At 33.1% G+C, this 72,089-nt stretch overlaps 3 protein-coding genes across 12 annotated transcripts in view; all 3 read left to right on the forward strand.

Moving 5' to 3' along the window:
* Positions 1-3,407, forward strand: part of LOC139894693 (NADP-dependent malic enzyme, chloroplastic-like) — an 8,152-nt gene extending 4,745 nt beyond the window's left edge. Inside the window, exons 10-20 of the mRNA XM_071878105.1 lie at positions 1-70; positions 510-608; positions 711-758; positions 880-933; positions 1,040-1,138; positions 1,376-1,465; positions 1,562-1,639; positions 1,814-1,888; positions 1,988-2,078; positions 2,596-2,724; positions 3,119-3,407. The exon at positions 1-70 is cut by the window's left edge and continues 14 nt beyond it. Of these exons, the coding sequence (XP_071734206.1) occupies positions 1-70; positions 510-608; positions 711-758; positions 880-933; positions 1,040-1,138; positions 1,376-1,465; positions 1,562-1,639; positions 1,814-1,888; positions 1,988-2,078; positions 2,596-2,724; positions 3,119-3,207 (922 nt within the window). The 3' untranslated portion in view covers positions 3,208-3,407. The remainder of the gene's footprint in view (positions 71-509; positions 609-710; positions 759-879; positions 934-1,039; positions 1,139-1,375; positions 1,466-1,561; positions 1,640-1,813; positions 1,889-1,987; positions 2,079-2,595; positions 2,725-3,118) is intronic.
* Positions 3,408-8,226: 4,819 nt separating this feature from the next.
* On the forward strand, positions 8,227-15,147 carry LOC139894694 (nuclear poly(A) polymerase 4-like). Of its 10 annotated transcripts, XR_011775169.1 has the most exons (14): positions 8,227-8,642; positions 8,823-8,900; positions 9,941-10,048; positions 10,204-10,266; positions 10,354-10,515; positions 11,231-11,344; positions 11,438-11,500; positions 11,980-12,309; positions 12,718-12,882; positions 12,983-13,600; positions 13,851-13,921; positions 14,189-14,345; positions 14,624-14,702; positions 14,775-15,147. XR_011775169.1 is itself a non-coding variant. In XM_071878106.1 (12 exons), the coding sequence occupies exons 1-12, from the start codon at positions 8,532-8,534 to the stop codon at positions 14,646-14,648; spliced, it is 1,908 nt and encodes a 635-aa protein (XP_071734207.1). In that variant the 5' UTR covers positions 8,227-8,531; the 3' UTR covers positions 14,649-15,144. The 10 variants fall into 10 exon arrangements, 2 of the variants coding, with proteins under 2 accessions (XP_071734207.1, XP_071734209.1); XR_011775168.1 differs by having other exon boundaries at positions 14,624-15,146; XR_011775172.1 differs by lacking the exon at positions 14,189-14,345 and having other exon boundaries at positions 14,775-15,146.
* Positions 15,148-17,088: 1,941 nt separating this feature from the next.
* LOC139894184 (hexokinase-1-like) lies at positions 17,089-21,764 on the forward strand. The gene is made up of 9 exons (XM_071877391.1): positions 17,089-17,360; positions 18,030-18,177; positions 18,726-18,908; positions 19,035-19,109; positions 19,200-19,355; positions 19,942-20,040; positions 20,115-20,245; positions 20,784-20,865; positions 21,218-21,764. Exons 1-9 carry the CDS (start codon positions 17,089-17,091, stop codon positions 21,548-21,550), a joined length of 1,479 nt encoding a protein of 492 aa, XP_071733492.1. The 3' UTR covers positions 21,551-21,764.
* The last annotated feature ends 50,325 nt before the right edge of the window (positions 21,765-72,089 follow it).

Consider the following 72,089-nt stretch of genomic DNA (forward strand, 5'->3'; position numbering starts at 1 on the left):
AAACCACAACGCCTTTGATCTACTTGAAAAGTATAGAACCACCCACCTTGTTTTTAACGACGATATACAGGTATATAAATAAAGTATTGATATTTAATAAATTTAGTGGTGGAGTAACGGGGCTATCTGGTAGGTTGGGTAATGGGTAGTGGTATGGGCTGAATGAGCTGGATCCGTTGACCTTAAATTCTGAAATATTTTTTCTTATATTTTTTTTTCTATTTGTAAGCGTTTACAAAATATAAAAACATATATTAAAGAAAAATCTGGATCGTTTTATCAAAGAGAATAAGGAGGCCTTATGGATAAAGAGTTACACACTTTGGTCGACTTCCAATCCAATTGACCCATTTACTTTTTAGCTAATTGTTTTGCTTAACACTGAAGAGCTAAATATAACCCGAACCAACCCGTTCATAACATAAATAAATGGACTAAAGTTGGTACTTGTACTCATATATACATGCTTTTCATATGTTTAAGATACAATCATTTTCATTTTGTTTTAGGGTACGGCGTCAGTGGTGCTTGCAGGGCTTATTTCTGCACTAAATTTAGTTGGTGGATCCTTGGCAGATCATAAGTTTCTTTTCCTTGGAGCTGGAGAGGTCAGCCATGCTTCTTTTATAACAAATTTTCTTTTGCCACTTCATTCTACTTGTTTCCTATTTTTTCCACTGTCTCTTAATTTTGGCTAATTTACAATGCAGGCTGGTACAGGGATTGCTGAACTCATAGCTCTTGAAATTTCAAAACAGGTTAGAAAACTCTTATATTGTAACCTACGGCTCACAAAAGGGCACACTGATACCAAAGTAAGAAGGTAGAATATTAATGGAGAGGTTATATAATGGATCGTATATTACAATTATTATGCAGACCAATGTTCCATTGGAGGAGACCCGCAAAAAGGTTTGGCTTGTGGATTCAAAGGTAATAAATATGAAATGACTGCATCATTTATTTCTTATTATTAGTATTATTTCCTCGCATGACCAATAATAGCTTTTCTTTTGGTTACATAATTATAATTATGTAGGGGTTGATCGTTAGATCTCGCTTAGATTCACTTCAACATTTCAAGAAGCCATGGGCCCATGATCATGAACCCGTTGAGAATTTTTTGGATGCTGTCAAGGTCTAGCTCTCTCTCTCTCTCTCTCTCTCCCTCTCTCTCTCTCTCTCTCTCTCTCTCTCTCTCTCTCTCTCTCTCTCTCTGTGTGCGCGCGCGTGCGCGTGCGTGCGTTTGTGTGTGTGGCAAATTTAGAGGGTCGGTTCAAGGTGATTTGCCTACAATTTTCACGTTTTTATTAAAAAAAAAGGGGGGGGATGGTGGTCTGGTTTCATGTTAATTTCTCTTTTCTTGTGTAACCAGACAATCAGGCCAACGGTGTTGATTGGATCATCAGGGGCAGGGCAAACATTTACTAAAGAGGTTGTTGAAGCTATGTCGTCTTTCAATGAGGTAACTTACTCGTACATCAACATGAACATTTAATTAAATTGACTGCCTCAAGAACAATAAGAAAGAGAATGCTCGATGACCAAGTGGCTTTTGCAGAAACCTATTATTCTGGCTCTTTCCAACCCGACTTCACAATCAGAATGTACAGCTGAGCAAGCTTATACCTGGAGTGAGGTATAATTACTATCCTTCTAATGTTCTATCTACATTGTACATAGCCTGCACAAACTAAACACCTCTTTAACTGTGTGTGTGAAACATGATATGTTGTATGTCTGCCTCTTTATTGTCAGTTGAACTCAGGGTGATAAACATTACATTTTCTTGTATCTATTGTGTCTATTACAGGGTCGTGCCATATTTGCCAGTGGAAGTCCATTTGCACCTGTTGAATACAATGGAAAGGTCTATGTCTCCGGCCAGGTCTCGGTTTCTTGAACCTATAAATTGATACATAAGCTCTATAATTTTCTTAAAAAATTTTACAAAGATTTGATTATTTTTTTCTGTTCTTCATTTCAGTCCAACAATGCCTACATCTTCCCTGGTTTTGGTCTGGGTTTGATAATTTCTGGTGCAATCCGTGTTCATGATGACATGCTTTTAGCAGCCTGTAAGTTGACAGTTTCGGTGCTAACTGAACTGATGCACCAACTGATTAATGACATATTATGACATGTTAATTTTAACCTATCCACTAAATATGAATCTTATTATGTTGCTGAAGTGTCAAGCAGCTAAACTAGATAAAATTGGCAGTAAAGATTGGGTAGAATGCCGTCCAAAGCTTATTTAAGATTGTTACATTTTTCTTAATCTTTTTTTAGAAGAATAAATTGAATAATTATCATATATAATAGTTTTGACATTTCTTTCAATACATCGATTTTTCATAACATTGATGAAAAAAAATTTTGGTAGATAAACCCAGCTATCTCCAGTGTTTAAATATCAACAGTTTGACCCAAACCCATATTTGACCCATTATTCAATCCCCCAGACCCCCTCAATTTGCTATATCTGATGACATTTGTCTTGGTAAGATAACTTGTATGCGTGGTTTAGTAATTGTTACTTTATCATATTGGAATTTAATTTAATAATTACTTAATTTTTGTTATATGAAATAGCCGAGGCACTGGCTGAACAGGTTACTCAGGAGCATTTTGACAATGGGCTAATTTACCCACCGTTCACTAACATCCGCAAGATTTCTGCTCATATTGCAGCCAAGGTGGCGGCCAAAGTATATGAACTTGGTAAGATCTCTTTCCATCATTGTGTACTTGACAAAACCAAAAAACCCGAGTCAGCACCAGAACCAGGATCAGTCCAGATTCAGCTATGTCTGGTTCGGCTACTGGCTTGGGACATTCTATCAAACCGGATTTTGGTTCTATAGTATTTCAAAAACCAGTTCTCAGTTAGGTCTGGAACTGGAACCGACCTAGAATTAAACCAGAACCAGTACTGAAACGGTATAGGCTGGTCCGAATTCAGTATCAGTATCCATCTCTTATTTTATATTTTTTCTGGTTTGTTTTTGATGTGGTCCAGTTTGAATTTTAACATCGCCGTTATTTAGTTTAAACCTACAATGGCTTGTGCTAAATCACAAGGCTTACATTTTCATTACCTTTTTGGGTTCTGTAGGTTTGGCAACTCGTCTTCCCCATCCCGAAAATCTTGTTGCATATGCTGAGAGCTGCATGTACAGCCCCAAATATCGCAACTACCGTTAGATATAATGAATAAAATGAATATTCCGCTCTGAATCTGATTCTGGTAGAGCAATTGATTTAGAGGGTTATTTTGGTATGTTAGATGCATGTTGTATCATTAGGCATACATCTGTGCATGTTGTATCATTAGGCATACATCTGTGTTTTGACCATTATAAGTGTGAGATCTCAGTGATTGATTTTTAGTTTTGGTGATGCAATTTGTTTGTTATATTAAAATGCAACTCTTCTGTTATTTTATCATTTTCATGACAATACATGAGTGTGAATGGTAGTTACATGAGAGTGAATGGTAGTAATGCGATTATGCGAGTATGCGACTCTTTTTTTCTCTGCGTCAAACAGTTGCTACGAATTTTCCAAAAAACATGTTTAATTGAGTTAAATTTCAGTTCGTACTTCGTGGTAGTTAGTTGAGTAACACGTAGCTAAAACTAAATTGATGGTTACACATACGGTGCAAACAGCGCGTACATGGTGAAAGGCGCAGGTTCTACGTATAAAAATCACTTCTCCTAATGCACCAAAGTAGATTGAATGGGTTAACACTTCACTCATATGTTCATTTCGATTAACTTGTTTTTTGGTATATGCAGGGGAAATTTATCTAATCAACCTTCATACTATACTAATTACCTATGAAACTAAATAAACATCAAGAGAGTAGGGTCTAGGTTAACTGTTATAACAAACATCGTAAAATCTTTCAATCAAAGGTAAGGATTACTCAATTGTAACACATTTATATTTTGTGATCTATTCAAAATTTAATTTGTGTTTGGGGAAAAAATATACAACAAAGAGTATTGTTGTAGAATTTGCAGATGTACCTGTGGCTGTAATCAACATCAATTGTTCCGTTTTAGTTCAAACTACTTCAACATTAACTGAAGTGTAATATAAAATAGGAGTAGTACTTTTTGTTTTTCCACAATATTGAACACTCGACCAATTTTTGTTGAAAAGCCAAAACACTCGACCAATTTTAACAGAGCTTTTCTTTTATATGACAAACGTTTAAACAAAGGGTTAAAGCTATAAAAAGGTTACATGCTTTCATTTTTGTTCCAATGTAGGCTATATACTTTTAAAAAGTGTACTCATGTCAACAAAAATGACTTGCTACCGGCTAAATCGGTTAAAATGATAATGTGGATTTTTTTCTTTTAAAAATATGGCGTGGAAAAAAAACCCTGCAACTTATTCTTCCATAAATAGGCTATATACTTTCATTTTTGTTCCAGTGTAGGCTATATACTCCAAAAAATACCAATGTAGGCTATATACTTTCAAAAAGTGTACTTATGTCAACAAAACACAATTTTAGTGTTCTTCATGAAAACCGCTCTTGTTCTTCATTGAATTGTGAAATCGCTGTGGATTTTGAATCTTAATACTTCACAAAAGCTGTTAGTCGATGCTATTGGCATCATTTTCAAGTAATTTGAAGCTCCGATTAGATGATGATGTTGATACGATGAAGATGATGATGTTAGCAGGTTTTTAAGTTTTGTTGGTATACATCGATACACCTTTTAAGAGTATATAGTCTACATTGGTATTTTTATGAGTATATAGCCTACATTGGAACAAAAATGAAAATATATAGCCTATTTATGACTTTAACCCTTAAACAAAAAGTATTATTGTAGCATTAGCAGATGTTCATGTAACCTTAAACATTCTTGTATTTCACTTGGGTTGCATCGTTTGTTGCATAAGTGTTTGTTTTCAGTATTGTGTATGTATGTTTCATGTCGGTCATGTATGTCAGTCTTGCATGTATATTAGTATTAGATGGGTCCATGTATGTTGTTCAAGTATCATTTGTAGCCCCACTAGATGGGCCAATGTGTTTGGTTGTTTTTAATGGAATGATTCAGCGCTAATTACAGAATTGTTTAACATTTATCGCGTTTGTTTATAAACTCTGAATTACAACTTGTTCTGAATGCAACAAATATACCTGCTTAGCCATTCAGAGTTAAACTTATTTGTTAGGCATTAAACAATTTTTTTCTTTTAATATCATTATCATATCATTATTACTAGTGAAATGACCCGTGGAACCACATGTTTGTTTAAACGAAACAGTTTAATGTTATATTTTAGGTATTAAGTGAATTTAAACGCTAAAGTCATTTAGTTCAATGACCCGAAGGATTCCGACTAAGAAACTTCTCGTTGTTTTTAACAAACACATAGATGTGCTTAACTTGTTCGGAATAAATGAACTACATTTATTCTCTCACCATTATCTTCCAATTTTTATCGTAATTAATATTTCCCTTGTCATAAAAGTCTACATTAGAATCTTTTATTGAAACGTGTATTTTCATACATATATAACGTAATTAATCTCGTAAAGAGAACTCATATTTGAATTTGAATAATAATAATATAATAATAATTAATAATTAACGAGAGTGAATTTTTTCCCGAAAAACATGAAATAAATAAATAAGTTGATTTAATTTAATTAGTCATTAATTAGATTAATGACATCACCTTAAGGGCTTAGATTTTTTTTTTCTTTTTGATTTTTTCTTAACAAATAAATTAGCCTAATAATGACAGGTCACACTTTGGCCAAGTATCCTACAAAGAGACTCCTGAGAGCCAGAGTATTAAAGAAATGGCCATAGGAATGGGCGCATCATGACATCGTAAGATGTCTCGCCCGAATGAATTGGTTGGTCTTAAAAATGTTATAATAAGTGAACGAAAAGAGTAATAAGAAGTGAAAAGGACAGAGACACTTCCCAACTAGAAAGCAAAGTTACCGCTGATGGTATACTTAGGGTGCGTTTGATAAAACTGAATGATTTAGCACTGAATGATTCATAATCTGAACGGTTCAGAGTCTCTTAATGAATTTAGTTCTGAATGACAATAAGCTGTTTGATAATCATTTTGAATAAACAATATGAATCAATTAAATCAACTTGTTATCGTTTAACATTAACAAAAACTTCAATATACATATTTGATAAGTGTACTGGATACGATTTAAGAAGAATATTACATAAATTTAGCCTCTTAATGGTTAAGAGAGTGTTTTGACTCTGAATGGTTCAGTACTGAATAATGAACCATTCAGCACCATATCTCATTCAGAGGTCAGAAACAAACGCACTGAATGCTGAATGGTTCAGCATTCAGTGCTGAACCATTCCATTAAGAGGTAAACAAATGCACCCTTAGTGTAAGCGAGCTCTAAGATCACATCTTTGGAATAAAATCCAGTTGGAAAAGGAAATCCAATTAGAGATGAGCTGCCCATGAGGATCATGGCATAGGTAAAAGGCTTATGTACGCCCGAGAACCTCTTCAATAGAAGAACCCGTGTGAGTGGGAAGAGATTGAATCATTCATTCATCTTTTATGTCTTCTTCCGTGATCTATTTCATGTCAACTCTAATTAGTTATAAAAAGGCCTACTTTACAAAGGGAACGTAGTTTCCCGGGAACCAAGTGGTTCCCGGTAACCGGCCACACCGGCTCGAGAACCTTCGTTATCGTCAGCATTCGGTACTCTCTCGATAGCTTCCTCTTTTCGGTGGTAGAAGGGAAGCTCGTCCTCTTATTGTAATGAACTACATTTATTCTCTCACCATCATCTTCTAATTTTTATCACAATTACTATTTTTCTTGTCATAAAAACCTACAATAGAACCTTTTATTGAGACGTGTATTTCGCATACATATATAACTTAATTAATATCGTAAAGAGAACTCATATTTGAAATTTGAATAATAATAATATAATAATAATTAATAATTAATGAGAGTGATTTTTTTTTCCCGAAAAACATGAAATAAATAAATATGTAGATTTAATTTAATTAGTCATTAATTAGATTAATGACATCACTTTAAGGGCTTAATTTGTTATTTTTTTTTGATTTTTTCTTAATAAATAAATTAGTCTAATAATGATATCATCATTGTAGAATTTTAATTAATAGTTTATATAGAAGATTATTAATTATTAAATTATCAAATTATATTATTAAACAATTATATTATTTTATTTATTCATGTAAAACGTTAATATGATTATTTTACCTCTGATTATCAAACATATTATAGTTTTAAACAAACATTTAATTATATTATATTATATTATATTATATTATATTATATATACATTCAATTAGAAGTTAATGAACAGTAATTTTCAGTTGAAATCCAACTTAAATATCAATTAGAAGTTAATGAACAGTAATTTTCAGTTGAAATCCAACTTAAATATCGATGTTTTTAACTCTTAATATATTTAATGCCGTATTTTAATACAATGTAAACACAGAGCAGTGGTTGAGCACTCATATATTTCATAAAATGGTCATGGTTCAATTCTTGAATAAACCTTTCCTTTTTTCCTTTATTATTTTTCAATTATTACACATTATTTCCCTTTTTCTTTTTTACTTTTCATTATGCACCCTTGATGTTTATTTAATTTTAGATTTAATCCTCCCACTCTCACTCTCATTCTTTTATTTATTTTTCTTATTTAACATTTTTACAATATTGTATGATTTTTTTTTTTTAATTTTTATTAACCACTTTTTTTCTACTATTTTACTTAAAATCTTTTTTATTTTTTTACTTTTGTTCTCTTTTCTTTATAATTTTTTTTCAACTCAACACTTTTACTGTTAAAATTAAAAAGAATATTCAAAAATATATTGATTTTAACTATTTTAATTATTGATTTGAAACATATTTTCTTTTTAATTTTATTAGGGTTATTAACGTTTAATTATTTAATTAAAAGATAAATTATATACAACGAAATGATAAATAATTATGTTATATAAAAAATATGAGGTCCGTCGTCGCAAAGCGTGGTTGACCCAAATCTTGTTTAAATCATTATGAACCTTTCGTATTTGTAACAAACACATCATCATATCATATTAATATATTAATATTATATTAATATTAATATTAATATATATTAATATATACAAATACAAATTAGGGTTGTATCATGTTTCTTGAAAGGTCAACTATTAAGGGTCAACTATTGGTGAAAGTGCGAGACAGACGGAGAGATAGAGAGAAGACGCGTTGCGATCAAACCCCCAATTTTACATCTCAATCTCAATTTCTCCAAATTCCAAAAATCTCGTTAAATCGTCCCCAATCCATCACTTCATATCTTTCAATTTTGGATTTAATTTAATTTTCGGATCTCACTTAAAAAGATTTCATTTATTTAACCTGATCGGCTAGGTTAGAATTAGGGTTTCCGTACAATTTAATTTTTTCCAAATTTAGGGTTTCCGTACATTTTATCAAAATTAGGATTAGTAATGGTGGGTTCTGAGGGTTTAATTTCACCTAGACAGCATGGAGTTACTAAACCGTTGTCTCTTGCTGGTCCTTCTGATTCTGATTTACTCAGAACTCAAAAATTAAATAAGGTTAGGGTTTCATATTTTATCCTTAAATTCACACAAGAGTTTTTTTTTTTGAAAAGCAAACGATTATATAACCCAATTCACACAAGAGTATATGTTATGTACATGTGTATTTGTATAGAATTATGTTTCTTATGATTCGGTCGGTTGTAATTTTCATATACTTTTTTGTTTTTATTGTAGTTTTTGGTAGATTCTGGACTTTATGAAAGTGAAGAAGAGGCAGCCAAGAGAGCCAAGGTTCTTGGACAAATTAAGAAGGTTTGTTTATGATTTTTATCGATATTATGATATGATGTAATTATTGCAATTCCGGTTAAACAGTTTGTTAATAGCACACTATATGAGTATGCATTGTAGGAAATACTGGATTAATGCATAGATGTTAATATGTCACACGTTAACTTGGGAGACGTTGGGATCATGAATAAGTCTTGGCCTTATGAAAAAACGCTTTTTGGTACTAATAGCAGCTAAACACATCACATCTCATCAGCAGGAGTACCAAAATGGTTAACCATTTGCCAACATTGCTCTTTATTATATATTATATATGATCTGTACATATAAGTACTATGTGGAGGAGAATTGATTGGCGAGATATGAAGTATCTTGATTATTTGTAACGTCTAATCAATGAATTTCAAAACGCCGAGGTTCATTTTGCATTGTCATGTGCTCATTGTTTCGTGCATTGATGATCATATAGTGGAATCTTTGAAAGAGTATTGGAACTTGATCTTTTAACCTCTTTTGATGATGGGTTGTAACACCTTTAGTTAGTTGTTTATGGTATTTTGGTTATACATCTAGAGTCCAGTGAGATTAATTATTAAAGCTCGTGATGCACTGAACATGATAAGTAACACACACTGATACAAATAATCTATGAAGTTGATGTAGAGGGTAGAGTATCTAGTTTTACATATTGCATAAGTAGTAATAATAAATAAATAAACTCTACCCTGCATTTCAAATTTTCAACATAAATATCGGTGACATATAATTATATATGTAGTTGAATTTAGTTAGCTTAAAGGTTATCAATTACACCTCTAATAAAAGGAAGTAGAGTGAAGATATGAAGTTGAGACCCTATTGTGACTTCATAACTCTTCTCTATTTGGTATGGTTTTTTTAAAAGATGTCTGTTTTACATGTTTGGTATTGATTATATTCTTTCTTTGTGCTTTTTCCTACAACTATCTTGTGGATCAGTAGGCATTTAAATATATTTTAATGGTTCATTTGAGATTACACGGTGCTGATGTGACTATGTTTTGCACGTTGATTTGGTATAGATTGTAATTGAATGGGTGAAGGAACTTACACGTCTTCGAGGGTACTCGGATCAGATGGTGGAGGATGCAAATGCTGTCATATTTACTTTTGGCTCTTATCGACTTGGGGTATGAAAGTATATCTGACTTTTGTTACGAAGCTTGTCGTTTGTTTGTTTTGTTTAATAGTAGTATGCCGAGTTTAAAGATGTAACCAAGACCTTATGTCTATTATCTTCATTTTATATTTATATTTTTATACATGTTTACTTATTTGTTTGTAGGTTCATGGTCCTGGGGCAGATATTGACACATTATGCGTTGGGCCATCCTATGTGAATCGAGATGTGTGTTTTAATATATATCTGTTTTGGGGGTTGCATATATACATATAAATTTTTAACATTACTATATCTTGTCTTTCAATGTTATAGGAAGACTTCTTCTTTGTTCTGCATGAAATGTTGACACAGATAGAGGAAGTTACCGAACTTCAACCAGTTCCAAGTGCTCATGTACCAGTTATGAAATTTAAGTTTGATGGGATATCTATTGATCTTCTTTATGCTAGCGTTTCTCGTTTAGTCGTTCCAGAAGTAAGTTGGTTCGGTTATGTATTCTGCATAAAATACATGTTATTAGAGTTGTTAATTTTGTCCCGTTTACTTTGGAACGTGTTAATTTGGGTTTTAATTATTTATATTGAATGGGTCAAATGGCTAAATTTCTAAAGAAACATATGAAAATGAAACCGGTCAAAATTGTTCGAAGTATTATGAACTTCTTATGGCCTCATTAAGTTGCTTATTCTAATTCTTAGGTTAGTTTCTTACTTTTTATCAAATTTAAATATTGAGGAACAAAGAATGGTGAGGGTGGGTGGGGTTCAGATTGGAACCCATTTTATCTGTTACCCGATCTGCTTATCTTCTGTGGTATTTAATAACAGTAAAAAACATTTTTTTGTTCAACAGCATTTATGCTTCATAAATTGTTGATGCGTAGGTATTGGTCTAGTTTATGATGTCTGAGGATGTTATACCTTTTCAATGAAATATACAGTGTTGATAGTGTTGATGGTCTCAAAAGAAACATATATCTTTGGTGCGCAAGTTCCATCTAAAACTTGGTATTTGTTGTCGTTTCTGTCTAGATACAACGCAAACTCTAACTGGTATATCTTGGTTCAACTCCTATGATCACATTTGTTTGTTGCATATAGTACTCGAGTTAGGGGTGATTGTTGGGGCAACAAGTATGAAATTTGAACCATATTTTAAGCCATGACCCAATTTGGATGTTGTTCAACAGGACTTGGACATTTCCGATGTTTCAGTGCTGTATAATGTTGACGAGCCAACAGTTCGTAGTCTTAATGGTTGCAGGGTTGCTGATCAAATTCTTAAGCACGTTCCAAATGTTGAGGTGACTTTTGGTTGTTTGCCATTGATTGATTTTTTTTTTACTTGTATCATTTGTTTTATATTCAATGTTTTATCTGTATCAATGAATTTATAGCATTTTCGAACAACTCTTCGTTGCATAAAGTTTTGGGCTAAAAGGCGCGGCGTCTATTCAAATGTAAGTCGGTTTTGCTAGCAGGTTTTTTACATTTTAACCTTTGAATTGTGATAAATGTGTAGGTGGTATTTGAGTGTGCTTTATGAAAGTGATTACGCAATAGGATTTAGTGTTTGGATGTGCTTTTGTTTTTCAAGGTTGTAATCAATCATTTAACCAAATTTTTGATTGCTTGGCAAGTTCTGATCATAAAAGATGTTATTTGGTAACATTGTTCAAAAATGAAATTACTTATGTTGAAATAGAAATAAAGGTCTTCAAAGTAGGTTAAAAGTTTAAATAAGTAACTGTGAAACTAACTATTAGACCCTTATATAGTAGATAATCAGAAGCAGATAACGGACATTCTAAACTCGTAACTGTGACTTTCTTTTCCCATATTCACAATTATTAGACTCATCACCATAATGCAAATTGATGGACACCTTTGATTCAAAAGTTTATATGATCTGCTCGGTTTTCTTGTCTATTTTCATCAGGTGACTGGTTTTCTTGGTGGCGTGAACTGGGCCATTCTTGTTGCACGGGTTTGTCAATTTTATCCAAATGCAGTTCCTAGTATGCTGGTCTCTCGATTTTTTAGGGTTTATACACAGTGGCGGTGGCCAAATCCGGTCATGCTTTGTGCTATTCAGGAAGATGAACTTGGCTTTACCATATGGGATCCTCGTAAGAATCCTAAGGACAAAACGCACCATATGCCGATTATAACGCCTGCCTACCCATGCATGAATTCTAGTTATAATGTCTCAACTAGCACACTTCGTGTTATGACAGAGCAATTTATATTTGGTAATCAGATATGTGAGGTAAGATACTGCCAATGCTCTGTATTTACTAGAGGTGGGAAGATGGGTGGGTTGGCTACCAGGTAAAACCTGTTTGGGTTGAAACAATTTATCTGTTCTGTAAGTGTTGAGATAACAGTTGTGCATCGATTTTCAAATATATTATTAATGTGTTATGTATTGTTAAAAAAAAACCGTGTTATGTATTGCACCAAAAACAGTAATATCACTCGAGTAATTTTGACCCATAAATAAAACGATGTAGGAGGTTTTATGCATTAAAAGTATACTTTGGGCTTTGAACCCGTTTGACGTCTCATTCAGCAAGAGCTACTTTTAAATATATATTTTTTTGATTTTTTAATTCAATTTAAATAAACACATACCTAAGTAAACGGTTACTGGTTCATGTTTTGTTGTCATTCTCAGGAGATAGAAATTAATAAAGCCCAGTGGCCTGCGCTTTTTGAGCCGTACCTGTTCTTCAAGAGCTACAAGAACTATTTGCAGGTTGACATAGTTGCTGCTGACCCAGATGATCTACGTACTTGGAAAGGATGGGTTGAGTCTCGTCTAAGGCAACTGACCTTGATGGTAAAATTCTTTTCATATTTGATATAATTTTACAAGTGAATCAATAACGTTCTAGCCTTTTTTCTTTTTTTATTTTATGTATTTTGATTTGACTATACAGATTGAGCGTGACACGCATGGTAAGCTGCAATGCCATCCTTATCCTCATGAATATGTTGATCCATCAAAGCAGTGTTCACACAGTGCTTTCTTTATGGGATTACAAAGAAAACAAGGTGAAATAGTTGAAGAAGGTCAACAATTCGATATCCGTGGTACTGTTGATGCGTTTAGGCATTCAGTCAATATGTATATGTGTTGGAGGCCCGGGATGGAGATCTACGTTTCTCATGTTCGGAGAAAGCAAATCCCGTTATACGTGTTTCCAGATGGATATAAACGGATCCGTGTTCCCAGGGTTGTGAATCAGCAACCTGCTCCTAATCCCGGTTCTGTCGATAGAAAGAGAAAAGATGGAAGTAATGTGGAGGTTGAGAGTCCTAAAAGAAGACAATCAATGAGCCCGAGTCCACAAAGGTGTGGTTCAGATTCACCCGACATATTTGTTAACGGGACCATGACAAGGGTGGAAGTTAGACCCAATGAGGAGTTGGGGTTAAAAAAATCGGGCCTTGTTTCAGAAACCAGTAGTCAGCAGTCTTTGCCGGGGAGTTCAAACGAGGCGGATTTTCAGTCGGCTCTGGATGAAGTATCGGGTGATAAAATACAGGTGTTTGAAGTTGAGGTTTCTGTTTTGATTTCAAAAATTATTCGTTATTCAAGATTTAAAATATGTTCAGTTAAAAAAATATATTCGCAGCATATGTGATGTCAAGAAGATGAGAACGGCTGTTTTTGAGTTCTCATTGAACAGGAAGCCTTTTATTCATTGGTTTTCGTTGAATCAAAAGTCAATTATTAAGCTTTGGAACGTAAGCTGGTATACTTGATCTAATACGTCCTTTCTTGGTTGTTTTTGTTTTATGAAGGCAAATGCTGAACTCGGGATGGTACTTACTTCCATGGGGGCAGTTGACTTAGAGCCAAACACGATTATGAGGCAAGTTTGTGAAATTTGTATTTGTATTTGTATTCTGTATTATAGCAACTTCATTAATGCTATCCCCAAGATGAGGGCATTTCAACCTCTTTATATGAAATCTAGTCAATTTTGGTTTTATGGTTTTACCCTATTATTCAATTGCATCCAGTTAGAAAGAAATATGGGTTGAATTCTGTTACGACTTGTACCTTTTTTCGTTTTACCCAAAAATGGCCAATTTTAGAATTTTTTTTTATTTTTATTTTTATTTTAATTTTATCTTAGATCAATTTTTATGAATCTGAACAAAGTACAAAAGAAGTGATGATGGGTCAGGCTGTTACCCATTTGGCATGTTTCAAAAAAATAGCGATGGCAATTTAAACTCATTTACTTTCTGCTGTGGGTTATTATGGGTTGAAGGCATGAAACTGATTGAAAGGTATCTTTAATTTCTAAGTGTATCTTCTAAGTTCTGAGGCATACGAGCCCTACTAAACTCCTTTATTATCAAAGAATCTAGTTTTTTCTTCTAATATTTACTTGACCATAGTTTACACGTATTTCATATAGTAAGTTAAAAAAACAAGCTGAATTGGCCAATTTCAATCAAAAATAAGTAAATGTTCTGTTTAACCCATCATGCGAATTACCCATTTCCCACCTATACGAATCTATACTGCTTTGCTGCAGACTGTTGTATACTGGTTTTTGCAACAGGTTAGGGGTGTGGACGACTGCTTGAGAGACGATTAGGGTGCTTTTCTACCTTAAAGATGATCAGAAGTCTGCAGTGGTGGTAAGTATTATGCTCTGTTTGCTGGTTTTCACTTGTTAATTTACCAGCCATGAACGTTTCTTGTGTTGCAAGCAAGCATCTGGAGTTCAAAGAGCTTTTAGGTTGCACAATTTCTCTATTTGAGATGGGGATGAAGGCGAGAGTTATGAGTCTGTTTCTGTTGTAAAGTTTCTTTGTGTGTGTGCGCGCGCTGCTAATGGCATTTATAGGAATGAGAGCAGTGGTTTCAACTAGCTTTGGTTGAAACCACTAGTTCTGTTGTTGATGTAAACCTCATTGGGTGTTAAACTAATGGGTAGCGATTTCGATTAGAGGTTAAGCATTGGTAGTAGTGGATGCTGTTTTTGTTCTTTCCCTATTTGGCATTGTAATGTTTGGAACGTTGGTTGTACTGAAATGACACGAACCTTCTTCACAATTTTGTTGGAATGCGTATTGATATTGGATCGTGCAAAATGAAAATGAAAAATTACCATCTAGAAATGTAATTGAGTTGGCCATATGATTGGGACATACCTCTTTACCTTAAAATGGATTCACTTAATTAATTAATACAATGTACCATTTATAATGGGTAAAGTACAACAAATTAAAGTTATATGCTCCTTGATTGAATATGCTGTCCAACTGACAATATGAAGCACGGTCATTCGACGACTTGGTGAAGAAGCTTGCTAGTATTGGAGTTTTTCAACGGCTTTGGGGAAGGAAGCTCCAACGGCGCTTCTGTTACTACCGGTCTTGCTCAATTGGTCTTAAAATAATTGTTCCCTTTTGAGTTTTGATATATATATTTTTTTAATTTTGCTTTTAAATATTTTTGTTTGTCTTAAAAAGGAAAAAAATAAACAGATTTGAAACCTACTCTATATAAAGTTATAATCATTATTAAAAGTATATCAAAACTAAATTTGAAAAATGTAAATTTTAAAGTGAAAAATGCGCTATATTGAAACGGAATATATATATATCATAATATAATTTATAATTTGGGTGTTGTGAATTGTGATGATGATTCTTTTCGCCTACGAGACCCTCAAAGACACTAATACAACAACAACACTCAATACCACATGTGTGATGTATGGAGGAGGTGAGATGTAGACAATCCTTCCACTATCTTTGAATAAAGAGAAGTTATTTCTCCACCTATAGTGATACACTCTAAAAAGTAGAGAAAATCCTTCCCCTCTCTCTTCGACGGATAAAGAGATTGCTTCCGAATGGACCTCCGGCCAATAAGTAGGAAATTTTTTTTATAAAAAATTAATATAAAATATAAAAAATAAAACACGAGACGCCATAAAAATGGTAAAATCAAATTTCTGTGAGTTTTAAATCCTGCACATTCAATCTAGGCTCTAAGAGGTTAATGTAAATAATATACCGAGCAATCATACTGCAATACATATTAAAATTAAATAAATCAATTTTTTTATTTGTTTTGCTTTTTTCTTACAAAATAATATTAGATTAAATATTTCTTGCAAGACAAGATTAGATAAAATATTTCTCGAACAAAAGGGAAATTGGATAAATACAAATTTTCGCGCTTTAAAATACGTTACTGAATTCTAAATCTTAATTTATACCTTATCTCTATCTTATCTGATGGATAAGATATAAATAAATAAAAACTTTAAAAAGTTACCATGTACAGTATTGAACTTGAATTTTCAATGCATATAAATATCACGAGTACTATAAATATTAATATTAATCAATCAATCAATATCCAATGTAAGGAAATTCTAATTTTAATACTATTACAATGTCTTATACGAGTATCTTGTTATAATAATTTATTTATTTATTATTTACTCCGTATTAATTAATAGTATTATATATTATTATATATTATATCATATATTATATTATAATTAATAATTAATAATACTAATAATTACGGAATATATTACTTGACGGTGATATAGTTGGGTAGGGCCCACGAAACAAACGAACAGCACTGAGATGCAAAGTGTCCTTTTGCCATGTGGATTTTTTTTTTTTTCTCTATCTATAAATATATCAATCAATATATCAAGGAGATGATTCTCACACACACTTTTTTGATCCTCACACACCTATTTTAACCTTTTACTCTTCTAATAATATAATAATACTGTGGTGTATAGAGAATCATCCCATATAAATAACATAATACGGAGTAATAATAATAATAATACTAAACATCCACCTGCCATCCAAAACCTCCATATTTTCTGGAACTCAAATTCATTCAACCCTCCCTCTCTCATTGTTTTCAGCTCCTCCCCCAATCTCAGGTTTCCTCTTTTTCATATCAATCCATCCATAATTTAGTTTTAATTTACGTTGCACTTTCAAATCACATTAACAATTTGTTGATTCATCATTCATTCGATCAATGGGAAAAGTAACGGTCGGAGTGGCGGTGGTCAGTGCCGCGGCCGTATGTGCAGCCGCGGCATTGGTTGTACGTCACCGTGTACGTAGTACGAAACGGTGTGTGAAAGCTGCTGATATATTGAAAGAATTAGAGGAAAATTGCGCAACGCCTTTATCGAAATTACGACAGGTTGCAGATGCGATGACGGTTGAGATGCATGCTGGACTTGCATCTGAAGGTGGAAGTAAACTTAAGATGCTCATTAGTTATGTTGATAATCTTCCTACAGGGTAAATTTATTTTTTATTTATTTCCTATTTTTTTATTTTATTGTATCTGTGTTTGATGTTACTCCGTATATATTTTGATTAATATTTGTTATGGTATTGTGGTACACTGTGTGACATGCTATTTTGTTTGTTTTTGTTGGATCTGAGATCAATTAATTTGATATGGTTCTATAGCCTTTTCCTTTGCGTATTACTGGAGGTGGAAATTTCAACCCATATTACTTATGGGTTAATTTTTGGATCATGTTTTATCTATATACAGGACAAATCGGTTAACAGGTCAAATAGGTTGTATTATGTCACCCAAAGTGTGTTTTTAGCGCATATATGTTTAAAATTCTAGTATTGATTTTGGGGTTATATCAGATGTTTAGGATAACTAATGTCTCGGGTCTCCTCAAACTGAACAACTCGCCTATTTTGCCACCTTTACATGCTACTAACTTATCGATAATGATGTCGTGTGTACAGTAATTGGTACTAATATTAGAATATGTGTTACATGGTTATATATTTTCTATATTATGTGCCTGAAGTATATATTCAGTATGAACTATGAAGTCCTTGGTATATATCTTGAGTAGTTGCTTTCAATATTTTTTAACTATATGGGTTGAATATAGTTTGTTTGTATGAAATTACTTATTTTTTTATTTTCTAATTTATTAGCGATGAGGAAGGAGTGTATTATGCGTTGGATCTAGGTGGAACAAATTTCCGTGTTTTGCGTGTGCAGCTGACTGGGCACTCTGGTATTGAATACCAAGAGTTTGAAGAAGTCTCCATTCCTCCTCAGTTAATGGTTGGAACTCCAGAAGTAAGTTTCTCTTTCTCTTAAGACTTGTGCATTACGTTCGTGGGTCAAAGTGGGTGCGGGTCAATAACAAGTTGAGTCTAGACTGCTGACCTTCTAACAGTTCTGTGTATCTTTCATATTTAACGCGTTAAATATGATAAGAGGAAATACATTTTTTGAAATAATAAGATAAATGATTTAGGAATATGTTCAATATGTGAATATATGTTAGACAATATTTGACCTAGCTAGCACCCGTTATTTATTTAAAACAACCCACTCATATTTATAAAAATGGATCGAGCTGATTAAATGGTTTAAAACCCACCTTTTTTTATTTACGCGGGTCGAACATACTAAATGGGTCAAAATTGCCCGTTTTCACTTAATGTACCGAACAGGCTAAATGGGTCACAATCCACCCGTGTTCATATAAATGGTTGAACGGGCTAAATATTTCAAAACTTTCCTTTTTTCATATAAATGGGTTGAGATTGCCGCCTCTTGCTTTCATATATGAGACTTACCACATACGCGATTTCTAATATTTGAATATTAGTTTTGCACAGGCACTTTTTGACTATATTGCAGCCGAGCTTGCTAAATTTGTAAATGATGAAGGGGAAAAGTTTGAGCTTGCTCCAGGCCGGCAAAGGGAATTAGGTTTCACCTTCTCGTTCCCCGTGATGCAATTGTCTATCGATTCAGGGACTCTTATTCGATGGACAAAAGGCTTCTCTATTGAGGAAATGGTAATTAAATACAGTAATCTAATCTAATTGCTTCAACTGCCTTATAACACATTTGAAACCATTCACAGTTCATGAATAATCTCAAGTTGGTGACATTTTGTTCTGAATCTATATTTTTGTTTTAAGGTCGGCAAAGACGTTGTTGCAGAATTACAAACAGCGATGAAACGACAAGGTGTTGATATGCGTGTTTCTGCGCTGGTAAGTTCATTTGGGAAAAAAGTTTCTTTTTTACTAATTGCAGTTGTTAGATGAACTTTTTACAAACTACATATATATTGTTGGATGTAGGTAAATGATACAGTTGGAACGCTAGCTGGGGGTAGATATGACGATCAAGATGTTGTGGTAGCGGTGATCTTGGGTACCGGAAGTAATGCAGCTTATGTGGAACGAGCTCAAGCTATACCCAAATGGCATGGCCCACACCCTAAATCGGGAGAGATGGTGAGCAAATTCTCACGACTTTGCAGTTCCTTTTATAATGTTACTATTTTTTAAGTAGTAAATAAAGAGAGTTAAATGGTGGGTTGCGTGTCAAAATGGGTATGGTCGAGTTTTGTTGATCCGAAACATTATACACGCAAAATGGTTTTCTTGTAAAACATGGATTGCACAACATTGTGTTCTTTCCATTGTAGTACATCCTTTAGGATACAGTGTTTTAGGTGGCTGTATTTTCTATAATGCCTATTGACTGATCGGCATTTTTTCAAGAACTAAAGTTTAGTCGTCAAATATGATGACAAAATGTTAATGATGTCAATAAGTATTTAGCTTTGTGCTTAAAATGGTTTAGTAGGTATTAAGTACCAAAAATACACTTACCCCCCATTTGACCTGTTTGCTATTAAGCTACTTTTTATCTGTTGATCGAATGGATATAAACTTAATCTGGAATCGATTCATTGGTAAGTGCATGGGTGAAAACCGCTACATCTATGAATTACAGAGGATGTAGTGAGGCATATCCGAAAGAAACATAACCTTGAGAACCTTACATAACAAAACGTATTTTTTATTTCGAGTATAGGTCATCAACATGGAATGGGGTAACTTCAGGTCCTCGCATCTTCCCTTAACCGAGTATGATAACGCTCTAGATGCTGAAAGCTTAAACCCAGGGGAACAGGTAACCATTTAACCATATACTATTTAATTTGTTCAAAATCCGTACGTATCGATTTCTTATCCGTACTTTTGCAGATATTTGAAAAAATGATTTCTGGCATGTATCTTGGAGAACTTCTTCGCAGAGTTCTATTTAGGATGGCTGATGAAGCGGCCCTTTTTGGTGAAACCATTCCTCCCAAACTAAAAACTCAATTCATTTTAAGGTATTATTCAAAGCCTTTTGATTGCTATAGGCTACGTGTTAACCATACGCAGGGGCGAAACTATTTAGGGGCAGGGTGGGGCGCCCCCGCCCAGTTGATTTGCAATTTTCAGTGTAAAAATTTTGGGTTTTTCGACTTTGCCCCATGTGGATTTTTTTTTTGCCACAAAACCTACATATTTTGCCCCAAAACCTTCAGGGTTTGCCCAAAATTCTCCAACTTTTGCCACAAAACCTTCAAATTTTGCTCAAAAATCTTCAAATTTTGTCCAAAAACCTCCATAATTTGCCCAAAAAAATTGCTACGGTTTTAAATTTTTTTTGCCCCCTGCAAAAAAAATCCTAATTCCGCCCGTACGTGACTATTTCAACCCATTTACTGCTTACAAATGGTTGGTTTAGCTTATTATTTCATATCTAACTCGTCAAATTAGTGAAACGCAGATCTATATGATAAAATAAAAAATTTACATTTTTTTGCGCATCCATCCTCCTAGTTTCATGTTAGAAGCTTATTTTCTTTGTGTTGTAAATTGCAGGACACCTGAAATGTCGGCAATGCATCACGACACATCTCCTGATCTCAAGGTGGTAGGGAACACATTAAAAGATGTATTGGAGGTACATTGTCTTTATACATAGTTTTAGTTATTAAATGGTGGAAAATGAATAGGGGGAAGTGCAACTCATGTCTAGGCTAAAACAAGTAATTTTCAGTTCAATCCATCTGACCTGACCTGTTAAAAATAACCCAATTCAACGTATTTAATAGAAGAATGAGATTAAACAAGTAACAAATTTGCTATATGTTTAGGATCTGAATCAACATATGTAAGAATTATAGAAAAAGTTGAGGTCATTGGCTTAACCCAACATGACCGTTACAACCCATCCTATCTTAATACTTATCTACTTCGACCCGTTTACTGACTCCATTTGTTTGTCAACACTAAATTATTCACTTAATTTGTAGATATCCGATACACCTTTGTCAACAAGAAAGATTGTGGTTGAGATATGCAATATCCTTGCCACAAGAGGGGCCCGCCTTGCTGCTGCCGGTAGTTTAGGTATCCTAAAGAAAACCGGAAAAGATACCATTAGAGACGGAGAGATCCCGAAAACGACCATTGCCATGGACGGAGGGTTATACGAACACTACACCGAATACAGAAACTGTCTTGAAAATAGTTTGCATGATTTGGTTGGAGACGAACTTGCAAAACACGTTAAACTTATACATTCAAACGATGGATCTGGCATTGGTGCCGCTCTTCTTGCTGCCTCTCACTCCCAGTATTTATAATAAGATCTCGGGTTTTTGAAGAAGGTTTACAAATTCATCGTTAAATACAATATTTTTTGGTTGATCCGGATGCCTACCTCGGCTCGATATAGTGATTGAGAATTGTTGTTAAAACTCCTTTAAATTTCCTATTTCTTGTAGTATATAGGTGAGAGAATGGTTTAATCCATGTTGAAGATATATGAAGCATTGCTGTTGCTATAAATTTTTATTACTGAAGCTCATTTATATGGCTAATAAAGTTTGAGAAGTTGAATACAATGTTTTATGTCCATCTTGTTCACGGGTAATGTTCATTCGTTCTCATGGCGTTTGGGCCAAATGCTAACTTGATAACATACTTACATGGTGTTTGGGCCTAGCTTTAAATTCGAATAAAAATATACTCCGTATAATTTTGGAAGTTTACCTTCAAATGTAACATTAAAAGACTTTAGATGTCTTGTTTCAAGTTTAGGGATCATTTATCGCACATTTTGGTGTGACCACAATGAGTTGAAAATAATTTAAACATGTACCTTTAAATAAAAAATATTTACTTTCTCCGACTAATTTAAATAAAACTTCGTCGACTTCTATATCTATATCTATATATATGATATCAAATAATATCATGTTATAAGCGTAGTATAACGTACGATTTACGAATAAATTGATACAACTATACAATTAAGTGGATTCATCGTATTTATCTTCTACAACAATGTTCTTTTATTTTTAAAAAAAGGACTAGCAAAGAGCTAGATAAGATGCAAGCTTATTAAGGGATTAAGAAGCCATAAGTTCCTACTAGAAGTTATTTTAGTTTTAGCCAAATTATAAAAACAACAATGCAATATAGACGTCCCTTATTAACAGAACTTTTCAGAACGTACATGCATCCAAACGAACATCTCATACACACAATCAAAGTCAAGCATGTCATGTTGACTCAAGAACCGATATGATTTTTTTTGGAACTGCAAAAAATATATTAACACACAACCACACCCTCCTAGCAAGGCACTAGGTGTAGTGACCCGAACTTTTCCATGTTTATATATATTAATTGAGATTGATATTTACATGATTAAATGTTTCCAACATGTTAAGCAATCAAAATTGTTAAGACTTGATTAATTGAAATATGTTTCATATAGACAATTGACCACCCAAGTTGACCGGCGATTCACGAACGTTAAAACTTGTAAAAACGACATGACGACATATATATGGATATACATATGGTTAACATGAGATTATAATAAGTAAGTATCTCCATAAATATATTAACAATGAGTTATATACATATAAACAAGACTACTAACTTAAGGATTTCGAAACGAGACATATATGTAACGATTATCATTGTAACGACATTTAAATGTATATATATCATATTAAGATATATTAATATATCATAATATCATGATAATATAATAATTTAACATCTCATTAGATATAATAAACAATGGGTTAACAACATTAATTGAGATCGTTAACTTAAAGGTTTCAAAACAACACTTACATGTAACGACTAATGATGACTTAACGACTCAGTTAAAATGTATATACATGTAGTGTATTTAGATGTATTAAAATACTTTTGGAAGACTTCAAGACATATATCAAAACACTCATACTTAACAAAAATGGTTACAGTTACTTTCCCATTCTTTTCTTTCATCAAGAATTCTAGTCGTATTTTTACCCGTATTATACACAGCTTCAAAACGTACTTACTATGGGTATATACCAATAGGAACTAGCATGAGATTCCACTCTTGATTATGTCATGTATGACTAATCAATTTTAACTTCTACCATGAGCTAGTCAACTAACTAGAACTCCTTTTAACCCCACTCAACACTCACCAATTACCACTCATCATTCACTCCATTTCACTTCCAATTCTCTTTCTAATTCTCTCTCAACACACCCACACTATTATGAACGTATTTTTCCAGTAGTTAATCATCATCTTCATCAAAAATCACTTCAAGAATCAAGCTATAATCATCATAGGAAGAACACTTCAAGAACACTCTAAAAATCCCTTCAAGTTTACTAATTTACTTCCAAGCTTTCTAATCCATTCCAAGTAATCATCTAAGATCAAGAAACCTTTGTTATATACAGTAGGTTATCTTTCTTATTCAAGGTAATATTTATATTCAAACTTTGATTCAATTTCTATAATTATAAACTATCTTAATTCGAGTAAAAATCTTACTTGAACTTGTTTTTTTGTCATGATCCTACTTCAAGAACTTTCAAGCCATCCAAGATCCTTTCAAGCTAGATCATTTCTTGTCACTTCCAGTAGGTTTACCTACTAAACTTGAGGTAGTAATGATGTTCATAACATCATTCGATTCATATATATAAAACTATCTTATTCGAAGGTTTAAACTCGTAATCACTAGAACATAGTTTAGTTAATTCTAAACTTGTTCGCAAACAAAAGTTAATCCTTCTAACTTGACTTTTAAAATTAACTAAACACATGTTCTATATCTATATGATATGCTAACTTAATGATTTAAAACCTGGAAACACGAAAAACACCGTAAAACCGGATTTACGCCGTCATAGTAACACTGCGGGCTGTTTTGGGTTAGTTAATTAAAAACTATGATAAACTTTGATTTAAAAGTTGTTATTCTGAGAAAATGATTTTTATTATGAACATGAAACTATATCCAAAAATTATGGTTAAACTCAAAGTGAAAGTATGTTTTCTAAAATGGTCATCTAGACGTCGTTCTTTCGACTGAAATGACTACCTTTACAAAAACGACTTGTAACTTATTTTTCCGACTATAAACCTATACTTTTCTGTTTAGATTCATAAAATAGAGTTCAATATGAAACCATAGCAATTTGATTCACTCGAAACGGATTTAAAATGAAGAAGTTATGGGTAAAACAAGATTGGATAATTTTTCTCATTTTAGCTACGTGAAAATTGGTAACAAATCTATTCCAACCATAACTTAATCAACTTGTATTGTATATTATGTAATCTTGAGATACCATAGACACGTATACAATGTTTCGACCTATCATGTCGACACATCTATATATATTTCGGAACAACCATAGACACTCTATATGTGAATGTTGGAGTTAGCTATACAGGGTTGAGGTTGATTCCAAAATATATATAGTTTGAGTTGTGATCAATACTGAGATACGTATACACTGGGTCGTGGATTGATTCAAGATAATATTTATCGATTTATTTCTGTACATCTAACTGTGGACAACTAGTTGTAGGTTACTAACGAGGACAGCTGACTTAATAAACTTAAAACATCAAAATATATTAAAAGTGTTGTAAATATATTTTTGAACATACTTTGATATATATGTATATATTGTTATAGGTTCGTGAATCAACCAGTGGCCAAGTCTTACTTCCCGACGAAGTAAAAATATGTGAAAGTGAGTTATAGTCCCACTTTTAAAATCTAATATTTTTGGGATGAGAATACATGCAGGTTTTATAAATGATTTACAAAATAGACACAAGTACGTGAAACTACATTCTATGGTTGAATTATCGAAATCGAATATGCCCCTTTTTATTAAGTCTGGTAATCTAAGAATTAGGGAACAGACACCCTAATTGACGCGAATCCTAAAGATAGATCTATTGGGCCTAACAAACCCCATCCAAAGTACCGGATGCTTTAGTACTTCGAAATTTATATCATATCCGAAGGGTGTCCCGGAATGATGGGGATATTCTTATATATGCATCTTGTTAATGTTGGTTACCAGGTGTTCACCATATGAATGATTTTTATCTCTATGTATGGGATGTGTATTGAAATATGAAATCTTGTGGTCTATGGTTACGATTTGATATATATAGGTTAAACCTATAACTCACCAACATTTTTGTTGACGTTTAAAGCATGTTTATTCTCAGGTGAATATTAAGAGCTTCCGCTGTTGCATACTAAAATAAGGACAAGATTTGGAGTCCAAGTTTGTATGATATTGTGTAAAAACTGCATTCAAGAAACTGATTTCGATGTAACATATTTGTATTGTAAACCATTATGTAATGGTCGTGTGTAAACAGGATATTTTAGATTATCATTATTTGATAATCTACGTAAAGCTTTTTAAACCTTTATTTATGAAATAAAGGTTATGGTTTGTTTTAAAAATGAATGCAGTCTTTGAAAAACGTCTCATATAGAGGTCAAAACCTCGCAACGAAATCAATTAATATGGAACGTTTTTAATCAATAAGAACGGGACATTTCAGTTGGTATCCGAGCGTTGGTCTTAGAGAACCAGAAAATTTGCATTAGTGTGTCTTATCGAGTTTGTTAGGATGCATTAGTGAGTCTGGACTTCGACCGTGTTTTCTTTAAAAATGATTGCTTAACATTTTTGTTGGAAACTATATATTTTTAACATATGAATATTATGTGATATATTAATCTCTAAACGTGTTTGATATTATGTGATAGATGTCTACCTCTAGAACAAGTCCCATTGACTCACCTAATAATAATGAAGAGTCAAATGTAAATTGGAATGATTCGTGGACTGATTCACAAGTTCCCGAAGAGGAACCGGAAGAAGAGTCGGAACCGGAAGAAGAATCGGAACCGGAAGAAGAATCGGAACCGGATGAAGAAATAGAACCGGTGGGGGAAATAATAAAACGGTTAAGTAAAAGAAAATCCTCAACCAACCGACCAAAGTTAATTATGGTCAATGGTGTTTCCGCCAAGGAAGCAAAATATTGGGAGGATTACCAATTCTCCGATGAATCGGATTCCGACGAGAATTCCGATAATGTTATAGAAATTACCCCAACTGAATTTAAAAAGGAAAAAGAAAATAATAAGGGAAAGGGCATAAAAATAGAGAAATCTAATTCCAACCCCGATGAACTTTATATGTATCGTCAACCCCCGAAGTCCTTAAGTTGTAACAATGACCCGGGAACCTCTAAACCACCAGGTTTTTCTAAACCAATGTGGAAAATAACAGCTAGTATTAGGGGAACATCATATATCCCTAGAAACTTGGCAAAACGAACCAAAACCGAAGAAGAAGAATCGAGCGAGTCGGAATAAGATAGTTGTATTCGTGTGGTGTAATATATGTAATATAGTGTTCTTATGCTTTATGATATATGTAAAAATTGCTTGTATTAATAAGTATTTTTTTATGAAACTAACTCTTGTCTATTTTACAGTTTAAAAACACAAAATGGATAGACAACCCAATATTTTAAGAGACCTACCCGGAGACATGATTGATGAAATCTTGTCTAGAGTCGGCCAGAATTCTTCGGCACAACTATTTAAGGCGAGATCAGTTTGTAAGACATTCGAAGAACGTTCCAAGAATGTCTTGGTTTATAAGAGACTTTCGTTTGAAAGATGGGGGATATCACATTGGGAAACCCATAAGTTACGATGTGTTTACTTTGACGCATATATTGCGGGGAACCCAAATGCTATTTTACGCAACGGGTTAAGAAATTATTTTGACTCAATATATCCGAATATTGGACTTCGTGATTTAGAAAAAGCGGCTAACATGCAACATAAAGAAGCATGTTATGCTTACGGATTAGTAATGTTCGCTTCTCACCAAAGTGAGAACAAGAACATCGGGCTACAACTATTAAACAAAACGTTTCCACAAGTGACGGAGTCGGTAATTGGGGTAAGAAATGAGGTTTTTAGATTATTACGAGACTGCTGGACATTACGTAACCCTCGTCCCTTTGATGACGTTACAACACGCTGTCTTATCAACGGCCATAACGGTTATGTTGCACAAGACCAAGGATGGGAAGTAGTCCTAGTAAAACCAGAATGCATGACTTGTTTCTGGACGTATGAATTACGTGTCTTTATTGCCTTTGCCGAACGACTTGTGTACTAGCTAGAATTGTCTTCACAACTATCTTGTATCAAAGTTATTGTGTGCTATATTTCATGCTTTATGTAAAATAAGCGGTATTGTAAGTTTGTAAAATATTGTATAAAAGTTTGAACGCAAAATATTATTACAATCAGTTTTTCATATAGAATTGTAGTAGTTGAATTGTATATTAGCTACTAAGTATGAACTTAACGGGTAGGTACTACCCGAATTTAAACTTATAAAACGCTAATATGAAGAAAAAGCTTTTATAAATGAGTTCATATTATGCTACGAAATACTATTAACTACTCTTAATATTCTGTATGATTAACTTGTTCCATTTAACTATTTTGAAGGAAATGGCACCGACTACTCGACACACCGTGAATATGAATGAAGAGGAATTCCGTACTTTTCTAGCTTCAAACATAGCCGCAGTACAGGCTGCGCTACATACCAACAATAACCTTGGATCTAGCAGTACAGGAAATCGTGTAGGATGCACCTACAAAGAATTCACTGCCTGCAAACCTTTGAAATTTGATGGAACCGAAGGACCGATCGGATTGAAACGGTGGACCGAGAAGGTTGAATCGGTTTTTGCCATAAGTAAGTGTACTGAAGAGGACAAAGTGAAGTACGCTACGCATACCTTCACAGGTTCTGCGTTAACATGGTGGAATACCTATCTAGAGCAAGTGGGACAAGATGATGCGTACGCACTACCGTGGTCAGCATTCAAGCACTTGATGAACGAGAAGTACCGTCCCAGAACCGAGGTCAATAAGCTCAAGACAGAACTTAGAGGGTTACGAACCCAAGGATTTGATATTACCACGTACGAAAGACGATTCACAGAATTGTGCCTATTGTGTCCGGGAGCATTCGAAGATGAGGAAGAGAAGATCGACGCGTTTGTGAAGGGATTACCGGAAGGAATCCAAGAAGATATAAGTTCACACGAGCCCGCCTCCATACAACAGGCATGTAGAATGGCTCACAAACTAGTGAACCAGATTGAAGAAAGAATTTAAGAACAGACTGCTGAAGAGGCCAATGTGAAGCAAGTCAAAATAAAGTGGGAGGAAAACGGTGATAAGAATCACCAATACAACAACAACAGCAATTACAACAATAATCGCAACAATTATCCCAACAATCGCAACATCAATCGCAACTACAACAAACGGCCCAACAACAACAACAACAACAACAACTACAACAATCATCCCAACAACAATAATAACCGCAACAACAACAACAATCAGAAGCAGCTATGCCAAAGGTGTGAAAAGAATCACTCGGGGTTCTGCACCAAATTTTGCAACAAGTGTAAAAGAAATGGTCATAGCGCGGCGAAGTGTGAGGTCTACGGACCAGGGTTAATAGAACGAAAGGAACAAATGGTGTCGGAACGAGTAATGGCGGAGCAAGTAGTGTCGGAGCAAGTTATGCCAATGTAGTTTGTTATAAATGTGGAAAACCAGGCCACATTATTAGAAATTGCCCGAACCAGGAGAACACGAATGGACAAGGCCGTGGAAGAGTTTTCAATATTAATGCGGCAGAGGCACAGGAAGACCCGGAGCTTGTTACGGGTACGTTTCTTATTGACAATAAATCTGCTTACGTTTTATTTGATTCGGGTGCGGATAGAAGCTATATGAGTAGAGATTTTTGTGCTAAATTAAGTTGTCCATTGACGCCTTTGGATAGTAAATTTTTACTCGAATTAGCAAATGGTAAATTAATTTCAGCAGATAATATATGTCGAAATCGAGAAATTAAACTGGTTAGCGAAACATTTAAGATTGATTTGATACCAGTAGAGTTAGGGAGTTTTGATGTGATAATCGGTATGGACTGGTTGAAAGAAGTGAAAGCGGAGATCGTTTGTTACAAAAATGCAATTCGCATTATACGAGAAAAAGGAAAACCCTTAATGGTGTACGGAGAAAAGGGCAACACGAAGCTACATCTTATTAGTAATTTGAAGGCACAAAAACTAATAAGAAAAGGTTGCTATGCTGTTCTAGCACACGTCGAGAAAGTACAAACTGAAGAAAAGAGCATCAATGATGTTCCCGTCGCAAAAGAATTTCCTGATGTATTTCCGAAAGAATTACCGGGATTACCCCCACATCGATCCGTTGAATTTCAAATAGATCTTGTACCAGGAGCTGCACCAATAGCTCGTGCTCCTTACAGACTCGCACCCAGCGAGATGAAAGAACTACAAAGCCAATTACAAGAACTTTTAGAGCGTGGTTTCATTCGACCAAGCACATCACCGTGGGGAGCTCCTGTTTTGTTTGTCAAGAAGAAAGATGGTACATTCAGGTTGTGTATCGACTACCGAGAGTTGAACAAACTTACCATCAAGAACCGCTACCCACTACTGAGAATCGATGACTTATTTGATCAACTACAAGGCTCGTCTGTTTATTCAAAGATTGACTTACGTTCCGGGTATCATCAAATGCGGGTGAAAGAAGATGATATTCCAAAGACTGCTTTCAGAACACGTTACGGTCATTACGAGTTTATGGTCATGCCGTTTGGTTTAACTAATGCACCAGCTGTGTTCATGGACCTTATGAACCGAGTGTGTGGACCATACCTTGACAAGTTTGTCATTGTTTTCATTGATGACATACTTATTTACTCAAAGAATGACCAAGAACACGGTGAACATTTGAGAAAGGTGTTAGAAGTATTGAGGAAGGAAGAATTGTACGCTAAGTTTTCAAAGTGTGCATTTTGGTTGGAAGAAGTTCAATTCCTCGGTCACATAGTGAACAAAGAAGGTATTAAGGTGGATCCGGCAAAGATAGAAATTGTTGAAAAGTGGGAAACCCCGAAAACTCCGAAACACATACGCCAGTTTTTAGGACTAGCTGGTTACTACAGAAGGTTCATCCAAGATTTTTCCAGAATAGCAAAACCCTTGACTGCATTAACGCATAAAGGGAAGAAATTTGAATGGAATGATGAACAAGAGAAAGCGTTTCAGTTATTGAAGAAAAAGCTAACTACGGCACCTATATTGTCATTGCCTAAAGGGAATGATGATTTTGTGATTTATTGTGACGCATCAAAGCAAGGTCTCGGTTGTGTATTAATGCAACGAACGAAGGTGATTGCTTATGCGTCTAGACAATTGAAGATTCACGAACAAAATTATACGACGCATGATTTGGAATTAGGAGCGGTTGTTTTTGCATTAAAGACTTGGAGGCACTACTTATATGGGGTCAAAAGTATTATATATACCGACCACAAAAGTCTTCAACACATATTTAATCAGAAACAACTGAATATGAGGCAGCGTAGGTGGATTGAATTGTTGAATGATTACGACTTTGAGATTCGTTACCACCCGGGGAAGGCAAATGTGGTAGCCGATGCCTTGAGCAGGAAGGACAGAGAACCCATTCGAGTAAAATCTATGAATATAATGATTCATAATAACCTTACTACTCAAATAAAGGAGGCGCAACAAGGAGTTTTAAAAGAGGGAAATTTAAAGGATGAAATACCCAAAGGATCGGAGAAGCATCTTAATATTCAGGAAGACGGAACCCGGTATAGGGCTGAAAGGATTTGGGTACCAAAATTTGGAGATATGAGAGAAATGGTACTTAGAGAAGCTCATAAAACCAGATACTCAATACATCCTGGAACGGGGAAGATGTACAAGGATCTCAAGAAACATTTTTGGTGGCCGGGTATGAAAGCCGATGTTGCTAAATACGTAGGAGAATGTTTGACGTGTTCTAAGGTCAAAGCTGAGCATCAGAAACCATCAGGTCTACTTCAACAACCCGAAATCCCGGAATGGAAATGGGAAAACATTACCATGGATTTCATCACTAAATTGCCAAGGACTGCAAGTGGTTTTGATACTATTTGGGTAATAGTTGATCGTCTCACCAAATCAGCACACTTCCTACCAATAAGAGAAGATGACAAGATGGAGAAGTTAGCACGACTGTATTTGAAGGAAGTCGTCTCCAGACATGGAATACCAATCTCTATTATCTCTGATAGGGATGGCAGATTTATTTCAAGATTCTGGCAGACATTACAGCAAGCATTAGGAACTCGTCTAGATATGAGTACTGCCTATCATCCACAAACTGATGGGCAGAGCGAAAGGACGATACAAACGCTTGAAGACATGCTACGAGCATGTGTTATTGATTTCGGAAACAGTTGGGATCGACATCTACCGTTAGCAGAATTTTCCTACAACAACAGCTACCATTCAAGCATTGAGATGGCGCCGTTTGAAGCACTTTATGGTAGAAAGTGCAGGTCTCCAATTTGTTGGAGTGAAGTGGGGGATAGACAGATTACGGGTCCGGAGATTATACAAGAAACTACCGAGAAGATCATCCAAATTCAACAACGGTTGAAAACCGCCCAAAGTCGACAAAAGAGCTACGCTGACATTAAAAGAAAAGATATAGAATTTGAAATTGGAGAGATGGTCATGCTTAAAGTTGCACCTTGGAAAGGCGTTGTTCGATTTGGTAAACGAGGGAAATTAAATCCAAGGTATATTGGACCATTCAAGATTATTGATCGTGTCGGACCAGTAGCTTACCGACTTGAGTTACCTCAACAACTCGTGGCTGTACATAACACTTTCCACGTCTCGAATTTGAAGAAATGTTTTGCTAAAGAAGATCTCACTATTCCGTTAGATGAAATCCAAATAAACGAAAAACTCCAATTCATCGAAGAACCCGTCGAAATAATGGATCGTGAGGTTAAAAGACTTAAGCAAAACAAGATACCAATTGTTAAGGTTCGATGGAATGCTCGTAGAGGACCCGAGTTCACCTGGGAGCGTGAAGATCAGATGAAGAAGAAATACCCGCATCTATTTCCAGAAGATTCGTCAACACCTTCAACATCTTAAAATTTCGGGACGAAATTTATTTAACGGGTAGGTACTGTAGTGACCCGAACTTTTCCATGTTTATATATATTAATTGAGATTGATATTTACATGATTAAATGTTTCCAACATGTTAAGCAATCAAAATTGTTAAGACTTGATTAATTGAAATATGTTTCATATAGACAATTGACCACCCAAGTTGACCGGCGATTCACGAACGTTAAAACTTGTAAAAACGACATGACGACATATATATGGATATACATATGGTTAACATGAGATTATAATAAGTAAGTATCTCCATAAATATATTAACAATGAGTTATATACATATAAACAAGACTACTAACTTAAGGATTTCGAAACGAGACATATATGTAACGATTATCATTGTAACGACATTTAAATGTATATATATCATATTAAGATATATTAATATATCATAATATCATGATAATATAATAATTTAACATCTCATTAGATATAATAAACAATGGGTTAACAACATTAATTGAGATCGTTAACTTAAAGGTTTCAAAACAACACTTACATGTAACGACTAATGATGACTTAACGACTCAGTTAAAATGTATATACATGTAGTGTATTTAGATGTATTAAAATACTTTTGGAAGACTTCAAGACATATATCAAAACACTCATACTTAACAAAAATGGTTACAGTTACTTTCCCATTCTTTTCTTTCATCAAGAATTCTAGTCGTATTTTTACCCGTATTATACACAGCTTCAAAACGTACTTACTATGGGTATATACCAATAGGAACTAGCATGGGATTCCACTCTTGATTATGTCATGTATGACTAATCAATTTTAACTTCTACCATGAGCTAGTCAACTAACTAGAACTCCTTTTAACCCCACTCAACACTCACCAATTACCACTCATCATTCACTCCATTTCACTTCCAATTCTCTTTCTAATTCTCTCTCAACACACCCACACTATTATGAACGTATTTTTCCAGTAGTTAATCATCATCTTCATCAAAAATCACTTCAAGAATCAAGCTATAATCATCATAGGAAGAACACTTCAAGAACACTCTAAAAATCCCTTCAAGTTTACTAATTTACTTCCAAGCTTTCTAATCCATTCCAAGTAATCATCTAAGATCAAGAAACCTTTGTTATATACAGTAGGTTATCTTTCTTATTCAAGGTAATATTTATATTCAAACTTTGATTCAATTTCTATAATTATAAACTATCTTAATTCGAGTAAAAATCTTACTTGAACTTGTTTTTTTGTCATGATCCTACTTCAAGAACTTTCAAGCCATCCAAGATCCTTTCAAGCTAGATCATTTCTTGTCACTTCCAGTAGGTTTACCTACTAAACTTGAGGTAGTAATGATGTTCATAACATCATTCGATTCATATATATAAAACTATCTTATTCGAAGGTTTAAACTCGTAATCACTAGAACATAGTTTAGTTAATTCTAAACTTGTTCGCAAACAAAAGTTAATCCTTCTAACTTGACTTTTAAAATTAACTAAACACATGTTCTATATCTATATGATATGCTAACTTAATGATTTAAAACCTGGAAACACGAAAAACACCGTAAAACCGGATTTACGCCGTCATAGTAACACTGCGGGCTGTTTTGGGTTAGTTAATTAAAAACTATGATAAACTTTGATTTAAAAGTTGTTATTCTGAGAAAATGATTTTTATTATGAACATGAAACTATATCCAAAAATTATGGTTAAACTCAAAGTGGAAGTATGTTTTCTAAAATGGTCATCTAGACGTCGTTCTTTCGACTGAAATGACTACCTTTACAAAAACGACTTGTAACTTATTTTTCCGACTATAAACCTATACTTTTCTGTTTAGATTCATAAAATAGAGTTCAATATGAAACCATAGCAATTTGATTCACTCGAAACGGATTTAAAATGAAGAAGTTATGGGTAAAACAAGATTGGATAATTTTTCTCATTTTAGCTACGTGAAAATTGGTAACAAATCTATTCCAACCATAACTTAATCAACTTGTATTGTATATTATGTAATCTTGAGATACCATAGACACGTATACAATGTTTCGACCTATCATGTCGACACATCTATATATATTTCGGAACAACCATAGACACTCTATATGTGAATGTTGGAGTTAGCTATACAGGGTTGAGGTTGATTCCAAAATATATATAGTTTGAGTTGTGATCAATACTGAGATACGTATACACTGGGTCGTGGATTGATTCAAGATAATATTTATCGATTTATTTCTGTACATCTAACTGTGGACAACTAGTTGTAGGTTACTAACGAGGACAGCTGACTTAATAAACTTAAAACATCAAAATATATTAAAAGTGTTGTAAATATATTTTTGAACATACTTTGATATATATGTATATATTGTTATAGGTTCGTGAATCAACCAGTGGCCAAGTCTTACTTCCCGACGAAGTAAAAATCTGTGAAAGTGAGTTATAGTCCCACTTTTAAAATCTAATATTTTTGGGATGAGAATACATGCAGGTTTTATAAATGATTTACAAAATAGACACAAGTACGTGAAACTACATTCTATGGTTGAATTATCGAAATCGAATATGCCCCTTTTTATTAAGTCTGGTAATCTAAGAATTAGGGAACAGACACCCTAATTGACGCGAATCCTAAAGATAGATCTATTGGGCCTAACAAACCCCATCCAAAGTACCGGATGCTTTAGTACTTCGAAATTTATATCATATCCGAAGGGTGTCCCGGAATGATGGGGATATTCTTATATATGCATCTTGTTAATGTTGGTTACCAGGTGTTCACCATATGAATGATTTTTATCTCTATGTATGGGATGTGTATTGAAATATGAAATCTTGTGGTCTATGGTTACGATTTGATATATATAGGTTAAACCTATAACTCACCAACATTTTTGTTGACGTTTAAAGCATGTTTATTCTCAGGTGAATATTAAGAGCTTCCGCTGTTGCATACTAAAATAAGGACAAGATTTGGAGTCCAAGTTTGTATGATATTGTGTAAAAACTGCATTCAAGAAACTGATTTCGATGTAACATATTTGTATTGTAAACCATTATGTAATGGTCGTGTGTAAACAGGATATTTTAGATTATCATTATTTGATAATCTACGTAAAGCTTTTTAAACCTTTATTTATGAAATAAAGGTTATGGTTTGTTTTAAAAATGAATGCAGTCTTTGAAAAACGTCTCATATAGAGGTCAAAACCTCGCAACGAAATCAATTAATATGGAACGTTTTTAATCAATAAGAACGGGACATTTCACTAGGAAGGGGGCAAAAAACGATTACAATGGCTTGACAAGCCAAGAGTTCCAATTACAATTAAATTCACTTCTACTAACAATTCAATTAAAAGAAAAATTCCTTATAGAGTCGAACAACATAACTTTCTTCATACGAGGCTCACCGTAGAGGACACATTGCGAAATCTCCAAATATGCCACATGGTAGCTCCGACAATCGCGAAAACCACATAAGAACCGACATGATGCCATATAGATCTCACCATATTACACGACATAAAAATATGAACCCTCAATTCTCCACCTAACGTACACCCTACGTTAAACGTATCATAGAGTTTAACTAGAATATGGGCCGGTCCGCTTAGCTGCACCAAAGTACATTGTTGCTGGTAGGATAATTACCGCTTTACAAAACTATATGTTCCCATTATAATATCTAATTCTAATATGGTTTTAAAAAAAATCAATAATTAAACCAACCCAATGTGTAGCATATTTTTTTTCTTCATGATTTAACCAATCAAATCTACATAATTGAGTTGTTTAAAATGTTATCACAAAAGAATAATTAGTACAATCGAGATGGAAAAAAGTAAGGATTTCATAATAAAAGTAAATAATACTACGTAATTGTTACGTATAACTCATTTATGCACATTAACATATAATATAATAGGTTATCATTAAAAATAATAAGAAAAAAATATATAATTATAATTATGAACTATAAAATAAACTACTAATTAATTATATTAATAAATAAATTCGGCCATGAATTTCTTGCAAGAGGTCTCAGGTAGAGGTGTTCATCGGTTCGATTTTTGGTTTTTCGGTTTATTCGGTTCGGTTTTTTCGGTTTTGAAACTTATAATTTCAAACCGAAAATCAAACCGAAACCAAATTAAAATATCAAAACCATAACCAAAACTGAACCAAAAACCGAATTTGATTTCGGTTTGGTTTCGGTTAAAATCGAAAATCAATAAAAATAAAAATCCTAACCTGCATAAACTTACATATAAATTAGGAATAACAGTTGTGAAATTAATTTAAGAGTACATGGTATATAATATGTTTATTTTTAGTAAAAATGTAATAATACATCAAATATAATATAAATATTATAATTATAAATATGTTTTAATATGTTATTAATTTGAATTCGATTTTTAATTCGGTTTTCGGTTAACCAAATTTAAAATTTTCCAAACCAAAAACCGAATTAAGATTTCGGTTTCGGTTTCGGTTTCGATCGATCTGAAAACCGTTTAAGAAATTCGATTTTTTTTTTTTTGGATTCGATTCGATATTCGGTTTACTCGGTTTGAAACCAAATGGTGCACACCCCTAGTCTCAGGTTCGAATCTTGTCTAGGACGAATATATAGTGGTGGCCAGAGATTGGTTGAAAACAGCCAGATAGTAATCCTGCTGGGTTGCGTACATCATAGTATGATGCCGGATTACTCGCCCTCTCGGGTAGCCCGAACATGGAAAAATCTTCTATTTTTTTTATACCTTTTTTTACTAATTAATTTATATGTAAAATCCTTTATATATATATATATATATATATATATATATATATATATATATATATATATATATATATATATATATATATATATATATATATATATATATATATATATATATATATATATATATATATTAAACACAGAAAGATTTAAAATATTCTCACATAATTAACTGAAAAGGGGAAAAGATTTCATCACCTTAAAAATTGGCCAATCAAGTCCTTTATTTACTTACAACTAGCAATTAGTGTGTATACAGATATCACATGCTAGAAATAAGATATCTAACAAGCGTGATAATTTATTGAATTATGGTTTGTTGCAAAGTTCACATTTCTTATTACTATAGTTATATAATTATTACAGTGTTTCAAAAGATGCTTGGGCTTCCTTTAAGATTGTCAACGAAGTTCAAACCAAAACTTTCGAGTGGATCAAATTTGCAAAAATATAGTGGATTGGCACTGTTAGATTATTAGACTATTGAGCTTAATATTATTATCATTATGTCATGTATGTTGGGCCAAGCCCTAGTCCTTGCGTAGGGTGTCATGGCTATATAATGCCACTTCTATTGTAATGCAGTACACACAATAATATACAACACATTATGATCTATAACATGGTATCGAGCCAGCTGTACCATTCCCAACCCTAATTTCTTTTTCATCGCCAAAAAAAAAAAAAAACAAAAAACCCTCCAGCCTCCTTTCTCGATCAACCTGCAACCCTATTTTCTTCATCATGGTTGCTAACTATGAAAAAATCTACACGGTTACCTCCGTTCACCACATCATACCCATTAAACTTGACCTCACAAAACTAAATTACTCCCACTGGAAAACATTATTTACAACTCACTGTAATGGTTTTGAAGTTATGAAATTCCTAGACAGTTCGTCTACGTTCTAAGAACAAGCCACACCGGAGTGGATCAAGGTCGATGCCGTTGTCTCTACATGGATCTTCAACACCATCTCTGAGCCTCTTCTTGAACGTGTTCTTAATGGCGAACCAAAGACTGCACATGAGACGTGGGTTTTTCTCGAAAAAATATTCCAAGACAACAAGCTATCAAAAACAATGGAATTAAATGCTGAGTTGAAAGACCTTGATATCGGTTCTTTGTCCAATGAAGAATACTTTCGAAAGAGTTATAAGATCTCCGCTCATTTACGAAACCTAGGGTCCACGGTTGAGGACAAAGATTTGGTTATGTATGCAGTAAATGAATTGAACGACAAATACTAGCATGCCTCTCATATTATTATTCATCGTGAAAAGTTTTCGGATCTGAACATGGTTCGATCCATATTTCTTATGGAAGAAATTTCTCTCAATCGCAAGCAACGATCTGCAACCAATCACCAACTAATCGCTTCCAGCCCGACGGCTCTTGTCGCGTCCACACCCCCACCACCGCCGCCTGCTCAGCCGGAAGTTTGCCGAAATTTTTCACGTGGGTTCTGTCGATTTGAGAATAAGTGGCGCTACTTACATCAGGGTAATCACAATAGCAGAAGGACCAATTCTAATTCTAGTTATCAGACTCAAAATAATCGGCCCAATAATAGTGTTAGCCAGGCCTAACTGTTGCAGCTTATTGCGGCCCAGCAATACCAACTTGCACAGTACACAAATCATCGAGCTCCCTTCAATCCTATCGGGTCCAGCAACACCAATTTTTTTTGCTGGTTATGGACCGAATAGGTCTGCTGTTCAGCCGGGTATTTTACCCAGTCCACCGAGCTTTTCCAGGCCCAACAGCCAGCAGCCTCAGCCCGCTTACACTACTGGGCCCGAGGTGTACTATTCTGGACAGCCCAACACTCACGGGTTTAACTACACTGCCCAGCCCAACTCGTACGGTACCTTCACTGTTGACCCACGGACTCAAACTCAAGAAACTGTTCTTCCCAGCACCTTCAGTGCCATGACTCTTCAGGATTACGGAGCTGCCGGATGGCACATGGATACTGGTGCGACTTCTCACCTTACCTCTTGTGTTAATAACCTTAGTACTGTATCTAATAAATGCAAATATTCATCTGTCGCCGTTAGTAACTGGAATACAATTCCCGTCACCAACACTGGCAATAGCTTGTTACCTACCAATCATCATCCTTTATACCTAAATAGCATCCTTGTAACTCCCAATATTGTTAAAAACCTCATATCTGTGAGTCATTTTACTCGTGATAATATTGTATCCGTTGAATTTGACCCGTTTGGTTTTTCTGTGAAGAACTACCTGACACGCCGTCTTCTGCTCCGATGTGATAGCACCGGAGATCTCTACCCCTTCACAACATCCAGCTCTACCTCTCCGCAAGCTTTTGTTACCAGTCCTGTCACTTGGCATCAACGTCTTGGTCATCTTGGACACGATGTTGTTCGCAGACTTATTTCTAATAAAGATATCATATGTAATAAAATGTCGTCACCTTTATTTTGTCATGCGTGTCAACTTGGAAAACATGTGCGACTGCCTTTTTCTGTTTCTAGTTCTAATGTAACTGCTACTTTTGATATTATTATTCGGATTTATGGACTTCTCATGTGCCTAGTCTTAGTGCTTTAAAGTATTATGTCATATTTCATGACCATTATTCTCATTATGTTTGGGTTTTTTCGCTACTTAACAAATCTAATGTACTTAAAACTTTCATTAATTTTCGATCATTTGTACGCAGTCAATTTAAACATATATATATATATATATATATATATATATATATATATATATATATATATATATATATATATATATATATATATATATATATGTGTGTGTGTGTGTGTGTGTGTGTGTGTGTGTGTGTGTGATAATGGCAGTGAATTCGACAACACGACCTTTCACAATCTTCTTCAAACCAATGGAATCCAATTCTGCTTTTCTTGCCCCTATACCTTAAATGGGAAATCAGAACGTATGCTACGTACCATTAATAATCTCATTCGCACCATTCTTTTTCAGGCTCACCTTCCGCCTACCTACTGGGTCGAAGCCCTACATATGGCGGCCCATCTTCTTAACATTCTTCCTTCATCCTCCATTAATCACGAAATACCCCACTACCATTTGTACCAACAACAACCCGATTACTCAACTCTCCGTGTATTTGGTTGCCTTTGTTACCCTCACTTACTCGACACTCACAAACTGGTACTGCGCTCTACCCCCTGCATTTTTCTCGGGTACCCCTCCAATCACCGAGGGTATCGTTGCCTTGACCTTACCTCTAACATGATCCTTCTTTCTCGTCATGTCACCTTTGAGGAGACGTCATTTCCTTTTGGCTCCATGACACCCACTCAACCCCCATCATATGACTTCCTTGAACCCCCACCAAGTCTTTTCTCCCGATCCTTCCACCTTCCTAACCTACACTATCCTACTATTAACCCTTCCTCGGAGACACGGCCTCCTCCGCCTGAGGCTACCGCTGACACTTCTCCTCCTACTCCACGACCGGAGACTCAGCCTCCTCCTATTGAGGCTACCTTCCCTAATACCACCCAAACATCTACCACGGAGACACATCCTCCTCCGACTGAGACTACCGCTTCTACCTCTGTTCACTCTATGATCACCCGCACTCGCGTCGGTACCACCAAACCCGTCATTCGTCTTAACCTTCACACCTCTGTCATCTCTCCTATCCCTCACACCTACCCCGAAGCCCATCGGGACCCTAACTGGAAACAAGCTATGACAGATGAATATAATGAAAGGACCCGTTCATATACATTATAAACGATTTACAATAGTTGATTTCATTGAGAGGTACTTGACCTCTATATGATACACTTTACAAACATTGCATTCGTTTTTAAAAGACAAACTTTCATTTACATCGAAAGTTGACGGCATGTGAAATGTCCCGTTCATATTGATTATAAACGTTCCATATTAATTGATTTCGTCGCGAGGTTTTGACCTCTATGTGAGATGTTTTTCAAAGACTGCATTCATTTTTAAAACAACCATAACCTTTATTTTATCGATAAAGGTTTAAAAAGCATTACGTAGATTATCAAATAATGATAATCTAAAATATACCGTTTACACACGACCATTACATAATGGTTTACAATATGAATATATTACATCAAAAATAAGTTTCTTGAATGTAGTTTTACATAATATCATACAAGCATGGACTCTAAATCTTGTCCTTATTTTAGTATGCAACAGCGGAAGCTCTTAATAATCACCTGAGAATAAACATGCTTAAAACGTCAACAAAAAATATTGGTGAGTTATAGGTTTAACCTATATATTATCAAATCATAATAATAGATCACAAGATTTCATATTTCAATACATCCCATGCATAGAGATAAAAATCATTCATACGGTGAACACCTGGTAACCGACATTAACAAGATGCATATAAGAATATCCCCATCATTCCGGGACATCCATCGGACATGATATAAAAACTCGAAGTACTAAAACGGATGGGGTTTGTTGGGCCCAATAGATCTATCTTTAGGATTCGCGTCAATTAGTAGACTGGTTTACTAATTCTTAGGTTACCAAGTAAAAGGGGCATATTCGGCTTCGATCGTTCAACCATAGAAAGTAGTTTCATGTACTTGTGTCTATTTTGTAAAACATTTATAAAGCTGCATGTATTCTCATCCCAAAAATATTAGATTTTAAAAGTGGGACTATAACTCACTTTCAAAGATTTTTACTTCGTCGGGAAGTAAGATTTGGCCACTGGTCGATTCACGAACCTATAACAAATATGTACATATATATCAAAGTATGTTCAAAATATATTTACAACATTTCTAATACGTTTTAATGTTTTAAGTTTATTAAGTCAGCTGTCCTCGTTAGTAACCTACAACTAGTTGTCCATAGTTAGATGCACAGAAATAAATTGATATATATTATCTTGACCCAATCCACGACCCAGTGTATACACGTCTCAGGCTAGATCACAACTCAAAGTATATATATTTTTGGAATCAACCTCAACCCTATATAGCTAACTCCAACATTACTACATATAGAGTGTCTATGGTTGTTCCAAATAATATATATAGATGGGTCGATATGATATGTCAAAACATTTGCATACGTGTCTATGGTATCCCAAGATTACATAATATATTAGAATATATGTATTATACAATATAAGTTAGCTAGGATATGATTAATATAGATTTATTACCAATTTTCACGTAGCTACAACAAGTAAAAATATCCAATCTTGTTTTACCCATAACTTCTTCGTTTTAAATCCGTTTTGAGTGAATCCAATTGCTATGGTTTCATATTGAACTTAAGTTTATGAATCTATACAGAAAAAGTATAATTTTATAGTCATAAATACAGGTTACAAGTTGTTTTTGTAAAGGTAGTCATTTCAGTCGAAAGAACGACGTCTAGATGACCATTTTGGAAAACATACTTCCACTTTGAGTTTAATCATGATTTTTGGATATAGTTTCATGTTCATAAGAAAAATCATTTTCCCATAATAACAACTTTTAAATCAAAGTTTATCATAATTTTTTAATTAACTAATCCAAAACAGCCCGCGGTGTTACTACGACGGCGTATATCCAGTTTTACGGTATTTTTCGTATTTCCAGGTTTTAAATCATTAAGTTAGCATATCATATAGATATAGAACATGTGTATAGTTGATTTTAAAAGTCAAGTTAGAAGGATTAACTTTTGTTTGCGAACAAGTTTAGAATTAACTAAACTATGTTCTAGTGATTTCAAGTTTAAACCTTCGAATAAGGTAGTTTTATATATATGAATCGAATGATGTTATGAACATCATTACTACCTCAGATTTTGTGGATAAATCTACTGGAAATGAGAAAAATAGATCTAGCTTCAAAGGATCCTTGGATGGCTTGAAAGTTCTTGAAGCAGAATCATGACACGAAAACAAGTTCAAGTAAGATTTTCACTCGAAATAAGATTGTTAAAGTTATAGAAATTGAATCAAAGTTTAAATATGAGTATTACCTTGTATTAGAAATATATCTTACTGTAAATAAGAAAGATTTCTTGAGGTTGGATGATCACTTTACAAGATTGGAAGTAAGCTAGCAAACTTGGAAGTATTCTTGATTTTATGAAACTAGAACTTATAGAATTTATGAAGAACACTTAGAACTTGAAGATAGAACTTGAGAGAGATCAATTTGATGAAGAAAATTGAAGAATGAAAGTGTTTGTAGGTGTTTTTGGTCGTTGGTATATGGATTAGATATAAAGGATGTGTAATTTTGTTTACATGTAAATAAGTCATGAATGATTACTAATATTTTTGTAATTTTATGAGATATTTCATGCTAGTTGCCAAATGATGGTTCCCACATGTGTTAGGTGACTCACATGGGCTACTAAGAGCTGATCATTGGAGTGTATATACCAATAGTACATACATCTAAAAGCTGTGTATTGTACGAGTACGAATACGGGTGCATACGAGTAGAATTGTTGATGAAACTGAACGAGGATGTAATTGTAAGCATTTTTGTTAAGTAGAAGTATTTTGATAAGTGTCTTGAAGTCTTTCAAAAGTGTATGAATACATATTAAAACACTACATGTATATACATTTTAACTGAGTCGTTAAGTCATCGTTAGTCGTTACATGTAAATGTTGTTTTGAAACCTTTAGGTTAACGATCTTGTTAAATGTTGTTAACCTATTATTTATTATATCTAAAGAGATGTTAAATTATTACATTATCATGATATTATGATATATTAATATATCTTAGTATGATATATATACAGTTAAATGTTGTTACAACGATAATAGTTACATATATGTCTCGTTTCGAAATCATTAAGTTAGTAGTCTTGTTTTTACATATGTAGTTCATTGTTAATACACTTAATGACATGTTTACTTATCATTTATCATTATTAAACATAGTGTATCAATATCTTAATATGATTCATATGTATTTTGTAAGACGTTGTTATAACGATAATCGTTATATATATCGTTTCGAGTGTCTTAATTCAATAAACTCAATTTTATGTATATAACTCATTATTAAAATACTTAATGAGATACTTACTTATCATAATATCATATTAACTATATATATAATCATATATATGTAATCATATAGTTTTTACAAGTTTTAACGTTCGTGAATTACCGGTCAACTTGGGTGGTCAATTGTCTATATGAAACCTATTTAAATTAATCAAGTCTTAACAAGTTTGATTGCTTAACATGTTGGAAACACTTAATCATATAAATAACAATTTCATTTAATATATATAAACATGGAAAAGTTCGGGTCACTACAGTACCTACCCTTTAAATAAATTTCGTCCCGAAATTTTAAGCAATTAGAGGTGTTGACGTATCTTCTGGAAATAAGTGCGGGTATTTCTTCTTCATCTGATCTTCTCGTTCCCAGGTGAACTCGGGTCCTCTACGAGCATTTCATCGAACTTTAACAATTGGTATCTTGTTTTGCTTAAGTTTTTTAACCTCACGATCCATTATTTCGACGGGTTCTTCGACGAATTGAAGTTTTTCGTTGATTTGGATTTCGTCTAACGGAATAGTGAGATCTTCTTTAGCAAAACATTTCTTCAAATTTGAGACGTGGAAAGTGTTATGTACAGCCGCGAGTTGTTGTGATAATTCAAGTCGGTAAGCTACTGGTCCGACACGATCAATAATCTTGAATGGTCCTATATACCTTGGATTTAATTTTCCTCGTTTACCAAATCGAACAACGCCTTTCCAAGGTGCAACTTTAAGCATGACCATCTCTCCAATTTCAAATTCTATTTCTTTTCTTTTAATGTCGGCGTAGCTCTTTTGTCGACTTTGGGCGGTTTTCAACCGCTGTTGAATTTGGATGATCTTCTCGGTAGTTTCTTGTATTATCTCTGGACCTGTAATCTGTCTATCCCCCATTTCACTCCAAAAAATCGGAGACCTGCACTTTCTACCATAAAGTGCTTCAAACGGCGCCATCTCAATGCTTGAATGGTAGCTGTTGTTGTAGGAAATTCTGCTAACGGTAGATGTCGATCCCAACTGTTTCCGAAATCAATAACACATGCTCGTAGCATGTCTTTAAGCGTTTGTATTGTCCTTTCACTCTGCCCATCAGTTTGTGGATGATAGGCAGCACTCATGTCTAGACGAGTTCCTAATGCTTGCTGTAATGTCTGCCAGAATCTTGAAATAAATCTGCCATCCCTATCAGAGATAACAGAGATTGGTATTTCATGTCTGGAGACGACTTCCTTCAAATACAGTTGTGCTAACTTCTCCATCTTGTCCTCTTCTCTTATTGGCAGGAAGTGTGCTGATTTGGTGAGACGATCAACTATTACCCAAATAGTATCAAAACCACTTGCAGTCCTTGGCAATTTAGTGATGAAATCCATGGTAATGTTTTCCCATTTCCATTCCGGGATTTCGGGTTGTTGAAGTAGACCTGATGGTTTCTGATGCTCAGCTTTGACCTTAGAACACGTCAAACATTCCCCTACGTATTTAGCAACATCGGCTTTCATACCTGGCCACCAAAAATGTTTCTTGAGATCTTTGTACATCTTCCCCGTTCCAGGATGTATTGAGTATCTAGTTTTATGAGCTTCTCTAAGTACCATTTCTCTCATATCTCCAAATTTTGGTACCCAAATTCTTTCAGCCCTATACCGGGTTCCGTCTTCCCGAATATTAAGATGCTTCTTCGATCCTTTAGGTATTTCATCCTTTAAATTTCCCTCTTTTAAAACTCCTTGTTGCGCCTCCTTTATTTGAGTAGTAAGGTTATTGTGAATCATTATATTCATAGCTTTTACTCGAATGGGTTCTCTATCCTTTCTGCTCAAAGCGTCGGCTACCACATTCGCCTTCCCCGGGTGGTAACGAATCTCAAAGTCGTAATCATTCAACAATTCAATCCACCTGCGCTGCCTCATGTTCAGTTGTTTCTGATTAAATATATGTTGAAGACTTTTGTGGTCGGTATATATAATAATTTTGACCCCATATAAGTAGTGCCTCCAAGTCTTTAATGCAAAAACAACCGCGCCTAATTCCAAATCATGCGTCGTATAATTCTGCTCGTGAATCTTCAACTGTCTAGACCCATAAGCAATTACCTTCGTTCGTTGCATTAATACACAACAGAGACCTTGCTTTGAAGCATCACAATATATCACAAAATCATCATTCCCTTTAGGTAATGACAATATAGGTGCCGTAGTTAACTTTTTCTTTAACATTTGAAACGCTTTCTCTTGTTCATCCTTCCATTCAAATTTCCTCCCTTTATGCGTTAATGCAGTCAAGGGTTTTGCTATTCTGGAAAAATCTTGGATGAACCTTCTGTAGTAACCAGCTTGTCCTAAAAATTGGCGTATATGCTTCGGAGTTTTCGGGGTTTCCTATTTTTCAACAGTTTCAATCTTTACTGGATCCACCTGAATACCTTCTTTGTTCACTATGTGACCGAGGAATTTAACTTCTTCCAACCAAAATGCACACTTTGAAAACTTACCGTACAGTTTTTCTTTTCTCAGCAACTCTAGCACTTTTCTTAAATGTTCTTCATGCTCTTGATCATTCTTCGAGTAAATAAGTATGTCATCGATGAAAACAATGACAAACTTGTCAAGATATAGTCCACACACTCGATTCATGAGGTCTATGAACATAGCTGGTGCGTTTGTCAATCCAAACGGCATAACCATAAACTCTTAATGACCGTAACGCGTCCTAAAAGCAGTCTTTGGAATATCATCCTCCTTCACCGCATTTGATGATACCCAGAACGTAAATCAATCTTCGAATAAACCGACGAGCCTTGTAGTTGATCAAATAAGTCATCGATTCTCGGTAGTGGGTAGCGGTTCTTGATGGTAAGTTTGTTCAACTCTCGGTAGTCGATACACAACCTAAATGTACCATCCTTCTTCTTGACAAACAAAACAGGAGCTCCCCATGGTGATGTGCTTGGTCGAATGAAACCACCCTCTAAAAGTTCTTGTAATTGGCTCTGAAGTTCCTTCATTTCGCTAGGTGCGAGTCTGTATAGAGCACGAGCTATTGGTGCAGCTCCCGGTACAAGGTCTATTTGAAATTCAACGGATCGGTGTGGAGGTAGTCCCGGTAATTCTTTCGGAAATACATCGGGAAATTCTTTTGCGACTGAAACATCATTGATGTTCTTTTCTTTGGAATTGACTTTCTCGACGTGTGCTAGCATAGCATAACAACCTTTTCTTATTAGTTTTTGTGCCTTCAGGTTACTAATAAGATTTAACTTCGCGTTGCTCTTTTCTCCGTACACCATTAAGGGTTTTCCTTTTTCTCGTATAATGCGAATTGCATTTTTGTAACAAATGATCTCTGCTTTTACTTCTTTTAACCAGTCCATACCGATTATCACATCAAAACTCCCTAACTCTACTGGTATCAAGTCAATCTTAAATGTTTCGCTAACCAGTTTAATTTCTCGATTCCGACATATATTATCTGCTGTAATTAATTTACCGTTTGCTAATTCGAGTAAAAATTTATTATCCAAGGGCGTCGGTGAACAACTTAGTTTAGCACAAAAATCTCTACTCATATAGCTTCTATCCGCACCCGAATCAAATAAAACATAAGCAGATTTATTGTCAATGAGAAACGTACCCGTAACAAGCTCCGGGTCTTCCTGCGCTTCTGCCGTATTAATATTGAAAACTCTTCCGCGGCTCTGCCCATTAGTATTCCCCTGATTCGGGCAATTTCTACTAAAGTGGCCCGGTTTTCCACATCCAAAACAAACTATGGCGGTATTATTTGTTCCGACATTATTTGTTCCTTTAGTTCTGTTATGCATTGGTCCGTAGATTTCGCACTTCTTCGCGCTATGACCATTTCTTTTACACCTGTTGCAAAATGTCGTGCAGAACGCCAGGTGATGCTCTTCACATCTTTGGCATGGCTGTTTTTGGTTTTTGTTGCCATTGTTGTTATTGAGATTGTTGTTGGGATTGTTATTGTTGTTGTTGTTATTGTTGTTGGGCCGGTTATTGTAGTTGTTGTTGGGACGTTTGTTGAAGTTGTTGTTGCGATTGATGTTGCGGTTATTGGGATAGTTGTTTCGATTTTGGTTGTGATTGTTGTTGTTGTTGTTGTATTGGTGACTCTTGTCATTGGTTTCTTCCCACTTTCTCTTGACTTGTTTCATGTTAGCCTCTTCGGTCATCTGCTCTTTAATCTTTCTTTCGATCTGGTTCACTAATTTGTGAGCCATTCGACTTGCCTTTTGTATGGAGGCGGGCTCGTGTGAACTCACATCTTCTTGAATTCTTTCCGGTAACCCTTTTAAAAATGCGTCGATCTTCTCTTCTTCGTCTTCAAACGTTATGGGACACAATAGGTACAATTCTGTGAATCGTCTTTCGTACGTGGTGATATCGAAACCTTGCGTTCGTAATTCTCTAAGCTCTACCTTGAGCTTATTGACCTCGTTCCTGGGACGATACTACTCGTTCATCAATTGCTTGAATGCTGACCATGGTAGTGCGTAAGCAGCATCTTGTCCTACCTGCTCGAGATAGGTATTCCACCACGTTAACGCCGTACCTGTGAAGGTATGCGTAGCATACTTAACTTTGTCCTCTTCAGTACACTTACTTATGGCAAACACCGATTCGACCTTCTCGGTCCACCGTTTCAATCCAATTGGTCCTTCGGTTCCATCAAATTCCAAAGGTTTGCAGGCAGTGAATTCTTTGTAGGAGCATCCTACACGATTTCTTGCGGAATTAGTTCCACTGCTAGATCCAGAGTTCTTGTTATTTTGCATTGCAGCCTGCACTGCGGCTATGTTCGCAGCAAGGAAAACACGGAAGTCTTCCTCACTCATGTTCAAGTTCTGACGAGTCGCCGGTGCCATTTCCTTCAAAATAGCCAAAAGAATTGAGTTAATCATATAGAATTTAAGAGTAGTCAATAGTATTTCATAGCATAATATGAACTTATTTATAAAAGCTTTTTCTTCATATTAGCATTTTATAGTTTTAATTCGGGTAGTACCTACCCGTTAAGTTCATACTTAGCAGCTATTATACAATTCAACTACTACGATTCTATATGAAAAACTTATTACAATAATATTTCGCGTTCAAACTTTATACAATATTTTACAAAATTACAATACCGCTATAATACATATAGGATGAAATATAGCACATAATAACTTTGCTACTCGGCAGCTATGAAGGCAATTCTAGTTAATACGCAAGTTGTTCAGCAAAAGAAATAAAGACACGTAATTCATAAGTCCAGAAACAAGTCATGCATTCAAGTTTTACTAAGACGACTTCCCATCCTTGATCTTGTAGAAAATAACCGTTATGACCATTGGCTAGGCAGCATGTTGTAATGTCGTTAAAAGAATGAGGGTTTCGTAATGTCCAACAACCCCGTAATAATCTAAAAACCTTGTTTCTCACCCCAACTACTGAATCCGTCACTTGTGGGAAGGTTTTATTTAAAAGCTGCAATCCGATGTTCTTTTTCTCACTTTGGTAAGAAGCGAACATCACTAACCCGTAAGCATAACATGCTTCTTTATGTTACATGTTAGAAGCTCTTTCTAATTCACGAAATCCTATGTTGGGATATGTTGAGTCAAAATAGGTTCTTAACCCGTAGCGTAAAATTGCATTTGGGTTCCCTGCATTTAACGCTTTAAAAAAAACACGGCGTAACTTACGGTCTCCCCAATGTGATATACCCCACCTATCAAAGGAAAACCTTTTATAAACTAAGGCATTTCTGAAAAGTCTTTCAAATGTTTGACAAGTTAATTTCGCCATAACTAATTGTGCTGATGAATTCTGACTGACTCTAGACAAGATTTCATCAATCATATCCTCTGGTAGGTCTTGTAAAATATTCGGTTGTTTACCCTTAACGTCCATTTTGTTTTTATACTGTAAAATAAACAAGGGTTAGATTCGTAAAAGATAATTAACAAACAATACAAACAATTTTTACATAGAACATAAAAGTACAAGCACACTACAATACATATAATACATAACATGATTACAACCCTCTAATCTGAATCACTGGTTTCTTCTTCTTCGGACTTGGTTCGTTTTCCTAATTTTCTAGGAATATATGGTGTTCCTCTAATACGAGCTGTCGTTTTCCACAATGGTTTAGAAAAACCTGGTGGTTTAGAGGTTCCCGGGTTATTGTTACATTTTAGGAAATACAGATGTTGCCGATACATATAAAGTTCATTGAGGTTGGAATCGGGTTTCTCTATTTTTATACCATTTACTTTATTATTTTCTTTCGCTTTATTAAATTAGGTCGAGGTAATTTCTATAACATCATCAGAATCCTCATCGGGATCCAATTCGTCGGAAAATTGATAATCTTCCCAATATTTTGCTTCCTTGGCGGAAACACCATTGACCATTATTAACTTTGGTCCGTTGGTTGAGGATTTTCTTTTATTTAATCGATTTACTATAGGTATCAATATTTCTTCCTCCGGAACCTCTTCTTCTTCCAGTTCCTCCTCTTCCAGTTCCTCTTCTTCCGGTTCCGACTCTTCCGGTTCCTCCTCTTCCGGTTCGTCTTCTTCCGGTTCCTCTTCGGGAATTTGTGAATCTTCTCAAAATATATTCGACTCTTCATTAATATTAGGTGAATCGATTGGATTTGTACAAGTGGTAAACATCTATCACACAATATCAAACACATTAAGAGATTAATATATCACATAATATTTACATGTTAATAATATATAGTTTCCAACAAAAGTGTTAAGCAATCGTTTTTAAAGAAAACACGATCGAAGTCCAGACTCACTAATGTATCCTAACAAACTCGATAAGACACACTAACGCAAATTTTTGGTTCTCTAAGACCAATGCTCGAATACCAACTGAAATGTCCAGTTCATATTGATTATAAATGTTCCATATTAATTGATTTCGTCGCGAGGTTTTGACCTCTATATGAGACATTTTTCAAAGACTGCATTCATTTTTAAAACAACCATAACCTTTATTTTATCGATAAAGGTATAAAAAGCATTATGTAGATTATCAAATAATGATAATCTAAAATATACCGTTTACACACGACCATTACATAATGGTTTACAATATGAATATATTACATCAAAAATAAGTTTCTTAAATGCAGTTTTACATAATATCATACAAGCATGGACTCCAAATCTTGTCCTTATTTTAGTATGCAATAGCGGAAGCTCTTAATAATCACCTGAGAATAAACATGCTTAAAACGTCAACAAAAAATGTTGGTGAGTTATAGGTTTAACCTATATATTATCAAATCATAATAATAGACCACAAGATTTCATATTTCAATACATCCCATACATAGAGATAAAAATCATTCATACGGTGAACACCTGGTAACCGACATTAACAAGATGCATATAAGAATATCCCCATCATTTCGGGACATCCATCGGACATGATATAAAAACTCGAAGTACTAAAGCATCCGCTACAACGGATGGGGTTTGTTGGGCCCAATAGATCTATCTTTAGGATTCGCGTCAATTAGTAGACTGGTTTACTAATTCTTAGGTTACCAAGTAAAAGGGGCATATTCGGCTTCGATCGTTCAACCATAGAAAGTAGTTTCATGTACTTGTGTCTATTTTGTAAAACATTTATAAAGCTACATGTATTCTCATCTCAAAAATATTAGATTTTAAAAGTGAGACTATAACTCACTTTCACAGATTTTTACTTCGTCGGGAAGTAAGACTTGGCCACTGGTCGATTTACGAACCTATAACAAATATGTACATATATATCAAAGTATGTTCAAAATATATTTACAACATTTCTAATACATTTTAATGTTTTAAGTTTATTAAGTCAGCTGTCCTCGTTAGTAACCTACAACTAGTTGTCCATAGTTAGATGTACAGAAATAAATTGATATATATTATCTTGACCCAATCCACGACCCAGTCAAGGTTGGAAAACTCGGATCTCGGGGAGATCTAGTTTGGACATTTTTGAGGAGATCTCGGCATCTCGGAAAAATCTCGGGGAGATCTCGGACGTTGACTTACGTTGACTTTTTAGTTTTTTTAGTATAAATTTATATACATAAATAAATATATGTATATTTATATACATTTTTACGAAATTTTACAGGAAAATTCGAGAAATGAGTAAGAAAATCCGAGAAATTACGAGATTTTACAAGAAAATCCGAGAAATGAGTGAGAAAATTCGAGAAATCATGGCTTTGACCAAGTTTGACCCCGTTGATCGGGAAAGCTCGGGAGATGGACATCTCGTCTCGGTTGCCTTCTAAAAATGATATCTCGGGGAGATCTCGGGGAGAAATAAGGAGATTTACAACACTGGACCCAGTGTATACACATCTCAGGCTAGATCACAACTCAAAGTATTTATATTTTTGGAATCAATCTCAACCCTGTATATCTAACTCCAACATTACTGCATATAGAGTGTCTATGGTTGTTCCAAATAATATATATAGATGGGTCGATATGATATGTCAAAACATTTGCATACGTGTCTATGGTATCCCAAGATTACATAACATATTAGAATATATGTATTATACAATATAAGTTAGCTAGGATATGATTAATATAGATTTGTTACCAATTTTCACGTAGCTACAACAAGTAAAAATATCCAATCTTGTTTTACCCATAACTTCTTCGTTTTAAATCCGTTTTGAGTGAATCCAATTGCTATGGTTTCATATTGAACTTAAGTTTATGAATCTATACAGAAAATGTATAAGTTTATAGTCAGAAATACAGGTTACAAGTCATTTTTGTAAAGGTAGTCATTTCAGTCGAAAGAACGACGTCTAGATGACCATTTTGGAAAACATACTTCCACTTTGAGTTTAATCATGATTTTTGGATATAGTTTCATGTTCATAAGAAAAATCATTTTTCCAGAAGAAAAAGTTTTAAATCAAAGTTTATCATAGTTTTTTAATTAACTAACCCAAAACAGCCCGCGGTGTTACTACGACGGCGTATATCCAGTTTTACGGTGTTTTTCGTGTTTTCAGGTTTTAAATCATTAAGTTATCATATCATATAGATATAGAACATGTGTCTAGTTGATTTTAAAAGTCAAGTTAGAAGGATTAACTTTTGTTTGCGAACAAGTTTAGAATTAACTAAACTATGTTCTAGTGATTTCAAGTTTAAACCTTCGAATAAGGTAGTTTTATATATATGAATCGAATGATGTTATGAACATCATTACTACCTCAGGTTTTGTGGATAAACCTACTAGAAATGAGAAAAATAGATCTAGCTTCAAAGGATCCTTGGATGGCTTGGAAGTTCTTGAAGCAGAATCATGACACGAAAACAAGTTCAAGTAAGATTTTCACTCGAAATAAGATTGTTATAGTTATAGAAATTGAATCAAAGTTTGAATATGAGTATTACCTTGTATTAGAATGATATCTTACTGTAAATAAGAAAGATTTCTTGAGGTTGGATGATCACTTTATAAGATTGGAAGTAAGCTAGCAAACTTGGAAGTATTCTTGATTTTATGAAACTAGAACTTATAAAATTTATGAAGAACACTTAGAACTTGAAGATAGAACTTGAGAGAGATCAATTTGATGAAGAAAATTGAAGAATGAAAGTGTTTGCAGGTGTTTTTGGTCATTGGTATATGGATTAGATATAAAGGATGTGTAATTTTGTTTACATGTAAATAAGTCATGAATGATTACTAATATTTTTGTAATTTTATGAGATATTTCATGCTAGTTGCCAAATTATGATTCTCACATGTGTTAGGTAACTCACATAGGCTGCTAAGAGCTGATCATTGGAGTGTATATACCAATAGTACATACATCTAAAAGTTGTGTATTGTACGAGTACGAATACGGGTGCATACGAGTAGAATTGTTGATGAAACTGAACGAGGATGTAATTGTAAGAATTTTTTTTAAGTAGAAGTATTTTGATAAGTGTCTTGAAGTCTTTCAAAAGTGTATGAATACATATTAAAACACTACATGTATATACATTTTAACTGAGTCGTTAAGTCATCGTTAGTCGTTACATGTAAATGTTGTTTTGAAACCTTTAGGTTAACGATCTTGTTAAATGTTGTTAACCCATTGTTTATTATATCTAAAGAGATGTTAAATTATTACATTATCATGATATTATGATATATTAATATATCTTAGTATGATATATATACAGTTAAATGTTGTTACAACGATAATCGTTACATATATGTCTCGTTTCGAAATCATTAAGTTAGTAGTCTTGTTTTTACATATGTAGTTCATTGTTAATACACTTAATGACATATTTACTTATCATTTATCATGATTAAACATAGTGTATCAATATCTTAATATGATTCATATGTTTTTAGTAAGACGTTGTTATAACGATAATCGTTATATATATCGTTTCGAGTTTCTTAATTCAGTAAACTCAATTGTATGTATATAACTCATTGTTAAAATACTTAATGAGATATTTACTTATCATAATATCATGTTAACTATATATATAATCATATATATGTCATCATATAGTTTTTACAAGTTTTAACGTTCGTGAATCACCGGTCAACTTGGGTGGTCAATTGTCTATATGAAACCTATTTAAATTAATCAAGTCTTAACAAGTTTGATTGCTTAACATGTTGGAAACACTTAATCATGTAAATAAAAATTTCATTTAATATATATAAACATGGAAAAGTTCGGGTCACTACAGCATGCATACCCTTTCATAATATATCCATCTATAATTGACTTAATAATAATCTTGATGAACTCGATGACTCGAATGCAACGTCTTTTGAAATATGTCATGAATGACTCCAAGTAATATCTCTAAAATGAGCAAATGCACAGCGAAAGATTTCTTTCATACCTGAGAATAAACATGCTTTAAAGTGTCAACCAAAAGGTTGGTGAGTTCATTAGTTTAACATAAATAATTATTTCCATCATTTTTATAGACCACAATATTTTCATTTCTCATAAATATCATGCATAAAAATCATTCATATGGATTGAACACCTGGTAACCGACATTAACAAGATGCATATAAGAATATCCCCTATCATTCCGGGACATCCATCGGACATGATAAAACAACATCGAAGTACTAAAGCATCCGCTACAACGTATGAGGTTTGTTAGCCCCAATAGATCTATATTTAGGATTCGCGTCAATTAGTAGACTGGTTTACTAATTCTTAGGCTACCAAGCAAAAAGGGGCATATTCGGCTTCGATCATTCAACCATAGAATGTAGTTTCAATTACTTGTGTCTATTTCGTCAAACATTTATAAAAGCGCATGTATTCTCAGTCCCAAAATATATATTGCAAAAGCATTTAAAAGGGGAGTAATGAAACTCACAATAATGTATTTTGTAGTAAAAATACATATGACGACATTGAACAACTGAACAATGCAGGGTTGGCCTCGAATTCACGAACCTATATCAATTATGTATATTAACACATTGTAAACGAACAAATTTATATATATAATTATTAGTGTTATAAGTGTTATTTTAATAATTTAAGTGTTTCATTATTAACTTAAATATATTTATATAAAAATTTATAAAGTATTAATATAGTTTTATTAAGTATATTTTTATATAATCAACTTTAATTGTAATAATAATAATAATATTAATTGTAATATTGATAATAATGATAATATGGTTTTTATAAAAATAATAAGGATGTTAGTAATATCAGGAATGATAATAATAATAATAATGATACTAATAATGATAATTATATTAATGATAATAATATTAGTAATAATACTTATACTACTACTACTACTACTAATAATAATAATAATAATAATAATAATAATAATAATAATAATAATAATAATACTATTAATAATAATAATAATAATAATAATAATAATAATAATAATAATAATAATAATAATAATAATAATAATAATAATAATAATAATAATAATGAGTAGTAAGTAAACTACCTCAAAGGAGTATCCCCTAAAAAAATGCCCAAGTCCGGGTTTGAACCCGTGACCTCCCGCTAACCCGATAACATCCTTAACCACTCCTCCATCTTTGCCTTTTCTGATTTAATACCCCGAATTAATTATATAACCTAAATCTATCTATTATCCATTTTCTTTTCTTTACAACTCATCATCATTATTTTACCATCCCATAATCATAATCATAACCATCATTCTCGTCATCATTAGCATAATCAAACCTCATCATCTAATCATTCCGATCATCATAACCATATTTATTATTATCGTTATTTCATATATCACTACCAAATCATAATCATTAATCATGCATTACTAATATAATTATCATACTTGCATCTGTATCATCATCGTATTCATTTATCACTCATTTATCACGACCTCGTTTACCATCTCCCTTCATAACTATATTCGTGAAGAAAAAAAAATATCGAAGTAGAAACAGCTACGGTAGCAGGTTTTTGAAAAGAATTTGATGGCCCAAAACAAGTACATGATCCAACAACAATTTACGTGTGATGACCCGAAAATTTTTGACCAAATTTAAACTTAATATTTATATGCTTTCGACCCGATAAGCAAAGTCCATTAAGATGAATCTAGAAATTTTGAACCATTTGCATATATGTCCGTTTGACCTTCGACCATTCCCGACGATTCACGAACAATTGTATGTAAATATAAATATAAGTATATATATAATAATTTGAAATAATAGAAAACAATTTAACCATTTGAATTGAATATGTATAATAATATGTAAAATAATAAAGTTGTTAGTAGAATAAATATATAAATATATACATGAATTATGTACCCAATTAATTTTATATGTATGTTGTAATATATATAAATGTTCAATATTATTATATTGTAATATAAGTAGTACATAATTGATAATATGTAATATCCTTATACTAAATATAATTATAAGTTTGAATATATAACTATTATATTAATATTACTATCATTACTTACTTTGTCATTATTGTTAATATTAATACGTATATTATTAATATCAAATAAATTTAAAATAAAGTATATATATATATATATATATATATATATATATATATATATATATATATATATACCAAATTTTATATGTAAAAGTGATGATATTATTATTATCATTAATAATACCAATATTATTATTAATAATAGGATTAGTATTATCATATATATTATTATTATTATCATTGTTAGTAAATAAAAGTATCATTATCCTTATTGTTATATTCATATTGTTATTATCTTTATTATTATTATTAAAAATTATTATGATTATTATCATTATTATTATCAGTTACTCTTATTAATATTAATAAAATTATTATTATTAATGTTATATTATTATTTAGAATACTGATAAAAAAATAAATAAATAAATAAATAAAAAGAAGAAGAATCGCTTCTGTTAGACATCACCATCCAGCGTCATTCAGTTTTGTCTTCTGTCTCCAAATCATTAGATATCACGAATCAACCTTTTACACATTGTGACAAATTCAGTTAGGAATTGATTCACTTTTATTTATTTTTTATTATTTATTTTGCTGTTCTTGACAATGAAATCCTGTTGACTCTGAATTAATATATAACACGATCAATTCAAGTTGTTATCTGAGACGATACGACCTCACACTATCAATTATCAATTACAAATACCTTTTTCAGCCTTCAAATTACTTAATTAAAACAAGAACTGAAGATACCCAGTCAAACTGCTCTGTTCGTATGAAAAATTTTAAAAGGTTCGATTTTGAAATAAAATTCAAAAAGTGTAAATGTAGTTTTGTTAGGATTCTATTATTGATCTTTCTGCAAAGAGTGAGCTTTCAAATCCTAATAACGAATCCTAATTTTTAAGTCAAAGTTTGTAAATTTAAAAGTCAAACGTGGTTCTTCAATTAAATTAAAGTTGTAGGTGTTGTTTCTGGAGAAATTAATGAATTCTAAAGTTTCTATAGATGATTTAAAACGTATTTCATGTTGGGTTCGTGGTCTAAAACATCCTAGATTTCGAAAATTGATGATGAGTCACTCGTGTTCATCAGAAAAATGGTTCAGCTCTTTTCTTTATTTTTTTTTAATTTTTATTTTATTTTAATTAACTTAATCAATTACTAGGAAATTCTGTATCATTTATAAATCCTAAGTTAATGTATTAATTAGCTAATAGGCTGGATTCGATCCTGGGTTGGTATATAAGATGAAGCAGAAGGAGAAAAGAGGAGATAATAGAAAACCGGATTAAATAATGTGAATGGGAAATAAAAATCAGAAAAGCTGTTATGGATGGATGGTTAGGGGATGAATCGGGTGAGCGTGAGGTCTCGTGTTCGAGTCCCTACATGGGCTGTTTTTCTTAAAACTTTATGAGGTAGTCTATTTTCATTATTATTATTATTATTATTATTATTATTATTATTATTATTATTATTATTATTATTATTATTATTATTATTATTATTATTATATTATTATTATTATTATTATCATTATTGTTATTATTAGTTATTATTATTGTTATTAATATTAGTATATTAGTTATTAGTATTAATGTTTTTAGTAATAAAAGTAGTAGATTCCTTTTTATTATTGTTATCATAATTGTAATTACAAGTAGGATTACTATTATTAGTATTATCGTTATTGCTAATATTATTATCATCCCCAATATTATTATTAAATAGTAATGTTATTGATATTATCATTAGTATTATTATAAGCATTACTAAAAACATAATTTTTACCATTTCAGTATTATTATCAAAATTATGATTATGATTATTACCACTATGAAAATAATACAAATTATTATTATTTTCGTAAATATTAGTATTAGTATCTTTTTATAAATAATAGAATTCTTAATATTAACATAAGTATTATTATTTTTATTACCAGGAGTATTATTATTATGTAATTACTAAAATCAGTATCATAACTATCATTAACAGAAAAATTAATATTTTTACAATTATAATTACTAATATCATTATTATTATCATTAATAGAATTAATAACATTACTATCTTATTAGTAATATTAAGTATTATAATCATTATCATTTTTACCGCTATTAATATCATTTTGACTATTATTATTATTAATATACAAATGATATATATATATACTAAAAATTTATTCACTACATATAACATAATAAGATTAATATTTTTTATAACAAAACGAATATAAGAAACATATATATTATTAATATAAAAATGATATAACTAATTAATTTATATATATTTGTTCGATTACAACTATGTATATTAATAAATATATAAATTATATAGGTTCGTGAATCCGAGGTCAACCCTACACTTGTTAAATGTTGTGACGACCCGGAAATTTCTGACCAAATTTAAACTTTATCTTTAAATGATTTAATGTTTTCGACACGATAAGCAAAGTCTGTAATGTTGAGTCTCAAGTTTTGGAACTATATTCATGTAATCAATTATTCTTTGATTGTTCTCGAAGATTAACGAACAATATATATATAACTTAATGTGCATATATATATATATATATATATATATATATATATATATATATATATATATATATATATATATATATATATATATATATATATATATATATATATATATATATATATATATATATATATATATGATTTCAAGTTATTTAGTAAACGATAGTAACATTCGATTATTGATTCGATTGATATTTAGATAAGTTAACTAAAACGTTTAAGATGAACCAGTAAAACACTAATTTGCTACAGTATTTTTGAATTGCTACAGTACCCGAAAAGCTACAGTGTTTTCGAAAATCACTATTTGCTACAGTAAAAAAACTTTGCTACAGTAACTTTGCTACAGTAAAACACTATTTCAAAATGAAAAATGTATATATGTATATACTACGAGACGATGATTTATAGAAGCAAATGACCAAAACACTTAATTGATTAAAGCTACACTTCGAGTGACATAGTTATGGATAATTTAAATCTATATTTTGACAAAGGTACGAGTCACGAAACGAAAAATGCAAGTTTTCTCAGCGTACGAAAGGACGATCGAAAAACCGGAACCGGGACATAAGTCGAGTGATGAAGTACGACTTATCGGAACAAAAATTACAAATTAACTATGCACGAGAATATAATATAATATATAATTAATTAATATAAATTATATAAATTATATAATATATTAATATGTCGACGAACTAAATTACAAAACAAATGTGAGCTGGCAGGAGTAGCCATGCGATCGCATGACATATTGGCACAGAGCCCATGCGATCGCATGGGGTCTGGATTCAGAAAACACTATAAAGCTCGATCAGTTTGTGTTCAAATTCATTCATCTATCTCTCTGATCTTCACACATACTCTGTAATATTTTTTTTTATTTAAAGATTATTATTATTATTATTATTATTATTATTATTATTATTATTATTATTATTATTATTATTATTATTATTAAAGATTAATATTATTATTATTAATCTTATTATTATTAGTATTTGTATATCGTTATTATTAGTATTATACATAAAATACTACGACGAGGTCTTGAGCGTGTTACTTTCAAAACTGGTTTTCGAGTGGGATAGAGCTAAGGAAATTATGGTTTATAACTATGGAGGTTATGGGTAATATTCGTGGGTATTGTTTGCAAGTCAAACCTAGTGTTTATCATCTCTGTTGCATCTACGTATTTCCTGCAACATTGAATCACAATATTGATACGTGAGCATTCATATCTTATCTTTTATATATTAATTGTGTATCCATGTCTAGTGCTCGAGTATATATGTTTATGCATGCTTGTATACTAAATTTCATCGTTAAACATTTTATGATGAATCACGAATTAAATACATATATTACTGATAAAAGGTATATGATATGCATATTTTTGGAAAGCTGGCGAAAAATCAATAACTTTTCATTTAAAAATCGCGTAATTTCGATGAACGAATTAAAAGATATGGTCAACTGAATTATGATTGACGTTAATTGAAATTGCGTTTGAATCTGCAAATAATATTTAAACAATTTGTATGTAAGATTGATAAATTAGATTTTTGAATATTACCAGCCGAGTAAATGAATCCTTATATATGGCACGTCTCGTTTTGTTGAACTATTGTCAAAATTAACTTTTTGAAACGACTTTGGATAACTTTTGTATATTGATCTCGAGTATTAGGATTGTGATACACTATGACCTGACCTAGCTTGATAGACAATTATTGACCAACATATGTTCTCTAGGTTGAGATCTACGGTTATTTGGTATTTCAAGTTTCGGTCACATTTCGGTGAACGACTTTATGTGCTGCTAAGGTGAGTTTCATTTGCTCCCTTTTTAATTGCTTTTGCAATCTATATTTTTGGGCTGAGAATACATGCACTTTATTTTAAACGCAATGGATACAAGTACATACTAAATTCTACACTGAGTTTGAACCGAAAATCCCTTAGCTTTGGTAACTAGTAACTGCCAGTTATAAGAACTAGTGGGCGTGAGTAGTTGTATATGGATCCATAGGGCTTGACATCCCCGTCTGTTCCAGGTATAGAAACCCTAGCCTGAACTATAAAACAGACGTATGCTATTTGAGGCTAGTACACATTGGTTTGCGTGTATTGTACATGTTGGTTGCATGTATGTTAAAACAGGGGTACTTATTATAACGGTAAAGCTTAGTTACCAGGGTGCTCAATCTTGTAGAATATTTTGATAAACTTTTCTGGATGAAACAACTGAAATCTTGTGATCCACCTTTATGTACAGATTATGCAAAACATTAAAACTATGAACTCACCAACCTTTGTGTTGACACTTGTTATCATGTTTATTCTCAGGTTCCCTAGAAGTCTTCCGCTGTTTGCTTATATGTTAGACAAGCTATGTGCATGGAGTCTTACATGGCATATTTTTCAAGGAAACGTTGCATTCACCAAATCATCACCATGTATCTTATTTTGACTGCATTGTCAACGGAAGTACTATTGTAAACTATTATATTATGGTGATTGTCTATATGTAGAAATTATCAGATGTCGAAAACCTTTGATTTAAATATTCATGTATGGTGTGACTTTTCAAAAGAATGAAATATTTACAAAACGTATCATATAGAGGTCAAATACCTCGCAATGAAATTGATGAATGACGTGTTCGTCCATATGAATTTGGAGTGATCGTCACAGTTGGTATCAGAGCGTTGGTCCTAGCGAACCAGGTCTTGCATGAATGTGTCTAACTGATAGTTGGTAAGATGCATTAGTAAGTCTGGACTTCGACCGTGTCTGCATGTTAAAAGTTTTGCTTATCATTTCTTGTCGGAAATTACATGCTTATCATTCTTAAGTCTAGACACGTTTTCCTGCATTTATTGCATAAATATTGTATAGACAAAAATTCATATCTTAGCGTATCTGTTACTGTAAACTTTTCCTGACATCTTCCAAAAATTTCTCCGTGATTTATGGAATTTGGTATTATATATACATATGTAAATTATATATTGAAGAATACCAAACTAAATTCTATAATCTAATTCATATCAAAATTCATCTCCCTAATTATACAAGATGGATCCCGTATCTAGTTCAAATTCATTAAACTCTGACAGCTATTCCGATATAGATATTCACCTGAATTCCGAAGACAGTGTAACCGGAATGGATCAACCAATCATCCATCACCTATTCTGGATGAATTGGGGATGAGTTCGTAGTCTACATAATCATTGGAGACAAGAAGAAGGTGATCCCTTCCATCCACCACATTCCCCTCTTGACGAAGAACCTGAAGCACTTACCGGCGAACCTATTCGAAACACCATTTTCTCTCTCATTTCCCGAGTATCTCGTCACAATTATATACTATCCCATATTCTAAATATTATTTAACTGATCGTCCGAACCACCGATCATCCCAGTATAATAGAAGAAGTCAACGAGCTTCGCGCTCGGGTAGTGGCTTTGGAGAATATGTTGCAAAGATTACAAACACTAGCAGCAACACCAGCATAACCAGTACCACCATCATCAACACCAACAGTATCATTACCACCACCAACAATCACATCCGTATCATATGCCTCAACATCACAATCTGTTCCTCAGATATCAGCATCATATGCACCGTAGATACCAAGAAATACCAACAACAACAAATGATGAAGTATTGATTCATAACTTCATCGGAGAAATATTCTGCGGTGATTACGTAATCTCTAAAATCTTAGAGATTATCTATTTCAGCCTTAATCATAAATCAGATAAGCGGACAGAAATGATAGAAGGAAGAATAGAAACCTTGACAAAGATGGTGCGTAATTTACAAGCTAGATTGGTTATACAAGCGCCACTGGTAGTACCATCAGCATCACCATCAGTATCATCAACACCGGCAAAACCTGAAGCACTACAAGCACCGCCTATTCCATAATCACCAACATCATCACAAATCAACAACGCGTATATTGTATCAACAAATTATGAAGTATTAACTCATTCCCTCTGAAGGAATTATATATATATATATATATATATATATATATATATATATATATATATATATATATATATATATATATATATATATATATATATATATATATATATATGAATTTTGGGATCAAAATAAATCTTTTCGTACTCAGCTATTAAGTATGAATTGAAAAAGGGTAGATACTACTAGATTAGTTCATATTACTAATATGCTATGATGTACATCCTTCGTTAACAACCTAACCATCGTTAACTACAATATGTGTTTCAACTCAAAGAATTCCATTCCATAACAAACCAAGTATGTTATTCAATCACATGTTTGATTTTACACTTTCGATATATCCAAAACTTTCTAGAAAACATCATTCGCACCTTGCGAAGTTTGCAAGAAATCAACGAACATCAACATCCTTCACCAATGGATATCAATAAACAATGAAGTATTGATTACATTAGTGAAATACTCCGCAAAGATTATGTAATCTCTAATGCTATAAGAGATTATTCATTACTAATTCCATCCGAAAATCAAATGAGATTAAAACAATATCAACTCATTAAATCTGTATTACATTTGAAGAAAATATACATACACATATTTTCATAAAGATTGTAATAAAATTCTATTGTACAGAAATATTAATTGTGAAATTTTTTTTAACGGGTAGGTAATACCTGAGAAATATTGGAGATCACAATTAATATGTTATACGGTACATCATTCGATTATTCAATAATCATTAACTATAATCACTACTTTCACAACGATATACATTCCTTCATAAAAAAAATCTGGGCAACCATACTCATTCAAATTCAATTACATATTCTGATTTTAACACATCAGAATCCAAGTCGAGATACAATCAAAAATCACTCTTAGATCCTTACATATTTCGAAACAATACTTTGACTTCAAAACTGTGCAAGATCCTTCAGCATTGTTTTTTACTGTAAATAACCTTGCAATTCCTTTTCAACGTAGCCAGTTTCGTAACAGCTCTAGCAAGTCAACTTCGACTCGTCAGTCGGACTAGTCTTATTATAACCTCGATATATACGTTGCTCTTTTGCCATCGTTATCGGAGAACCTTTTATATTCCACTATATTATCAGCAGATGTACCAGCAACTTCAGCTTTAGTCTCTCTAAAAAATATCTATATTATTCATGAAACCCCATCATGTACGCACCTACATCCTGTAACAATAATTTCCATACCAACTACTGGGAATTAGCAATCAGTATTTTGAATTTCGCAGTAATTTTACGTCAACAGTTATATGTATGCATATAACTTCTACCTCCAAGACTTACAGACTTCGAATGTGAAGTTTCTGAAAAATATCTCAAACTGTGAACTAGTTCTCAGAAATTGGAAAAAAAATGCTGATGAAGCAGCAAAAACTGTAAACGACCTTAACAGTCAAAAGTTTGATGATAAAGAATAGTATGGTGGTAAAGCTGAGAAAAAGAGAAGGTTTGGAACTGGAAAACGGATTGAGGAGACCATAAAAGAGACCAAGGACAAATACAAGGACTAAACTCTGTATTTAAAGAATCATGATGATTCTATTTCTGATGAAGTCTTTAGCGAATACCTTACTCCTTAAATTGCTCTACATCATAGTGAATGAATTTCTTCATCACACTTTGATTTTAAGATATCATCGTATCTTTCATTATAAATATCCTCGATATTTCTCAAGATATTTCATAACTATTCTTATCTGAAATCATTCATCTCTTCACAATGTCTGCGTTACAATATAAAAGAAATTGTGTTAGTTTCTAAATTCTGAAAAATTCAAATTTAAAATATGAATGTTTTTGAAGTAATGTTGAGAACTGAAGCATGAGTTAGTATAATATAATGACACTTGATCAATGTGATTATATTACAGTAAGTCATGCTGAGTTTCTAATGAAACATGATGATTCACAGTCCATACCGTCATCATGTGCCATGTTACACGACTCTTACATTCTACCCAATCTCCAAACATATTAAGAACATATCTTCTTGATAGTTCTATCTTTCCGGATATTCTGGTAATTTGACAAATCAAGATCGTGCCATTACGATTACCTTCTTAGAACATTAACTATGTTCATCCAAAACTCCATATCTATGAATTCTGGACCATTATCCGCTTGACTTAAGGTCGGGAAGAGAAAACAAAAGCATGAAGCTCCGAAATATAATGGAGAATAAAAAGCCCGATAAAAACCCCAAAATTACAAACCGTGTATATCAATATGTATAGCAATATAAAGACACGGGAGAATGAAAAACACTTTAACCCCAAGGTAATAGTAGAAGAAAATAACCTCCTCTGGTGGCAGATGAAAAAAAAGAATGAAGGATACGATAGCCAAGAAAATATAAAGAATCAGAACTGGATTAAGCATTATCACAATCTATTAGGAAGTATGAAATAAGGAAGAAGCTTATAGGAGTGGTGAAAATAAATGAAACGGAAGAGGTCAATTTGTAGTGAAATATCAGACATAGCAATCAAGGCAGATTACACATTTAATTAAAGAAGATCTTAATCTCCTTAATTCCCGAAGAATCAAATCTTATTTAGAATATGAAGATTTTCTATTCCTTAAATTTCGAAAATCAATCGTTACTACGTCAAAAATTAAGACGAATATCTATTCCTTCATTTCACTCTTTTACGATAATTTCTCTCATACGCTTCTCGTAATTGGATTGTTTTATCCATATTATTCAACGGTGATAAAACTCTAATTATCAACTCATATTCGTCATGAAAATATTTTTATTGTTATCCATGACGACCTCACTCAAATTTCTGGACGAAATTTCTTTAACGGGTAGGTACTGTGACGACCCAAAAATTTCTGACCAAATTTAAACTTTATCTTTAAATGATTTAATGTTTTCGACACAATAAGCAAAGTCTGTAATGTTGAGTCTCAAGTTTTGGAACTATATTCATGTAATCAATTATTCTTTGATTGTTCTCGAAGATTCACGAACAATATATATATAACTTGATGTGCATATATATATATATATATATATATATATATATATATATATATATATATATATATATATATATATATATATATATATATATATATATATATATATATATATATATATATATATATATATATATATATATATATATATATATATATATATATATATATATATATATATATATATATATATGTGATTTCAAGTTATTTAGTAAACTCGATTATTGATTCGATTGATATTTAGATAAGTTAACTAATACGTTTAAGATGAACCAGTAAAACACTAATTAGCTACAGTATTTTCGAATTGCTACAATACCCGAAAAGTTACAGCGTTTTCAAAAATCACTATTTGCTACAGTAAAAAAACTTGCTACAGTAACTTTGCTACAGTAAAACACTATTTCAAAATGAAAATGTATATATGTATATGTATATACTACGAGACGATGATTTATAGAAGCAAATGACCAAAAAACTTAATTGATTAAAGCTACACTTCGAGTGACATAGTTATGGATAATTTAAATCTATATTTTGACAAAGGTACGAGTCACGAAACGAAAAATGCAAGTTTTCTCAGCGTACGAAAGGACGATCGAAAAACCGGAACCAGGACATAAGTCGAGTGACGACGTACGACTTATCGGAACAAAAATTACAAATTAACTATGCACGAGAATATAATATAATATATAATTAAATAATATGAATTATATATATTATATAATATATTAATATGTCGACGAAATAAATTACAAAACAAATGTGAGCTGGCAGGAGTAGCCATGCGATCGCATGGCATATAGGCACAGAGCTCATGCGATCGCATGGGGTCTGGATTCAGAAAACACTATAAAGCTCGATCAGTTTGTGTTCAAATTCATTCATCTATCTCTCTGATCTTCACACATACTCCGTAATATTTATTTTTTATTTAAAGATTATTATTATTATTATTATTATTAAAGATTAATATTATTATTATTAATCTTATTATTATTAGTATTTGTATATCGTTATTATTAGTATTATACATAAAATACTACGACCAGGTCTTGAGCGTGTTACTTTTAAAACTGGTTTTCGAGCGAAATAGAGCTAAGGAAATTATGGTTTATAACTATGGAGGTTATGGGTAATATTCGTGAGTATTGTTTGCAAGTCAAACCTAGTGTGTATCATCTCTGTTGCGTCTACGTACTTTCCTGCAATATTGAATCACAATATTGATACGTGAGCATTCATATCTTATCTTTTATATATTAATTGTGTATCCATGTCTAGTGCTCGAGTATATATGTTTATGCATGCTTGTATACTAAATTTCGTCGTTAAACAGTTTATGATGAATTACGAATTAAATACATATATTACTGATAAAAGGTATATGATATGCATATTTTTGGAAAGCTGGCGAAAAATCAATAACTTTTCATTTAGAAATCGCGTAATTTCGATGAACGAATTAAAAGATATGGTCAACTGAATTATGATTGACGTTAATTGAAATTGCGTTTGAATCTACAAATAATATTTAAATAACTTGTATGTAAGATTGATAAATTGGATTTTTAAATATTACCAGCCGAGTAAATGAATCCTTATATATGGCACATCTCGTTTTGTTGAACTATTGTCAAAATTGACTTTTTGAAACGACTTTGGATAACTTTTGTATATTGATCTCGAGCATTAGGATTGTGATACACTATGACCTGACCTAGCTTGATAGACAATTATTGACCAACATATGTTCTCTAGGTTGAGATCTACGGTTATTTGGTATTCCAAGTTTCGGTCACATTTCGGTGAACGACTTTATGTGCTGCTAAGGTGAGTTTCATTTGCTCCCTTTTTAATTGCTTTTGCAATCTATATTTTTGGGCTGAGAATACATGCACTTTATTTTAAACGCAATGGATACAAGTACATACTAAATTCTACACTGAGTTTGAACCGAAAATCCCTTAGATTTGGTAACTAGTAACTGCCAGTTATAAGAACTGGTGAGTGCGAGTAGTTGTATATGGATCCATAGGGCTTGACATCCCCGTCTGTTCTAGGTATAGAAACCCTAGCTTGAACTATAAAATAGACGTATGCTATTTGAGGTTAGTACACGTTGGTTTGCGTGTATTGTACATGTTGGTTGCATGTATGTTAAAAAAGGGGTACTTATTATAACGTTAAAGCTTAGTTACCAGGGTGCTCAATCTTGTAGAATATTTTGATAAACTTTTCTGGATGAAACAACTGAAATCTTGTGATCCACCTTTATGTACAGATTATGGAAAACATTAAAACTATGAACTCACCAACCTTTGCGTTGACACTTGTTAGCATGTTTATTCTCAGGTTCCCTAGAAGTCTTCCGCTGTTTGCTTATATGTTAGACAAGCTATGTGCATGGAGTCTTACATGGCATATTTTTCAAGGAAACATTGCATTCACCAAGTCATCACCATGTATCTTATTTTGACTGCATTGTTAAAGGAAGTACTATTGTAAACTATTATAGAATCATCAGATGTCGAAAACCTTTGATTTAAATATTCATTTATGGTGTGCCTTTTCAAAAGAATGCAATATTTACAAAACGTATCATATAGAGGTCAAATACCTCGCAATGAAATCGATGAATGACGTGTTCATCCATATGGATTTGGAGCGATCGTCACAAATGTCGTCATATGTATTTTTACTACAAAATACAGTATGGTGAGTTCATTTGATTCCCTTTTACTCTTTACATTTTTGGTACTGAGAATACATACGATGTTTTTATAACTGTTTCCTAAATGCTTTTGAGATATATTTTTGAACTGAGAATACATGAACTGCTTTTATAAATGATTGACGAAATAGACACAAATATTCAAAACTATATTCTATGATAGAATTATTTGAATTCAGAGGTTCGATTTAGTAGTTAACGGAGAGATGATTTTGCATTGCGTACGCATTAGCTCCCGTTTTAACTACCATCGGTGGGATGATTTTGCATTGCATGCACGCACTAGCCCCCGATGTATTGTATTGTATTATAGTCGACTTTGTAGTTGGTAACGGAGGGATGATTTTGCATTGCGTATGCATTAGCCCCCGTTTCAGCTACCCTCGGAGGGATGATTTTGCATTGCGTACGCATTAGCCCCTGTTGTAAGAATTATATTGTATTAACTACCACAGTGAGATGATTTTGTCATTGCACTACGCATTAGCTACCGTTGGTTAGTTGTTTGAAAGGTTCTGGTGTTCTTCATATGAATGATTTTACAGCAGGAATAGACCTGCACAAATTGTTTTCTAATTATGAGTATCTTGTGGTCTATTATATTATTGAAAATGATGAATTATGAAAAACTAATGAACTCACCAACCTTTTGATTGACACTTTAAAGCATGTTTATTCTCAGGTATTAAAGAATTCTTCCGCTGTGCATTTGCTCATTTTAAAGATATTACTTGGAGTCATTCATGGCATATATTTCAAAAGATGAAGCATTCGAGTCATTGAGTTCATCAAGATTATTATTAAGTCAATTATAGTTGGATAGTGGATATTATGAAATGGTATGCATGCCTGTCAATTTTCGACGTAAAGAAAGTTTATCTTTTAAAAACGAATGCAATGTTTGTAAAATGTATCATATAGAGGTTAAATACCTCGCGATGTAATCAGCTATTGTGAATCGTTTATAATGTATATGAACGGGTTCTTTCAGTTGGTATCAGAGCGGTGGTCTTAGCGAACCGGGTCTTGCATTAGTGTGTCTAACTGATAGTCGTTAGGATGCATTAGTGAGTCTGGACTTCGACCGTGTCTGCATGTCAAAAGTTTTGCTTATCATTTTTGTCGGAAATCATCTGCTTATCATCCTTAGTAAATTGCCTGCTCATTATTCTTAGTCTAGACACGTTTTACTGCATTGACTGCATGAATAGTGTATAGACAAAATTCATATCTTAGCGTATCTGACAATTCATATCTTAGCGTATCTGTTACTGTAAACCTTGCCTGATATCTCTCGTAAATTTCTCCGTAATTTAAGGGATCCTGGTAATATATATATCTATGTATATTATGCATTGAGAATACATCCAACTACCAATTGCTGTCACTAAACTCTTCATACCAAAAATCTTTTATGTGATAGCGTAAGATGGCCTCTACGAATCGACCACGTTCCTCTAACTCCGAAGACAACGTGACAGGAGCACACCAACCAATCAACTACCGTGATTAATGGATAAAATGGGGGTGGGTTCGCGACATACTCACCCTATGGAGAAGGGAAGAAGGTACTCCATATCATGAACCGAATCTACCACCTAACCTTGGAGTACTCGACCCGCTCACCGGCGAACCTGTTCGCAACACCGTTTATACCCTTTTTGCAAGATTTTTTCATCTTGAGGCTACCATTAACTGAACTAGAGAAGATATCCGACCTCTACCTCACACTGATAACCAACCAGGGTTATTAGAAGAAGTTAAAGAACTCCGAGCTCGAGTGTTAACTTTAGAGAGCACGGTACACAATTTGCAAGCACCAGCAGTATCACCAACACCAGTAACATCACCAGCCTCAGCACCAACAACACTAGTACCACCAACAACAACATCCGCGTCACCAGCTTCGACATCTCATTCTGTACCTCGAGTATAATCATCGTTCTACATGATTTTCTACATCATTTATCTTCGTTCGACATAGCGATTATGTAATCTCTAATATTTTAGAGATTATATATTCTTGTTCTAATGATAAATCAAATGAGTTTAACATCATATTGACTCATTAAATCCATGATTACATCTGAAGAAAATATATAGGTATATATATTTTTTCATAAAGATTGTAATTAAAAATTCTTTCGTATAAACTGTTAATGGTGAAAATATTTTAACGGGTAGGTAATAACCGAGGAATATTTAGATTTCACATTAATAAGTACACTGTACATTCTTTCAAATCTAATTCAGCAGTCATTTACTATCCTATTTACAACCACCGATATACGTATCCGTTCACCACAGAATAACCCTTTTCATTCAATTTCATATTTGGATTTTGATCTATCAGAATCCAACAAGTGGCATAATGAAGAAAACATTGGACAAAAATAAAATTTGTTAGAAACACACAAATTAACTATGAAAAATTTTGCCAAGAATCCACGCTAACAAAATCCTAGCTAACTGTTCCTAGCTAACTGTTAATTCCGTATTACATTTTATTTATCGCAATTTTAATTCTCGCAATTTTATTTATTGTCATTTAATTTCTGTTATTTATTTTAC

Source organism: Rutidosis leptorrhynchoides, chromosome 2 (assembly GCF_046630445.1).
Source record: "Rutidosis leptorrhynchoides isolate AG116_Rl617_1_P2 chromosome 2, CSIRO_AGI_Rlap_v1, whole genome shotgun sequence".
NCBI lineage: Eukaryota > Viridiplantae > Streptophyta > Magnoliopsida > Asterales > Asteraceae > Rutidosis > Rutidosis leptorrhynchoides.

Excerpts from the sequence above, each read along its gene's own strand:
- LOC139894694 (XM_071878106.1), top strand. The coding sequence starts at position 8,532 with ATGGTGGGTTCTGAGGGTTTAATTTCACCTAGACAGCATGGAGTTACT. Across the intron at positions 8,643-8,822 it reads GAACTCAAAAATTAAATAAG|TTTTTGGTAGATTCTGGACT; the intron begins GTTAGGGTTTCA and ends TTTTTATTGTAG. Across the intron at positions 12,310-12,717 it reads TTGGTAATCAGATATGTGAG|GAGATAGAAATTAATAAAGC; the intron begins GTAAGATACTGC and ends TGTCATTCTCAG.
- LOC139894184 (XM_071877391.1), top strand. The coding sequence starts at position 17,089 with ATGGGAAAAGTAACGGTCGGAGTGGCGGTGGTCAGTGCCGCGGCCGTA. Across the intron at positions 19,356-19,941 it reads ACCCTAAATCGGGAGAGATG|GTCATCAACATGGAATGGGG; the intron begins GTGAGCAAATTC and ends TTTCGAGTATAG. Across the intron at positions 20,246-20,783 it reads AAAACTCAATTCATTTTAAG|GACACCTGAAATGTCGGCAA; the intron begins GTATTATTCAAA and ends TGTAAATTGCAG.